The sequence below is a fragment of the Lutra lutra genome, chromosome 1 (assembly GCF_902655055.1).
Source record: "Lutra lutra chromosome 1, mLutLut1.2, whole genome shotgun sequence".
Taxonomy (NCBI): domain Eukaryota; kingdom Metazoa; phylum Chordata; class Mammalia; order Carnivora; family Mustelidae; genus Lutra; species Lutra lutra.
In genome coordinates this window covers 31803453-31875541 of record NC_062278.1, presented here as the reverse complement: position 1 = coordinate 31875541, position 72089 = coordinate 31803453, and the positions used below count along the sequence as shown (strand labels likewise).

The 72089-nt window shown below is 37.7% G+C and overlaps 1 long non-coding RNA gene across 2 annotated transcripts; it reads right to left on the bottom strand.

Annotated features, from left to right (window-relative positions):
* Positions 1–23283: 23283 nt before the first annotated feature.
* Positions 23284–50508, bottom strand: LOC125083343 (uncharacterized). 2 transcript variants are annotated; one of them, XR_007122250.1, is made up of 3 exons: positions 50411–50508; positions 25528–25661; positions 23284–23371 (listed from the first exon to the last, which is right to left on the bottom strand). It is a non-coding gene; the product is annotated as an uncharacterized LOC125083343 (long non-coding RNA). The 2 variants fall into 2 exon arrangements; XR_007122254.1 differs by having other exon boundaries at positions 25528–25742; positions 50411–50497.
* Between the last annotated feature and the right edge of the window lie 21581 nt (positions 50509–72089).

Below are 72089 nucleotides of genomic sequence, written 5' to 3'. Positions count from 1 at the left end.
TTACAAATGGATACATTTTTCTTGATGGACACACTGTTATGTGGACATTTGTTAATTTATCTGCAGTGTATACCACATTAGTTGATTTATCGTTATTTGAAAGAAAGGTCAATTAATGAGTGGGAACGGAATGTAATTAAGAAGTCTTTTCTTTACTCTGTTTCGTTTCAAGCTAGAGAACAGTTCTGAATGCTGATGAGACAACATCTATTACAATGCCATCTATCAGACTTAGGTAATTACCTGAGAACAAAACATATAACAAAATACCTGCTACAGGCAGAAGTCCATGGGAAATCAGGTAGCAATGAGAAAAACTGAGTGTCACAATTATGGTGGTTATTATGAGGTTAGTTCTTTATTGATCCAAGATAAAGGAATTATTCTCTATAAATGGAATGCTACATCTGACTAGAATTAGCTCTTCATAGCCACTAGAAACCAAGGAATCTTTTCTGTAGCCAGTGAGTTGAAGTTTTTCACAGTGCTCATAAATAAAAGTTTTAAAGAAACAATTGCTTTTCTATGAAAGCTCTGGCATAGATCTTACTTTTAAAGGCCAAATCTTCATGTCCCCTGAGGATGAATACAAACTGGGTTTTTGTAGTGTTTTGCAAATTGCTGTTCTACTTTAAACTCTCTCCTGAGAAGAATGCATACCAGAAATGTAGACCAGATCTATTTTCTTTAACTCAGCATGTTAACTATAATGAAGATTTTTTTTTATCCACTTTGCAATTACATAAATCACTCAGTTTGAATCACTTCTGAATCCACAGCAGTTTCTTAAAGAACTGTACTAAAATCAATGAGGCAGTTGTTAAAAATGCAAATCCCAGTAGGTCTTTCAAAGACCTACTGAAGCAGACTCTTTGGGGATAGGACATGACAAACTGTATTTTTAATAAGCAGTGATTCTATTACTCCTAAACATTTCGAAAACATTGACTTGTAGATTTTTAGGACTGTGGAAGCTTCCTAAGCTGTTTGAGTCATAAACTTCTATATAGAACATGGCAATAAAATGAGTCTCTTTTCTTTTCAATGGTTTCCTCAAAGAAAAGTCAGGTACTACCTTAACATCTGCTATTTACTCTCTCGTTTAATAGGTCATTCGAATAGCTACTGATTACCTCCACTGTGTTTCTAGATAATGGGGATAAAATAGTTAACAAAACACACAAAATCCCTACTCTTCTGGAGCCTTTATTTCTGGTGGGGAAGATAGACAAGAAATGCAATGGGTAAGTAAATATATAGTGTATAATATTAGATGGTGATGAGTGCTTAGGAGAGGAATTAAGTAAAGAATTGGATTGTGGATAGGTGGGGAGAGGGTTAACATTTTAAATGGGGTGACTAGAGAAGGGCATATTTAGAAGGTGGTTTTTGAGTAGAGACATATAGAAATGAGAGAGCTAGCCATGTAGGTATTTGGAGGATGTCTTAATGAGGAAATTGCAAGGGTGCCTGGGTGGCTCAGTGGGTTAAAACCTCAGCCTTCGGATCGGGTCATGATCCCAGTGTCCTGGGATCAAGCCCCGAATCGGGCTCTCTGCTTAGCAGGGGGCCTGCTTCCTCCTGTCTCTCTCTCTGCCTGCCTCTCTGCCTATCTGTGATCTCTGTCTGTCAAATAAATAAATAAAATCTTTAAAAAATTAAAAAATTAAAAAAAAGAGGAAATTGCAGATGTGAAGACCTAGAGGGAAAATAGAACCTGTCAAGTTCAAGGGGAGAAGGCCAGCACGGCTGGAGTCAGGTGAATGAGGCGAGCAGGGGGCAGAGGTGGACCGCCGACTGGGATCACGTAAGGCCCAGGAGGTCATGATCAGCGATTTACCTTTACCCTGAATGAACAGGGAAGTCAACTGAGCATTCTGAGCAGGATTCATTTTGAAAGGAGCAAGAGAAAAATCACAGAGACAATATAGGAGGCTTTTGCTAAAATTTAGGCAAGAGATGGTGAGTTTTGGAAAGTTGGAGGGCGTGGATGGAGGAGATAAGTAGTTACTTTGTGGATATACAGAGAATGAAAGAGGAGAACCAGGGATGAATCTGAGGTTGGTGGCCCAAGCACCTGTAAGAGTAAGGTTGCCAGTAACTAAGGAAGATGTGTAGGAGAGACATGTTGGAGTGAGATATCAAAGCTTAGGAAGCTTCTACAGTCCTAAAAATCTATAGGTCAGAGTTTTTGAAATGTTTAGGAATAAAAGAATCATGCTTATTAAAAATGCAGATTGTCATGCCTGGTCCTCAAAGAGTCTGCTTCAGTAGGGCTTCTGGAATTTGCATTTTTAACAAGTGCCTCTTTGATTTTAATACAATTTCTGGCAGAGCCATGTACTCAGGAGCCCAGAGAGCTAGAAGGCCCAGGCAGAGAACTACCACAGGGGCAGATCCCAGGTACAGAGGTGCCATAGGTGCAGGCTGCCCAAAATCTTAGGAGTCCAGTCTCTGCCCAGCAAAGGTCCAGGGGCATCAAGCCCAAGAGGATTAGTTTTAAGCTCTAGGTTCTAATGGAATTTGCTTTATTGGGTTTTGGACTTGCTAGAAAATGTTACTTCTTTCTTCTTTCCGATTTCTTCCTTTTGGAATGGGAATGTTCATTCTATGCCTATCCTGCCATGTATTTCAAAATTGTATAAACATGTTGGTTTCACAGGTTCACAGCTGGAAATCGATATGCCAGAGGATGGATCATACTTTGATTTTTACCCACATCTCATTTAAGGAATAAGAAGTGAGGTAGAAGGAAAGCCAGGCAGGTGGGGTTCTGTGGAAGAACAAGTATTTCAGGAGCAACTAGGCAAGGACCAAGCACCAACTGTTTGATTTACCTATGCAGTACCTCACTCACTGGAGTGTGGAGGGGCAAAGAAGTAGGGGCAAAATCTTAGATTTAAGTGAGAATTAGAGTAGTGAGAATTAAAGTAGATTTAAGTGAGAATGGAAGGGAGGAAACTGGAGATGGTGATTAACAACTCTGGCTTTAGGGGCGCCTCGGTGGCTCAGTGGGTTAAAGCCTCTGCCTTCGGCCCAGGTCATGATCCCAGGGTCCTGGGATCAAGCCCCGCATCGGGCTGTCTGCTCCGCAGGGAGCCTGCTTCATCTTCTCTCTCTCTCTCTGCCTGCCTCTCTGCCTATTTGTGATCTCTGTCTGTCAAATAAATAAATAAAAATCTTTAAAAAAAAAACAAAAAAAAAACCAACTCTGGATTTAAAAAACAGAAATGAGTGGGATTTCAGATACTGCTGTGGAAATGGGGCTAAAGGGGTTTTGTGTTATTGTTTTAAGAGAGAAATAAGGGTGTGTATGAATGAGTATAGGAATGATCCATTTTAGAGAGAAAAAGACATGACTGAGGAAAAAAAAAGCAGAGAAAATTGCTGAAGCAATGCCTTTCAGATGGCAAGGGTAGAGGTGATTTATTGTACAATGGCAAGGGCTTGCCTTGGTTTATAGCACACGTAGCATCCAAATGTGACAGAAATAAAGACAGAGTTTTCTGCCACAAAGTTTGGTTGGTGAGTGAATGTTGCGGTAGAAGTTTATAGGGGTTCTTTCTATTTGTTTCCAATTTTTTCCTGAAGGAAGAAACAAAGTACAGTTGTTAATCTTACATGTCAACTTGACTGGATCATGGGGATTCCAGAAATGGGGTAAATATTATTTCTGCGTCGCTCATTGAGGGTATTTCTAGATGAGATTAGCATTTGAATCAGTAGACTGAGTAAAGTAGGTTGCCTTCGCCAGTGTGGGTGGGCCTCATCTAATCCACGGAGGACCGGTATAGAATAAAACACTGAGTAAGAAAGAATGCTCTCTCTCTTTGCCTGTATTCTAGCTGAGACAATAGTCCTCTCCTGCCTTCAGACTCAGACTCAGACAAGGACTACAATACCATCAACCCTTCTGGGTCTCCAACTTTGTGACTGCAGACTGCGGGACTTCTCAACCTCCCTAACTGCATGATCTCTAATTCCTTTGTAATAAATATGCACACAGGTATGCTCTTGGTTCTGTTGCTGTGATGAACTCAGACTAACACACAGGTCAATTAGCAAAGGTGAGGATTGCAGAGAGATTTGAGAGGAGAAGCTCTGAAATAGCTAGCAGAGAAAGTGAGGGAATGGACTAAGAACTTGTATGAATGATTTCCTGGAAATGCGGCAGATCAGTTGCTATAGTTTTAAACGAACATTATTCTGCACGATTTATGCATGCTTTCATTTTGTTTTGTTTTGTTTGATGTTACTTTTCTCCGCTAAGTTCACCAGCATGGGTTCAGGCATGCAGTGCATAGAGGGTTGGATTTAATCAGGGCTATCATTTAGCCACACCAGTACTCAAAAGCAGAACAAGGACAAGAAAGCAGAGTATAATCAAAGGAGTAGTTATAATGATTGGCCAACTAATTGAAAATGAGGAACCAATGACAAGATAGAGGTGAAGATAGTGAAAAGTTGTGGTATTCAAAGATTGAAGGTCCTTGGATTGAAGGAGTGTTGGGAGTTGGTGTTTGGCATATGAAATGGTGAGCTGAAAAAACTGAGTTTGATAGTACATTAGCTGAGGTTGATACTATGAAGCAATTACAGTTACTAGTAATGACAGGTTCAAAGAAATGATCATATGTGCTTGTGATTGAGTGGCTATGGCAAGAGAGAGAAGACAAGAGAGGAAAAGGTCAAGTAAACAGGAGTTCAAGACACTGAAAGGATCATTCCATGAATTTGAAATCATTAAGAATTATGAGAAGAATAACAATGGAATGAGTAGCAATGGATTTACAATCCATTGGAAATATTGTAAACGCCATGGATTTATAATATTTGAAATAATAAAGTTGGGGTTGGTATAGTAAATCATAAAGTGGGATGGTGAAAGGTGCAATTAATAAATGAAATTCAAAATCTGGGATTGGAGAGCATAGGATGGAGGACATCTATCCAATCTTGTGCCTAGGGGTAAAGACACTGGACAAAAACAGCCACCATTTGAGAAAGCTACAAGAAAATCAATGTCCTCAATGGGGATAAATGTTTCCTTTCGAACAGTAAGGAAAACAGGTGGATTGGGGAAGAATTTGAATTTAGAGGAAATTTTGCTGAGAGTTAAATCTTGAGTTCCAGAGACACGTGGAAATGGTTTCAGTAACTGAGGAGAACTGAAAGATAGAATTAAAAAAAGGAGATGAACAGTGGTATGTGGATTGGAGTCCAGTGGGTTAAGGTTGACTTGGAAATCTGGATCTGTGTGTGGTGACCATCATAGACACAGGTGAGGGCTCAGTGAAAGGAGTTCTCTGGCAGGGGATAATGGAGAGGCTGCGAGTGAGGGAAGGAGGAATGTGGACATGGTTCATCTGTGGTACAAGGCACCTGGGGTTCTCACTCTTCTCCTGCTGATGGGAACGTGAAATTGTGCTGATGGGAATGTGAAATTGTGCCAAGAAGTGGTTTTAGTCCAAAATCTAAGAAAAAGTGGTTACTCAGGCACAATAGTCTTAATTTGTCAGTTGCTGAGTAGTGGCCTGGAAGCAGTGTATTAAGGGAAAAAAAAAAAAGACAAAATAAAGAAATAAACATAAATACCCTCCTGCTATACTTCTGGCATTTTATCTTAAATCCATCCTGTGCAAATAGGCCTCACAGGCCTACATTACATTGACATACACAATTCAGTTTTTCTAAACATATCAGTGTGATTTGTAGACTGAATTAACATGTTTATAGTATCCCTATGGAAACTGGCAGGAGGCAAGTGATGTATATATAGGAGTTTGTGCCAGGGTAAGTAAAGTGGGGAGCTTACGGTTTAGGTAAGTGTGAATAAATCTAGGTAAAATCTACATTAAACTCACACCTCAGGTTGTTTCATGCAGAATATTACGTTTGAAAAACCATAACAGGCTATTATTCTTTGCCTGAACATAAATGTCTAATTATACTTTGTTGAGTAAGTAATAGTGAACCAAAGAAGAATAAAATCAAATCACTACATACACACAGGTATGTAGAAATGCAGGTGACATTTAACAACACAGTGAAACTCACGACATTTTATTAGATTATACCACTGAGAAGCATCCATTACCACCTTTGTTTATAAAGATATTTTCCAAGAATCACCATAAACACTGCTCAAATAGTAAGCCAAAACACTATTGAAAGACCCCCCCGCCAAGAGGTTCTAAAAATATGAAATATTTGAGGCAAAGATTTTTAAGTACAAGTGTTTTCCTTGGCTTCAGATCAAGACAAACTGTTCACTGAAAGGGCAGCTCCTCCTGGGTGTTGAGAACAACTGTTAGTCTCATGTGAACTGAGTGTGCTTTGTTCAATTAAAAAAAGAAAAAAAGCGTTGTTCCTCTTGAAAAACAAAGCACACCACTTTTTTTGAGTTAACTCCCCAACACTTGGGAGGCATAAATTATGTTTTGGGTTTCAGACAAATGGAGTATCAGACAAAGGAAATTTGCCTTCTCACCCGTATAGGTAACATTTGGAGACAGTTGATTTAATAAAAGAAAACTGAGGTTGTACTATATAGAGCTCTATCACAAGCATTTTTCAATTGCACCATCTATAAAAAAAGGTAGTGTTTAAAACAGCCATATAAAAAGTCAACATCTCCCTTATTTCTACTTAGAAAGTTGGCTTTATTATAATGGTAATATAATATATATCAGTTGTTTGGCAGTCTGTGCTTTGAGTTAAAATTCTAATTGATAAATTAAAAAATCATGAATTGGAGGGAAACAAATGTAAGATCAAACATCTTTTTTCTTATTCTATCCTTTATTGTTTCTTTTGTTCAGCAATTACTTATTGTCTTTTATGTCTCTGGTGGTATGTTATGCATTGAGAAACAAGAGTCGGTGTAATAAATGTGGTCCCTATTTTAACGTATTAAAATGAGATAAAGAAAAACAAGGAAGCAGTTGCGATACTGAATGGTAATAGGAGTTCTAGGAACAGTACAGGATCTGGCACATAGAAAATGAAATTAATCCACACCTAGCAGTTTGGAAAAGATTTTCTAGATGAATGGTGGTTGCAGCTGAGAGAGGAGAAACAAGAATTACACCGGGAAAAAAGCATGGACGTTGTTTCCAAGCAGAAAATATCATTGCCTTTTAGGATTCTTTGACTGCAAGAAACAGATGCATTCTGAGTGCATTTTGGGAAAGGAAGAAGTTTATTTTCTAATGGAATCTAAGGAAGGGTTAAACATCTAAGCTTGAGAATGTGCAGGGTTGCAATTGAGACTAAGAAATATGGGCCCAGAACGAACCTTTTTCTTGTTTCTTCTCTGCATGCGTTGGCTTCATTCTCTGTCGCTGCAAACCGACTTTCATTTTAAACGACAGAAGACCGCTCACTTGATGTTGACTTTATACATTTAAAGTTCTAAAATCTGGGGATAGATTAATTGCTTCAACCTGTGTCTAGTTCTTATTTCTAATTGAGTAAACTGTGGTCCGAGTGGTGGGATCACCTAAGGACGTTAAGATGCCTGTTGTAATCACGTTTGGTGAGTTGTGAGGAGCTGTGGTTGCTTAGGAAAATAGTCATGGACTAGCAGTACCATAGATATTTACGAGTCAGCATTTCGATTATGAACAGCATTCTAATAATATTTTAAATCTCCTAACTCTGGTTGTATTTACTCTTTCAATCCAAATATGAATATAAATGATTAAATAGGAGAGTATTTTCTCCCTCAGTATGTAAAATTTATTGGATTTGACTCATTCTAAAAAATACCTATCTCACTATTCAAGCACACAGATCTGTACAGAAATACATGTAAGATGGATATGTAAAGATGAACATATATTAAGACCTATTTACACAGAATATATTTGAGATATAATGCTAAATGATAACAGGGGAGTTTTTTTTTCCTGTTAATTAATTAATGAATGGTTAATATAATATTCTTTTGCAGGCTACCATTCATCAGTTGACAAACGGACAGAACATATATGTCCGTGTATATGTAATATGTATGCATGTGTAAATGTCCATCTTTCCTCTCTATCATCCATCTACCCATCCATCTGATTGATTTTGGTATAACTAATAGCTGGATTGGGGGATTTAACTGGGTTTTATAGGATGTAAATCTTCATTAGAGGAAGTCAGTATGGACAATATTAGGGAATAACAATATGCTACAGGACATATTGCCCTGAACACCTGGCCGGGAGTGCTCCTGACCACCCACACCTCTGGCATTTTTGCCCTTACTCTGCCTGGAAGGAGCTAGGAATCGGGTAGGTGTCATACCTCTTTCTTCCTAATTCTTCTAATTTTTAGAAGAATTCTTTCTTCCCTAATTCTTCTCTTAGACTGTTACCAGAATACAGTGACTCGTGATTCCCTTTGTACTTTCATTTTTTGTAATGATGACTATAACTCAGGGAGAAATAATGAATTTGGATGGAAGCCAAATCAGGTAAAACTTAACTTTTTTTCAGTCCCTGGATAATTGTAATTTTCTAATTAGTATCCAGAGTGTTCTGTTACGCTGAAAAGATAGTTGTACATAAAGTTTACATGGTAGAATTCTACTACATTAAAAAGCTATCTGTAGAGAAAGTTATTAACTTTAAATACTTTAGTTCATGACTTTAGAATATTAAATTCAGGTTCAGGTTAAAGGTTGCTTTTCAGAAGCCTTTGCCACATGTGTTCTGAAATTTTCATATGAGGGTAATGAGCAAGAGCTGTAAATTAAACCAGATGCCAGTGTAACTTCTGTCTTCTTTCAAGTGGCTGTTTCGTAGGGCCTTTTATCATTGAAAAATAAAATAAAATATTTGGACTTAACATAGAAGTCAGAGCTGAGTTGCTAAAAGTAGAATTTTAAGCAACACAAATTAAAAACACATCACATCAAACTTCTTGCTTTAACCAAAAATTAAATGTTGAAAATGTAAGGGCACTCTGAGTTTTTGATCCTTATATATTGCATTCTTATGTTTTGTTAGTATTATTTTCTTAAGATCTCAGATATTTCAAAGAATTCCCTCTTTCTGGAAAAAAGTTATTATAGTTAAACTAATAACATTTGTATAGTATTTTAACTGCTTTATTTTATATAAACTGCTAAGTGAGGAAGACAGTTTAAATTTAGTATTAAGAGCTTATTCTTTATTTTCAACCATCTGACTTAAAGATCTGCAGCCAGGAGTACATATAATAAGTAGAAAAGTGAATTAAAATTTTTTTGAAATTAGATAATATGAAATATAGAGAACACATTTTTTCTGAACCAAGAATTGGTACACGATTTTGACACAGTAATTTTGTTTTTCTGATATGTGTTTTTTTTTTTAATAGGGAAAAAGCCTGTAAATGAATAAAAATGCATTTGTATTCAAGTTTTCATTTAAATAAACATATTTATTAGAAAAAATGCACTTATCTAAAGATCCCTTCAAAAAATTTTGAAAAAGCAGAAATATGCATCCTTCTGTAACCCAGAAGAGCTCTAGGTACTCAAATAACCTTAGAGGAAGTGTGTTGTCTTAGTAGTATAAATAGAAAACTGCATCTATAAAATTGGAGGGTGGTGGGGATAGGTAGAAAAATTCTTAAGATGGTATAGGTGAGTAGTTGTCACATTAGTAGCCAAAAGAGAAAAATGTCCTAGCAAAGAAAATACTGGTGTTTTTTTGTTTTTGTTTTTGTTTTTTTACAAAAAGGGGTGAACACTTCACTTAATTTCATGTATATGATAACTGGCATATGCTCTTTGGTTTGTGATCATAACTTTCATAGGATTAAGCACTCCATACCTCCTTATGGTGTTTTGAAATCTATCCTCATTCCTAGCTCTACTCCTTATTGTACACTCACTTTGAGTAGTAAAATTAAACTATCACATTTCGGGGGTATCCAGTACTGATCCAAAATATTACAATCTGTTATTTAGTCTCTCTCACAAAACTATCATGTTTTTATTGGCAAACCATGACCATTTTGAGGGGAGGGACTGAGAAAATTCAAAATGTCCTTAGGAGGGCTAGTCCTTTCCCATAAGAAGAGATATAATCCAGTGGGCTCAGAGGCAAGGTTTAATATGAGTGTAGACTTACTCATTGAAAGTCACTGATTCATCTGGTATTCTGGAATTTCCAATCCCCCCAAAAACTGTTCTGTATTGTTTGGTGGGATCATTTTGAAGCTCTGAATTTCTTTTCAGCTTAAAATTTTCACTAGGGATTAATGGATCTTTGTATTTCAACTAATATGCCCACGTGGCCTACAAACTCTAGGGGACACTCCCATAGGTACCACCTCGGGACATTATTTCCTTTTACAGTTCTCTCCCCTCGTGTGTGATTTACTTCTATCCTGTGCCTTGCTTGTAAACAGTAGAATGTGGCAACATTGATCGGATGCTTGCGATTGCATGCGTGCAATTACATGATATGTTGTGTAGGATTCTAGGGTCCATGTCGCTGGATTCTCTTACTCGCTTGTTGGCTTTGTAGAAGCAGGCCACCTTGTGGTAGGCTGCCTATGTTTGGGGACCCATGTGGCCAGGAACCTCCTATGGTCGCCTCTAGGAGATGAGGGGAACTTGGGGCTGATGGGCAGCAAGAAATTGAAGGCCTCAGTCTTGGAGCTAACGAAAGCATATCCCCTCCCAGTGGAACTTCAGATGAGACTGCAGACCCAGATGACACATCGAATGCAGCCTTGACAGACCCTGTCAGAGAATCCAGCCACGTCATGCCAAGATTCCTGACCCACGGAAATTGTGAAATAGCAAGTGTGTTCGGTCTTAAGCTCTGTGTTCGTGGTAATTCGTTGCACAGCGATAGACAACTAATGCAATCCTCTTCTTTAATATTGGGGAAGAGAAATACAGCAGTTCAGACAGGAACTGTGCCAAACAGCAGGAATGCAGTACAGCATAGCCCATACTCATCTTCTAGCTCGTCTTCATCTCCAGCGCATTGTCTGGATGTCTCGGCACACGCACGGCAGGCTGGCCAGAACAGGGAAGCCATGTCCCCATTTGGCTGTGAAAACGAATATTGACATGGCCATTGAGGGCCTACAAGGTCACAGTCCAAGGGGGATCTATTGGGACTTTTAGCTGGTCAGACTAAATTCACCAGACATTTTTATATCTGTGAGTCTAATGCTGTGAAACCTCCCTGAGATGCTATTAAGGGAGGAGAGAGGGAGCTTTGACAGAATATTTAAAGGTAGTGAAGGGAGAAAACCATAACAATGCCAGGTTTATACTCCACTGAGCTCAGCCTGCTCAGTGAACCAGTTATTCTTGCTATATGGCAAGGATCATAGACTGTGATCCAGAGCCTGGAGCTCCCAGCTCTGCTACCTACAAAAATCATAAACTTGATGAAGTTATCAAGTGAAATATTGAGTTCCTCCTACATAGGAGGCAATAAATGCACTACTTCACACCTGTTATACTACGCATTTCTCATAACAACTCCATGGATGATCGCTATTGGCCTCATTTCATATGAGGGGAAAAAAGAAAAACACTTCACTTAGTTGTCCAAGGCCATCATCGAGCTTAGATTCGTAGTCAGATTTAGAGGATGCCAAAATCCTCATTTTTTTCTACCATTTTACACATCACTTTGAGCTGCGTTTTTCTGCCCTTTTCAAATGGCAGGGGTTGTGAAGGTAGCAGAACATACATGAAAAACTGTTATGCATGTAGTCTGTGTTCAGCAACTGGTAGCTCGATTATCACCACCTTCCTGTTCCTACTCATATCATTATTAGTACCCAGTAAAGTCAGGTTACAGTGGATGTCGAGAACATTCTTCCAAAGAAGTAAAAGAATAGCATTCTGTTTTATAGAGCCTTAAAAGTTAAATCTGAGTATCTGTAAATGAGTCTTTGCTATTTTTTATTTTTGCTTTATTTTTTTTAGTCCTTGACAAATTGAGCTTTGCCTTAAGGCTATCGAATCACACTGGGACAGTAGAAATAAAGTGAGATCCAAAGACACAAACCTGGGGCAAATGGCTCAGATCTCCAAACTGTGTACAGATCATTCAGGGGTTTCCCTCCTTCAGGTTTAAGCTCTGCAGCCTTGTTCATGTAGCAGCGGATCCCAGAGATCTCATCCCTCCTGCATGCCCGGAACACAACAGTTTCCACTGTATTCTATTTCCCAGGTCAGTGGAATTTCCAACGTAAGTTTGAAACCTAATACAGGCTGACCAAGCAAAGAACATAAAATAAATACAGTGTACAATCTCCCATTTCGTATCACTGTAATTTCATAAGAGAAAGGACATTTTCATGTTCAAAAGTAAAAAACAGAAACAAAAACACAACAGAATAAAGGACAGTCCTTTAAATGAATACATTCAACTTTAAGGAAAACCCACCCTGCTTTCTTTTCTGTACCTTTTTTGCATCTTGCAACCGACTTATGAAAAACTTGACATTGATGGACACAAATCCTCAGACTGGCCTTTGGAAACGGTAGACCCAGAGGACTGGTGAGCCCACCCTGGAGTGAAGAATGCTGTTGGGATTTCCGGAGATGGTCCTGGCTGTGGTGTTCTGTGGAGGAGTTTCGGCTAGTCAGCTTCTGGCCAGACACACTGTGGTAAAAGGCTTCAAGTGGACACCATGTTGTGGTTTGCTGTTTTACAACCCCTGGAGCCCTGTGTGGTCCAAATTGGCAATCTCTAGGGATCTTCGAAGGCCAGAAAATTGCCAATTCCGCTGTTAGGTTATTTATTTATGTGGTTCCCCCCACTGCTCTTCCTGACGGGTAAGCCAGTGGTCACTGAGGCTGTTTGTGTAACGCTCTGTCTTGTGGGATCTGAGGGATTGAATCAAATGAATACCAACTGTGAGGGAAACTGAAGTCGAGGGGAGATCACATTTATGGCTTTCCACCATCTCTCCCCACTGAGTTTTCACCTTTCAGTTCTAGTTTTCCCGACTTCTCAGGGTTCTGAGACAGAGGACTCTCCTCATGGAACATCACAGTCTTCCGGGATCTCCAGGCCAACCTCATCAGTACATGTAAGAAATCCAGGCCCCCTGAAGACACATTTTGCAAAAGTCGCATAGCACGTTAGCAGCAGAAACCACTATAGGACTGGTACTACTCCACTATCTTTATTGAGAATGAAACTTGTTTCTTTGTTTAGCTGAAGCAAGGTTATAGCTTTCCAAAAGAAACTTTGAAAACAAGAGCAAAAAGAAACTAGCAATAACTATTCAAAAATAGAAATAAATAAGTTTTCGAAAAGTACATATTTCATTTACTTTCCTGGACCCTGAAAAGTAGCAGTGTTTGCTTAAAACAAGGTGGACACTTTGGAAATAGGTCCAAATTCCACTTCTGCCATTTAGAAGTGATGAGACTCAGGATAAATTAACAAATATCTTTGTGTCTCCGTATTGTTGAATGAAACACACAGATGAGAAAACCAACCTTGTGGAACTCCAGTAAGGGTGAAATAGAACAGTGTATGTAGACTCTCATCCCCATGCCTAGCCCATAATAGGTGGGACTAAGGAAGTGTCTATAATTGGGGGTGGGGGTGCTTCCCTTGTTGATGCTAATACAACTAATTTCAGTTCTGTCAACTTATCACTTAGAAAAGTCCATGAAGACGTCTTGCATTTCTCATCAAACTGCTGTAGACACCCCATCAAAGTCTCTATTTTCAATCTTGGGGCATTGTCATTTTTCACAGTTTCTTGATTAGCCCCTTCTGTCCTAACACCCCACGAGCAGACTGGTATTGTAGAATGAAATAAAGCCTTTGTTCCCAGCCAAATAAAGAAATGTACTCAATGACTAATGTTTCACTCACACAGAAAGAAACCTCCCTATTAAGTATTAAAATACTGCGGGGAAATGGTTAAATTCTCCTTTCTACAGAAAGTAAAATGGAATTCTCTGCATTCTAGAGGTCTTCAAACCTGGGACTTCTTGAGAATTGGCTGTATGAAAAAAAAATGTAGGTATGCAGAAGCTAATTTAAGTCACAATGTTCTTGATACCCTGCTCAAATTCCCGTAAAAGATAATCATCATAAGAGGGACCAAAATCAACCTCTAATTTAGTTGTCTAGCCACACATTTTACTCTGATGTGTTGGATCTGTGTTATCACATCTTCTAATAATTTAGAGTACCAGCTCCAGGCTCCCAAGAATGATTCTGGCAGAACTAAGACTAAATGCTCAATGCTGAAGATGGGTATCAGAGGTATTTCAGACTTGAGATGGGGACAAGAGGTCTGGGGAGCAGTCCTGTTTGCTTCTCAGCCTATGACTTGTTCCTGGTGACCTTTACTCTTCAACTGAACTCAAGAGTTGGTATCTCTCTTTTGATGTCCTGTAGCTTGTATCTAGGGTTTCCCTCCCACTCCTCCCACTCCCACCTAATCTATGGACTATAAATATAATTAAATTTTTCCAACCCTTGCTCATCTTCAAATGTAACATAAAAATCCTTTTTAAGGTTTTTGGAGGTTTGGACTATAACAATAATGAAAACATAAATCCTCTCATATAAGTTAATTTTATTCCTGCTGTCTTTCTGCCTTTCTTTCCCACCAGTGATCCCCCTCTTCTGGGATCTGTTAACTATCCAGACCCAATTTATGGGCACCACGTGTCAGCCAATGAGTGGATATAATAAGGGCAGGAAGGGGTTTGTCTAGGTTTGTGTAGGGAAACTAGATCAGGATCTTGAAAGAATCACCTGTGGCCACTCTGGGGTAGGAGCCTGATTGTGAGTGGGTTTGGGACAGGGCCCAGGTTTGGGAGATTACGTGGAGCTAAGAGTTGAGAGAAAAGTGAGACACAGGAATAGGCCATGGCAAAGGTAGGGGAAAAGGAGGGAAAATCTACAAGGCAGGAGTCGAGAGAGGGAAGTCCCCATGTCCATGGGGCCACCCAGCTGTGATAGCTATTCCTAGGTTGTTAATTTACGCCAACAGAGACTGCCTGTATATTACCCTCATCTGTAGTGTGTGTGTGTGTGTGTGTTTGATGGGGTGGTGGCATTGAGAAGCTAAGGGAGGATTATTAGAGTTGCAGACACCAGCTACGTTATTGCTACCTTTGTCATTCAGAGCAAAGAAAGAGCATTTTATATTCACAGGGAGCAGAATTAAAAGACACTTAGACCTAGATTGTTGTCATTTGCTGAAAGAAATTTATTAAGCTAAAAAGACACCCTTAAAATGTAAACCACCATAATTCCATTTGCACGGATATAAATATGGATAGGCAAAAATGCCTCTTCACAATCAAAGCTTTGTAAGGACTTCCATCTAGAAATCTCTTTGAATGTCTGTAACCAGTAATTTACTAAAGTTCAGGATGCCTGTCCCTAGAGTCTCCTGTGAGACAAGGGGAGCCTCAAATTGTGACATTTATCAGCTAATATAATTTAAATATCATGGAAATTGAGGGTTAGAGTGGATTAGAAAAAAAGTTACAATACATCACCAAAAAAACTAATTATTAAAATTTTGGTATATATAAAAAAAGAGACAAATTGAGGATGATGCTATTGAAATTTCTACTTTGGCACTCAGTTCTGGTTTCCACAGCATGGTTTTGCAGTAATCATATTTCTCTGCTGACATACTGTTTCCTAAAATAATAGAATGTGCATAGGGGAAACCATGCACCACCTTGTCAGAAATGGCTGGGGATGTTATTCACAGGCAGATCACAAAATAAGTACATACCGGAGAGCTAAATTTTTATCCATGGTGACTCTTAGGACTTTTCTCAAATATGAATTTTGTGTTTATGCTGCAGTGAACCTCCACACAGAATAAGGGGAGAGATAGTGTTAAGCGTTAGGGCAGAAAAATCTCAAGCACTTATGAATATTATTTTTATGAAGTGCCAAGCAAGGACTGAATCCAAAAGTGATCTTAAGGTGATAGATTTACAATTAAAAATGATGAATTGGGGGCACCTGGGTGGCTCCGGGGGTTTAGCTTCTGCCTTCGGCTCAGGTCATGATCCCAGGGTCCTGGGATCGAGCCCCACACCGGACTCTCTGCTCGGCGGGGAGCTTGCTTCCTCCTCTCTCTCTCTGCCTGCTTCTTTGCCTGCTTGGGATCTCTGTCAAATAAATAAGTAAAATCTTCAAAAAAAAATGATGAATTGTTTTTGAATAAAGGCAACTCTTTGTATTTCATGGGCAACTTGCTCTCATTCTGGGTTCAAAGTCCTTTAACTATTTCTGTACAAGGAAAGGGATGGCTATAATATTGGGCCTCTGTGAAGCCCAAAAAGGATCAGCTCTTAGGCACAAAGGAAATTGGCAAGTGAATCTGTGAATGTATGCCTCTTAATTTTTAAAAGATCTAATCTGTAACTAAAGAATAAGAAAACAGGATTTGACATTTTCAGGTGGAAGTGTAGACAGGTCATATGAAGGATGTAGAGGAGAGGTAATTTGTTATGGCACTGGTGAGCTGGACTCCATGGCCACAAAAATTCAGCACAGTAGAAAAAATTAGGCAAAGAAGCCAATTTGGTTTACCAGGCCTTTCCCGGTCGCCTGTATATGTATATGCACAATGCTTGAAATGTGTCTCATTAAGAGGGGTGCATATTTTACCCCATATTTCAAAGCTACCTGATCTTCCTTTGAGAAACAATCAACATTTGGAAATGCATAGTTTGCACCTGTGCAGAGAAGCGCATGCCAAAGAAGCCGTTTCCAGATGCCAAGAATCCGTGGATAATTGAGGAATAAACTGAAGCATTGATTTGGTTGACTCACAACCAAAGGGAGAAATAATTCAGAAGCAACTTAGTAAAGAAACTAACATCAGGAAACCAGAGTAAATCCCAAGAGGGAGATGTGGCAGCTATAGGGGAAGTGAATCCTGACCCCAAGCCCGGAATATGGGCCTTGGGATAAACAGTGGGATTGGCCTGAAAAACCATGTGAAAGTTTGCTTTAAAACAGTGGCTTTCAGCACCGAAGTCTCATTAATATTACCTGGAGAGTTTTAAAAAACAACATTGCTTCCAAGGCCCCACTAGGGACCAATTAAACCCCAAATTACTTAGGGCAGGGCCCAGACAGAAGTTTATTTAAAACTCCCCTGTTGGTTCTAAAGTGCATCCGGGATTGAGACATATTGCCTTGAAGCTACCGACCTTGAAAACTTAAGGAAGGCCAAGGAGAGAGACCACTGCTTCCAAAGGTGGGAGGAATGTCTCGTCTTGGGGGCCAAGAAGGTTTTGCAATTGAGTTTTGACCAGAGATAGGACTGTTCTTAATTCTCTAATTTTTTCTTAATATTTATTCCTTGGTTTACTGAATTAGCAAATAATTTTTTTGAAAGGCTAAAGTATTCTGTTGTTTTTGTAACCTAGAGAGAAAGTAGGTCTAACAGAAATCAAGGATAAGAAAGAGTCCCAGCTGAAATGGGTTTGTGACGTTAGTCTCTGCCCTGTTTTGAGATTGTTTGGAATGACAGGATTTTATTCCAAAGGGTTTTATGGAACTAAGGTAGGATTAGATGGCTAGGGAAAAACACACCCCAGGCCAACATTTTTTTCATTCTCTTTCTTTTTATTTCTATATGATTATAATCTTCCAGTACTCATTATAACACCTACCATTTACTGAGCAGCTAATTTTGCTAAGTTACACTGATTTTTATACATGTAATCTCTAATATTCATAATAGCCCTGTCAAATACATACTATCATTTTTATGAGGTCAAAATTAAGCCTTATAAAATTAGGTATTTTTTTAATGTCACAGTGGTTAAAGGGTGAGCAAGAAGTTAAATTCAGTTGTGTTTGAATCCAAAGCCAAATTTCATTTCAACCAAATTCACTGTGGAACTCTTCCTGTGAAATAGGTTCTCCGATGCCTAATGGTAAATACAAAATGTTGAGTCGACTCAAGTAAAAATTTCTTCTACTTCTTTTGTGGAAGAGAGTTATAGGTTAAGATTAAAGTGGGTGGGGGACTCTACGAAAACTGAGGGAAGAATGTTTGGGGTCAGTTAATTGCCTTTAAGTTATTTTTCTTTATCTTTGGTTTTCTGCAGTTGGAATATGATGTACGTGGCTGTAGTTGGGTTGACATTTATTTTGCTTGTTGTTCTCTAAGAATCCTGCATTCATGGGTTGGTTAATTTGGGGAAAATTATCAGTCTTTATTTTGTTTTTTCAACTATTGCTCTGCTTTATTTTTTCTCCTCCTTATGTGTATGTTACACCTTTTGTAGTTGTCTCCTAGTCCTTGGATATATTGTTCCATTTTTCTTGTTTGGTTTGCCTTGCAGTCTTCTTTTCTTGGCTATGGGGTCTTGGAAGTTTTTTTTTTTGGCATATCCTCAAGCTCAGAGAGTATTTCCTTGGCCATCTTCGGTCTACTAATGAGGTTCTGAAAGGCATTTGTCACTTGTGTTAGTGCTTTTATTTTGTTTTCTAGCATTTCTTAACTCTCTTAGATTTTCCATCTCTACATTTCCCATCCGAGCTCAACTACTGTATGAATCATAGTAGTTGTATAGTTCTGGTCTGATAATTCCAACATCCCTGTGATATCTGGATCTGGTTTTGATGCTTGTTCTGTCTCTTCAAATTGTGTTTTAGTGTTTTTTTGTTTGTTTGCCTTTTAGTATGTCTTATAATTTTTTGTTAAAAGGTGGACATGGTGTACTGTATAAAAGGAGCTACAGTAAATAAGTCTTTAGTAATATGGTGGTAAGATGGGAGGGAGGAAAAGCATCTATAATCCAATGAGTAGTGGTTGATGAACCTGTGCCCCCCTGGGGTAGGGTATTTACCTTCATCCAGATCAGTGAAATTCCTATAAACCGCAGCAAATTAGTTTCTGGCAAAACTATTTCTCCTGAGTCCAGACCTTGTTAAGAAGAACAAAGAGCTCTGGCATATTTCAAATGGTTCTTTGTTTCCTCCCGCTGCCAGAAGCAGGAGAGGATTTTTCACCTATGTTTGCAACAACTGTTTGCAACAAAAAATAGAAGCCTGGTAGAAGTCTAGGAGTAAAACTCTACAAAAGTGTGAGGGTCCTCCAATGACTGGATCCCCTGGAGTTTTTAGCTCTCAGATTTGTCTACACTGAGCCTCCAGCGATTTGACAATGACCATTCAGTTCTTCCTACCCCAGCACTGGTTCCCACAGAAGCTTCTTGGGTGGGTTTCATATGCTCAGGTAAAGTTGTGATTCTCCGTATCCTCCTGTCTCCAGTTTTGTGGGCAACAGTTTTCCCTGTGACCTCACTTCTTTAAATGGATTAAAAAGAGTTGTTGATTAAAAAAAAAAAAAAAAATATATATATATATATATATATATATATATATATACACACACACACACACAGCTTTTTACTTGTTAAGATGGAGTGGCAACTTCTAGTCTCTTTACATGCCAGATCAGAAACTGGAAGTCACTTTACTGTGTTTTTTCATTTCCTTTTAGCAAAAAATGCAAACTAAAATAGAAAATAATAGCCCAATTAAAACGATCTTCTGGGTCAAGATTCTGTTATTTCCCACTGAGTTTGAGAGAAATTGATGTTCCTTTATATCATTTGTGTTGTCTGCATTTGTCTCTAGCTATTCTTCCTTGCATGATAAACCATGGTTTACAGGTCACAGATGATCTCACTTACCTAATTTCACCCTCATATCCCAGGTTAGCACTTCAGAATAAGTTTTTCCTTTAAAGTTTATATTACACTCTAGAATATTTATGTAGTTTGTATGTGCCAGGCACTGGATCAGGAGAGAGCTTAATCTCAATTAGAAAGACCTTCCTGGTACTAAAACTTTTCCTCTAGGCTCATCAATGCTGTGTCTCCCCTTATTGATCATTGAGTCTGTTGGTAACTATCCATCCTGCTCTTTAAAATCTATGTCCTCTAGTTTTTAAATATTCTCTTACTGACTTACTGCTTGTACCATACCTTGGTATCTATAATTCTCTTTAATTTTTTAATCCTGCCTAGATTCTGACATTTTGACAGTTCACAAAGATATATTTTGACCACCAGTCATTTGGTTGTTGACCATAACTAACTCAGACTCCAAGCATGTACACTGTTATATTTAGAACTTTAATTTTTTTAGCTCAGTGGAGCAGAGGCTGATAAGTACTTGTTCTATGTAGTGACGTGGACAATTAGAATAAACACCCATTCCACCCCAACTGAAATACCTAAAACAAAACCAATTTTAATTCATGTTGGACTTCTGATCTATATGAATGTAAGACAATTGTTTATTATGCCTGTATGCTTGTGATGACTTGTTAGGGCAGCAGTAGGAAACCAAAATATAAGGACAGAAGTTATTACAGTTATAAGAAACTAAAACAGAAGAACAAGACAGAGGGCAGTCATAGGTAGACATTAATGCTCTGTCGAGTATAACAGTTTTTTAGAACATCAGTAGCTAACAAAGTCACACTGTGACTATGATGGCTTGATTAGGAAAAAAAGTTCCATAATCATGTCTGAACACTGGCAGGAGCATTACCTTTAAACCATAAAAATGACCCACCATCTCCCCATCTTGATAAATAAGTAAACTACTTCTGCTTTACCAACTACTGCTTTAACTTTGCTGAGTCCTTGCTTGTAGGTAAAACCTACTAAAATATCCAAACATTTGGGGTACCTGTATGGCTCAGTCGTTTAAGTGTCTTCCTTTGGCTCAGGTTATGATCCCAGGGTCCTGGGTCCCACATCAGGCTCTCTGCTCAGGAGGAAGTCTGCTTCTCCCTCTGCCTGCCACTTCCCCTGCTTGTGTGCTTGTGCATGCACTGTCTCTCTCTCTTTCTCTCTCTCTGGCAAATAAATGAATAAAATCTTAAAAAGGAAAAATAATCCAAATATTTGCTTCACGACAGCATCCAATCTAGGATAAAGCCCCCCCATCCTTTGAAGTTTCCCCAAATCACCTGAAACAAGCCCAAATCTTATAAGTCCTTTCTTATACCCTCTTGCTGAGATGTCCCATAGTCTCCCATGATGCTTGTTTTCCATTTCTACAGTGAATTATAAATGAAACTTTTCCAACCATAGGTGTGGTCCAGGAAGTCTTTGTATGCATGGACGAAAAGTATATCCAGATACATTTCTTGAAGCAGTTAGGTATTTTGTGCAATTTATTTTTACTCTGTAATTAGAGGTACCCCAAATAACAAAGTCCGATAACCCAAAAACTAGAGGGAATTGTGAGAACTTTCTCAGACCTACTTTCCTCCATTCATGTAATTTGTGTCATGCCTGGTGAGTGCACTAATCTAGTCTGTGGATGTGACTCTGTCATGAAGAACTACACTTAGAAGAAGGCAGAAAAGTGAAGACCTGTTCATCTGTAAGGTTGAAGTAAAGGTGTTAAAGGAGGCCAGGCATCCAAGTCCTTGTTCAAGAAAGTAACATGCTGTGGGTGATGTGTCTTCTGTCAGGTTGAGAGATGACTTTCAGAGAGGTTATATACTGTCTGAGTCCTGAAATGGCTCTCTGTAAGGGTTGCTGGGGTGGGCTCCTCTGCTTAAGGGTGGCAGACAGGATAGTGGCCTGAAATACTTCTATGCAATACAGGTCTTGTTATTCTTAATGATAAGGTATCTCTAAATTCCTGTGAAGGTGTTAATTCTAGAAAACTGATTCTACAGTATAAAAAGTAGGTGATAGACTAAGTTGCAGGTCATAATTAAAATGCTTGAGAATATACTCTAAACTTCTATTTTTTTAAAAATTAGTAGCATTAAGTGTTGGTGCAATATTTGTATGGTTTTAAGAAAATAATAATCTAGGGTGCCTGGGTGGCTCAGTGGGTTAAAGCCTCTGCCTTCAGCTCAGGTCATGACCCCAGGGTCCTGGGATCGAGCCCCACATCAGGCTCTCTGCTCAGCAGGGAGCCTGCTTCCTCCTCTCTCTCTCTCTCTCTGCCTGCCTCTCTGCCTACTTGTGATCTCTGTCTGTCAAATAAATAAATAAAATATTAAAAAAAAAGAATATAATAATCTAAGGATATACATTTTAAATCTAGGTATTTGCAAGAAAAAGACCAAGAGAAGGTAAGTATTTTAAAAAATGTAGACCAGGGGCGCCTGGGTGGCTCAGTGGGTTAAGCCGCTGCCTTCGGCTCGGGTCATGATCTCAGGGTCCTGGGATCGAGTCCCACATCGGGCTCTCTGCTCAGCAGGAAGCCTGCTTCCCTCTCTCTCTCTCTCTGCCTGCCTCTCCGTCTACTTGTGATCTCTGTCAAATAAATAAATAAAATCTTAAAAAAAAAAATGTAGACCAGCTTGGGCATGATAGTCCTTTATTTTAGTTGCACACCAAGGGCAGGCATATGAGTAGTCTGCCTCATATGGAGGAAAACTTTATCACTGTTATTTTTTTAGAAATTAAACCTAGGATGACCAAAAATCCAGGTTGGATTTTAGTCAGATTTATTTATAACTTCTCTGCAAAAAAATATACCCCCTTGGTGCCTACACTGCAGAGACTGAAGCCATTGTTCTCCTCCTTGGTATGTCACTGTTTATCTCACTCGAATGGAATAGAAAGGAGGTAAGTGATCAAAGATAATAGTAATCATTGCTCTGTTCAGGGACCAAGTTTTCTCCCATATAGTTGCTTCCCCATCCCTTAGGGCATTGTCTTCATCTGCATGGTAAAAATCTGGTCCAATTATAGTACTAGTGGGTATATAAAATAGTACAACCACTTTGGAAATTGTTCTGGAAGTTTCTATAATATAAGTTTAAACATACACTTTCTCTATAGCCCAGTAATCCCATTCTAGGTTTTACTTAAGAAAGTGAAAACATATGTTCACACAAAAATTTTAAAAAGAGTATCCATAACAGCTCTTTTCATAGTAGCTGCAAATTGAAAACAACTCACATTGCCATCAGTAGGAGAATGGAGGAAAATATAGTGGATAAATATCTTATGGAATAGTCATGCAAAAGATTACCACTCAGCCACAATAATAAATGAAGTATCAATACACACAACAAGAAGAACGGAAAAGTGACATGTGGAAATTAAGAGTAATAGTCTATGTTAATTTGAATTTATACACACACACACATATATATATCTATATGTCAAAGTTATCCACTGAAAATGTGCATTTTATGCTGTGGAAAATATACCTCAAAACCAATACACGCTGGAGCCCATCACTATTCTATCTTGTGGCAATGGAAAAGAATGCAAAGGAATAGAAAACAATTTTTAAAATTTTCAATTTAATTGGGGAAATGAAGTCAAGTGGCCCCACCTGGCCACAGAGAAGTGTGGAGAGTTTTCTGTAGCTGGAAACCATATGTCCAGAGCGAAATTTATTACCTTGGAAAGAAGCAAAATAAAGGGTAGTCAGACAACTACAAAATTTATAGCTGTGTGTATTGATATATAAAATACTCTACAAATATTATTTTGCTTGTTAAAATAATAGTGAATGTTAAAACCACAAGTACAAGTTGTTCTCAGAGACCCATAGAATTCATTTTATCCCAAGTAATATTCGACGTACTGACCATGACATTTTACATTGATCTAATTAGACCAAGAACCAGAAATACCTCCTAAGCTACCCACATAAACCCTGGAGATCTTGCCATAACAATGTCTATTTAAATTTTACTTTATTTCAACAATTTTAACTATTTTTTTTTAACTGTTATTGTTTTGAGAGCTATATCTACCTATCTTTACTTTGTAGTGTCCGTATTCTGATATTTGCTACCTTTTTTTTTTTAAGTGCTACTTTTTTAAGAACTCTGGAAATAATATTTGCAGTGATTTTTAGTTATATTTGCCCCCTTGTCCTGAATAACTCTGAAAATTTAATCTTCAAAACTGACAGGCTTAATATCTATACTTAGCAAGGTATAGATTTTCCTCCGCAAAGTAAGAGTTTCTTTTGTAAAACTGGTCTCCATGGATTTTATAAAATGTTTAGAACATACAGAGTGAAAGAATCAGAATATCTGATAACTACAATGGCTTTTAGTTTTGTACTTTATCTTTTCCTCTTCAACTCAAATAATCCTTATTTTATAGCAATAAGTATTCATTCCTGTGTTGTCTTTGGGATTAGCTTCCTAAAAGATTAGTTTCCAATGGGTGGTTTCCACTTCCTTCTTCCATTCCCCAGTGCCCTGCAATCTGAATTATGTTTCCATTACTCTAAATTGTATTTAAGTTGCCTGAAAAACTGTTTTAAACGTCAAAGCCTGCTTTTTAGTGATTTTTTTTCTTAAATGAATTTCACAGCATTTGATATTTTTTTAAAATAAAAATCTCTTTTCAGCTCTTTTTCTCTCACTCTCCTTCTTTTCGAAACCAATCAGGATGTTTCCATAAATCCTACTGTGGCTCTCCCTTCCCTTTGCAAGTGTTGGATTTCTTCATGTTTCCAATCTCATCCCATCACCTTCCCTTATCACTCTGTGTGCCCAGGACTTTCATTTAGTCTAAACATTGTTGACCCCCAAATCATTATCCCTGTTCCTTCTGGATCACTACTCCCCCCATATAGATGTTTTAAGAGACCCCAATGTAAACTTTCTGGATGCTAAACACCTCTTCTTTCCGAACTGATCTTCATATATTTGTTATCTATCCTAAGAACATCATTTTTCATTAAGACTCTCAATTAGCAGTCTTGAAATAGTTTCCCAAATTTTAACCTTTTACTATATCTAAAAATTCTACTGAATTCTTTTTTCTTTTCTTTTCTTTTCTTTTCTTTTCTTTCTTTCTTTCTTTCTTTCTTTCTTTCTTTCTTTCTTTCTTTCTTTCTTTCTTTCTTTCTTCTTTCTTTTTCCTTCTTAAAACCACTCAGTGTCTCAATGACTCTATAGCTTTTCAGGTCTTATTTTTCTTTTGTTTGGATTATTGCAACAGTATCCTAACTTAACTCATTGTTTCTATTTTAGTTAACCTATCCTCCACAGTATTATTAGTTATCTTCCTAGAATATAGAACAATACATCACAATCCTTAAAGGCATTACTCACAGATAGCACAGATTTTCCTTAAATGGGTCAAAAAGCTGATTCTTATGGCATAAGACTCCTGTGTCTGTATTTTACTGGCAACGCTTGAGCCCATTTTTTATCTTATTTTTTTTGCCACAGACTGCAGCTTCAAACATGCAGGAACTGATAGGCACTGTGCTTCCCACCCCACATACCATAGTGCTCATGATCTCTGCAGCTTTCCAGATAAGAGGAGGATAAAAAGGTCAACATCAAAACTTCTTAACTATATTTATTGGATTTACAAAGCATTTAACATCAGTAAACCTGAGCCCCAGCACGTGTGCAGCAAGCTTCCCTTTTGGAAAAAGATAGCAAACCCCCAAGGCTAGGTAGAAGGGTGTCTGAGGTTGGTGGGCTTTCAAGTATTTTCTGTAGTAGTCCTACCTTAAGATTATATCTATAATTTCATGAGTATCCCGGAGTGTAACACATAGTAGGGTCTCAGAAAATACTGACCTGAAATTGAGCAAGAGAATGAAGAATGGTGATCTCCTATTTCCATTTCCTTTTATTCAGCCATGCATAAAAAAGATCTGTAGAACTCATTTTAGAAAAGAATCTCAGTACTGGAAAACTTGTCAGTCTTTAGGCTGTAATAGTGTTCAGAAGCCAGTGTGAAAAGAAGCCAGAAACCACTGTATGCTGGCAAGTAACTTCTCCCATAAAGTGTACTGAGAAAGATGTGCATGAAATTATGAACTAATGCATAGGTCAGATAAATGCTATAAATTTAACATTATCTAAAGATCAAGTATTGACTACCTCTGATGGGCAGTGTCACATGCTGGAAAGAGCATTTTCCTGAGATATTTGTAAAGACCTCTGCCTTCCTGACTGACACTTACTTTGTAATCATAGGCAGGTCTGGTTTCTTTCCTGCATTTCCCTTTTCACATCATGGAGATAGAAATAGTGTTGATCTGAAGATCAAAAATAATGGCCACTGTCAATGCCTGTATTTTAGACCAATCCTATTAGCTGCTTGCAATTTTATAAAGTCCATTATTCATTTCCTTCAAATGCTACATGATTGGTTGCCAGTACAACGAATTAAACTGAAACAAAACCAGGTCATGGTGAGCAAAGAAGAGAAGACTGAATTTCCTCTGGGCTAGCTACCTACCCTGGATATGTTCAGTGTTGTGAGTAAGCAGAAAGTGGAGGGTATGCTGAAGCCCAGGAGAGAAATCACAGCATGGTGAGAGACGGGTGACATACAGCGGAGTCTCACGGGAAACAAATGGCAATAGGTCTTCTCTACAACAACAAAGCCAGGACCTACCAACATGCCGAAAGGAACTGAAGAATTCAATGGAAATCTGAAATATATCCACTGTGGGTTCTGCTGAGTGCATATAGGAGACAAATCTCCCCATTTTTACTCACATAATTTAGTATTCAACATGGTTGGTAACATGGGCTGTCTGTTATAAAGCTATGTCTTTTTTTAAAGATTATTTATTTATTTGACAGAGATCACAAGTAGGCAGAGAGGCAGGCAGAGAGAGAGGAAGGGAAACAGGCTCCCTGCTGAGCAGAGAGCCCAATGCAGAGCTCAATCCCAGGACCCTGAGATCATAACGTGAGACAAAGGCAGAGGCTTAACCCACTGAGCCACCCAGGCACCCCTGTTGCAAATCCATGTCTTATAAATAGATGCTAAAGAGCCAAACCAAGAAATTAATTTTGTATACAAAAATAGAATGGTCCTGTTTTTGTATTTTGTCTCCCCCCGCAATTTATATCCCCCTGTGAGTATCGTGTATTCATCATCTAACACAAAAGTCTTCCAGGTTTTTTTGAAATGAGTGGGTAATCTTAAATTTTACACTACAAAGAATTGGAACAAGATCTTGAGTGCAGTAAGAGTTGGATTGAAATTTCGGGTGTGTCAATGTTTATGTCATGCAAATGAGATCTTAGGAAAATGCTTGAAAATCTAGACTTAAAATATATAGCATGAAGATATGCCATGGGATATGTCCAATGGAGGTTTAAAGAATTTGGAACCCACACTGGTAACCTTTGCAAAGTTAAGGGTCAGTTGTTCTGTTTTAGGCAAGACTAATGTGGTTCCAAACTACTGTCCAATGCCATAAAAATGTATTAACACAGTACAGCTCTTGCTTTTCATTGGTTTCTTTGTTTCCCTCTTTCGCTCTTTCCTTTTTTTAAAGCTATTATTTATTTGACAGAGAAAGAGAGAGGGAGCACAACAGGGGGAGTGGCAAGGAGAAGATGAAAACAGAGACAGAGAGGGGGAGAGAGAAGCAGGCTCCCCACTGAGCAGAGAGCCCTATGTGGGGCTTGACCCCAGGGCCCTGGGATCATGACCTGAGCTGAAAGCAATTGCTTAACCGACTGAGCCACCCAGGTGCCCCCATTCATTGGTTTCTGATTAAATTTAAATCTCCTATACCTCTAAGCTACCTATCCTAATGTAAAGGATTTAGTAGTAAGCATCCTGAGGGAGACATAGTACATATAAAAACATTAGACTCCATACGTCCTCACTGATTTCAGTTATGGTCAATGTTTCCCCAGTGCAAGTCATTTCCTACTCAATGAGTAGTGTAACATCCCACCCTGGAATTCCAGCACTCTAAATTGCATTATACCACTCTAAAATAAACTTTGCATGTCAGGAGCCTTTTTATTAGTAGCATTTCACTTTGACTTGCATTTAAAACGAAGCACCACACCAATTTCCTGAGCAATAACTAGAATTTACTGCTGCTTTTCTTCATCTGGTAACCTTTCATCACAAACAATCGACGGATAGAAAATCTGGCCAATTAAAATCTAGACAATATGTGTATACATATTGCCTTTTTATAACTGGAGTTGAGTTTGTTCAAAGGAGGCATGCTAGCCTTAATTAGTGTCATTGTTTATTTAGGACATAGTAGCAAGTCAAATTTTAAAGAACATCATAGACTATAGTGAAAGTTCCAAGTTTTCTACGTGCAGGTGTGGGACTTCCTGCAGTAGTGTTTCTACAGCTGTCATCTTTCACACCCATCAGACGGCTGACAGGACTGGAATTTGTCCTTAATGAATAAATGAATCCAACGATCGCATATCATCCCTCACATAATTTTTTTTTTCCCATTCTCAGTGTGGCAGTAACTGAAAAACTTTGGGGGCAGTTAATTATCAAGAAAATGTTGGGGATAGAATTTTCTTTCCTGCTTAAAAATATACTTTTATTCTTTAAAATGACCATCTTTTTGGTCAAAGTTGAGAGAATTTATAGACCCAATTTGTTAGGTGATTCATATGTATGCTCTGGAAAAGATATACTATAGATCCCCTAACTCAAAATCATCATCTTCCCAGGCAGTTGGGTGGCTCAGTTGGTTAAGTGATTGCCTTTGGCTCAGGTCATGATCCTGGAGTCCCGGCATCGAGCCCCGAATCAGGCTCCCTGCTTGACAGGGAGTCTGCTTCTCCCTCTCACCCTCCCTCTTCCCATGCTCTCCCTTAAATAAGTAAAATCTTTAAAAAAAAAAAAGTCATAGGATGTTGACTTTTCTTCTTCTTCTTTTTTTTTTTTAGAAGCTGTAACAATTTTCTAATTTAAACCTGTCTTTTAGAAGATAAAAGTGCATCCTGATATGAATGAGGGACATGGTCAGTTTCACACAGACAGAGCGTAGATGCAAACTTAGTCCTATGTGCCAGCTGCTTCTTTAATGAGTGTAATTTAGGTTAATAATCTCCTTGTTTTAAAATAAAAATAATTATGGGGGTAGTTGAGCCTATCAGCCAGTCATTCTTTAATGTGAATGAATTTAAATTATTTTCTTCTTAAATGATATCAGTTGCAAAAATGAGGGGACTAATATGCATTTGGGGGAGGAGAAGGAAGGTTATTGGCATTTTTGACAGAGAAAACAGTGCCAAAAGTTGGAGGAAGGAAAAAAGAGATTGGAGTTAAAAAGGGGGAAAAAAAAAAAGAAGAAGAAGAAAGAACAGAGAAAAAAGAATAGATCTAAAAAGGAAAACCTAACTCAACCTATTTTGCTCTTCTTGTTTTTTATAGAAACTCCTCTTAAATATGAAGTTGCTTTAAACTTATGCTTGTCTTAAGAGACTCTACAATTCTACCCAAACAGATTTTTTTTTTCCCCTTCTAGAAAAGGACTTGGAGGTGGTGTATATGGAAGGAGTTAGAGAGGCCGAGGCATCCTGATGGCCAGTGTTGGGGAGGACTGTCTATGACAGTATGGCAACATCAACTGTGTCTACACAACATCAGACTCCTGGACTTATGTCAGATGTCTGTCTCCCGAATCTCTTCATTCAAAGAACTGGACAGAGCGGTTTTGAACAGTGTATTTCCTTGCATGGCTGCATTTATCAACTCATACTAACCAGTAGCCCATGAATAAGTAATACTGAATCCTCTACAAGAGTTACAGCAAATTCATAAAATGGATTTGGCCCAAACATTCCTGTCATGGAAGAAAACTTTTGAGAATTCCAAATTTTACCAAAGCCCTGCCCTGCTTCTTTATTTATCTTTATTTTTATTTTTTAAAAGATTTTTTAATTTATTAATTTGAGAGAGAGAGAAAAAACATGAGCAGGGGTGGGCAGAGGGAGAGGGGGAAGCAGGCTCCCCACTAAGCAAGGAGCCTGATGTGGGGCTCAGTCCCAGGACCCTGGGATCATGACCTGAGCTGAAGGCAGATGCTTAACCCACTAAGCCACCCAGCCGTCCCTATTTATTTTAAATTTTCAAAACCTTAGACTCCACTATAGATATAATCACAGATAAGAATTATTAAATTAAGGGTTTGTTTATGACTACATGGATATATTTTGGTGTCTTTTCACTTATACATGCTAACATATGTTTACCTATAAGTAGCAGAAAATCAGGTAATAGTAGCTTATGTAATAAAAAATCTTTTAAATTTCAAAACCAAGACTAAGAAAGGCAGTTCAAAGCAAGTTATTTTATTCTTCTATCTACCACTGTCCTGTAGGCTTTTTGTATTTGTGCTTTGCTATTACCTTCTAGCTGCAAAATATCTGCTGTGAGTCATGATATCAAAATTTCATCTAAGGGCAAAGGTAGGATGCAAAACTCTTCCTGTGGAAATGAAAATCCCCTAAGAGATTTATTATTTAGTCTCCTTTGCCATTTGGCCAACCTTAGGTCCCACCATAGGCAGGGAGGATAGGGCCATAGTAATGGTAGCTTTATTCCTATTAAGAATCATCCTCTGAAATTGTAAAGGCCTACAATTCAGAGTACCTACTTCACATTGGGGTCTGTGTGGAAAAGACAGAGGTAGATATAAATATTAAGTAATGACAGCACCTGCCATATCATCACTGGAAGGAAAGAATAATACTTCTGGTAGAAAGTTTGCTATTATATTAGCTATTCTTTGAAACAATACAATTAAATGTATTAACCTATCTATGAGGACATGCGGTTTATATACAGATTGAGCTTATTTAAGCGATGCTAACTTATCAACAGGTTAATTTTCAACATAGGTAGTGGATTGGAATATATAAGAATAGCTTGAATGGTGGTATTGCCTAAATATTTTATGTATTTTTAGGTTTGCACGGTTGTAACATGGTAAGTAAATAATTGAAATAAAATTGAAATAAAAAATGCTTGAAATGTAATGGTGTAGGAATTACAAATTTATTAACTTCCAGTTTTATAGGTCAGAAGTCCAAGATGGGCTAAAATCAACATGTTGACAGAGCTCTGTTCCATTCTGGAGGGTCATGGAGAGAATCCATGTAACAGCCCATTTCAGCTTCTGGGGTATCCACATTGCTTGGATGGTGTCCCTTGTCTTCCATTTTCAAAGCCAGGAATGGCAGTTTGACTTATTTTATATCAAATGTTTCTGACTCTTCTTCAATAGTCCTATATTCTTCTCTGACCACAGCTTGGAGTGGTCCACCAATTTTAAGGACACATGTAATTAAATTGGGCCCACCCAGATAATCCAAGACAAACTTGTCCTATCCTGTTTCTTAACTTTAATCACCTTTTCTAAAGTCTTTCTTACCCTGTAAGGTAACATGTCCGAAGGTTTCAGGATGGATGGAGCACTTTTCTAACTACCACAGTTGACAAACTTATTTTTTTCCCCTAATTTTAATGAAACTGATTGTTCCATTCTGACAAAATCATTGAAAAATTTTAAAATCCTTTAAAATCATTTTAAAAGTATACCGTATTTTGCCTTTAGAATCTGAAATATTCCATTAGTTTTTTCCTTTTTTTTTTTTTTTAAGATTTTATTTATTTATTTGACAGAGACAAACACAGTAAGAGAGGGAACACAAGCAGGGGAGTTAGGGAGGGAGAAGCAGACTTCCCGCTGAGCAGGGAGCCGAAGTGTGGTTTGATCCCAGAACTCTGGGATCCTGACCTGAGCTGAAGACAGACACTTAACCGACTGAGCCACCTAGGCGCCCTCATGATTAGTTTTCAAATAATTTTTATTAGATGCATACAGCTTTTGAAAAAGCTTTTTTCTTATGTCTGTAATAGTATTTGAAAACATATATATATATATATATATATACACACACACACACACACACACATACACACACACGTGTGTGTGTATGTGTATGTATATATACATAGGTATACATATATATCCACTGTGTGTGTGTGTGTGTGTGTGTGTGGGCATAGATCAGGTTGATGCTTTTTTGTAAAAGTTTATGTATTATGTCTTCTAACTACCTCTTATGTATAGGAAGCCTAAAACTGTTGTCCAGATAAACAAACATAGATGTGTTGTGAAAGAGTAGAGTCAGATAAAACATAAACCATAAACTTTCTCTGCCTGGTCAGATCAGGCTAGTCAGAACTTTCCAGTAGACTATGATGTATTCTATCCCAATGTGTGAGTGGACTTTGCCATTTGGAGACCAGGAATTTCTTCCTTTCTCCTTTCAGTCTGTCTTAGAATTTGTTGCTGAGTGATTCTAGGCTTACTAGACTTCCCAGAGGGGGGATGGGGAAAGGAACACATTCTTTTCAAATACAATACTGGAGAATAAGAAACATCTTCATGAGTTTTATTTTCTGAATTTTATTTTTGAAAGCAGAATATGCTTGACATACTAAATATTTCCATTAAGAATTCTTCAGAACAAAGAACTGTTTGATTAGAATTTTGTATAAGGCAGGAGTGATAGTAGATGATAGTTGATGGTTATTTGCTATATATAATTTTGTTAGGAGAGATGTATCAATATAGATGGAATTTAATTATTTGGATAAACATTATTTATACCTGTTTTTCTTACATAACGCTCTACTAGAGGGAGAAAGGTTATAAATTTTGTTGCTTTTGCACCTTACCAAAAAATTTTTTTCCCAGAGCAGACCTTTTTTATGAAATGAGAAGTTGGGGGAAATGCCTAAAAACACCAAACTAACCTGATGACTTGAAGATTGACTTCAAGCGCGTGGGAAGACTGTTTGGAGTAACTCTTATGAAACAACTTATATCATGATTACTAGGAAGAAAATTTTGTTAAGCATCCAATACACTTTTTGCCTCCCTGATTTCAATACAGATGCGTGGATAGCCTTTGTTTTTCCAGTGACTACTTCACGTCAGAAGTAGGTATCATGTGAGTGGTAGATTATCTGCAAAGATAGCTGTCGAAAATCCGTTCCTATGTACATGTGCCTGTCTTCCCACTTTGGTGAAGACTGTTTCCACTCTATTGGTGGAATGGTCCTGTGAAGGGTCTGGAATGGTCCTGTGACTTGCTTTGACTGATAGGAAATGTTGAAAGTGATACTGTTCCAGTTCTTACTGGAACTTACTTACTGTTCCAGTTCTTACTGTTAAGGCTTAAAGAGGCATGCTTGCTTCTGCTTTCATTCTCTTGGAACCCAGCTGCCACTTTCTGAGGAAGCAAGTAGCGACCACTGGAGAGAGAAAGGCTACATTGAGGCCAAACACAGAACCCAGTTGATAGCCAGTATTAACCAGCAGATCTAGGAATGAGGTTTCTTGGACATCTAGCCATAGCTGTGCTACCAAATGCCCAGATGAAGGCAGCCACATGAATAATCTAGCCAATAACATGTAGAGAAAAGAACCATTACGCTGGGTCTGCCCAACCACAGAATCATGAAGAAAACAAAAAACGTTGTATTAAGCCACTTAATTTTGGGGTAGCTAGTTGCAAAAAATTAGATAACCAAAGTACATAGTGACATGAATCCTTATTCTCACATCTGAAACCCTTATCAAAAAAGAGACATGATTATTTTTTTAAAAGATTTTATTTATTTATTTGACAGACAGAGATTGCAAGTAGGCAGAGAAGCAGCAGAGAGAGAGGAGGAAGCAGGCTCCACGCTGAGCAGAGAGCCTGATGTGGGGCTCGATCCCAGGACCCTGAGATCATGACCTGAGCCAAAGGCAGAGGCTTTAACTCACTGAGCCACCCAGGTGCCCCGAGACATGATTTTTTTAAAAAGAAAAGCTTTAAAGATTCTTAGGCCATATTGCCAAAATGTCTATTATGCCATTCTTTGCCTCTATTTATATAAAACTCAATTTTTTAAGTAAAATTGTATTTTGTTTGGTTCAATTTTCAGCTTTTTCTAAAGATTAACAATGTCTATCACAGCCAGTAGATTAGTAAAACTGATTTCCTGTGAAGGACTTAAATTATTCAAAGAATAAATCTAAATATTAAATTTTCTCTAACACTGCATTTGGATCATTGTAGTTATTGAAGGAGGGCTCAGAATTTGGAAGAAAATCTCACTCTGAGACTGAAACAGAAAACAAACAAACAAACAAACAGCTTATCATAAGAGGTGAGGAGGAGCTGAAGTTATTGCATACCTAGGAGACAATTTACAAATGGGTTGATGGTAGAGACTTGGGATAGGCTCACGTCTGATCAAGGTGACCAAATTATAGCCTCAAATAGACATGCCTGAAATGTGATTGATGTAAAAGAAAATTTCAGGCTATTCAGTCAAGTTGTACCTTGCTTGACTTGATGTAATGGTGCTTGTGGGCGCTCAAAAAGAAGAAATGCCGCAGAACATGAATTCTAGGTTTATCCAACACCTTGTCAGGAAATCAGTGTTCTGAATCAAGGGGCCACAGTTTTTTAGGTAGAAAAATTCCTGGAGTGGAGAAGGACGACCCATCAATTCATGTAACTTCATGCTATCCTGTGAGAACATCCAGCTTTCCCTGTCCAAATTTTAGTTTCTCCAAAACAGTCTTATGACATATTTTTGGATTTAAATGTATTGACCCATTAGCAGGGATTTGCTTGTGCATACAGTGGACCTCAATTCTTAGAAAAGGGAGTTGTTTTTGTTTGTTTGTTTGTTTGTTATAGAGACCACCAAGCCATTGAATTATTAGACATTATTCTAGCATATAATCTTTCAATAAAGTACTTTCTAGTGGTAAATGAAGAACATTAGTTCCAATTTTGAGGTGTGGATGTGATGACCATGGTCAGCTGGGATCACTTGCTAGATAAGTGGTTTATTCCCATGCTTAGTTTATAATTCTGTGGATCAGCAAAAATAGCAAATGCATATATGTCCTACAGTCTTGGGTCTCATACAAGTAGCCCAAAACAAAAATGTTAAATCTATAAATATCAAGTCTAGAGTGTACCTTCACATATGGTTGATACATAGGCATTACTTTATTTTTTTTTTTAAAGATTTTATTTATTTATTTGACAGAGAGATAGAGAGCACAAGTAAGCAGCAGGCAGAGGGAGACAGAGAAGCAGCCTCTCTGCTAAGCAGGGAGCCTGATGCGGGGCTCAATCCCAGAACCCTGGAATCATGACCTGAGTGGAAGGCAGAGGCTTAACCAACTGAGCCACCCAGGCGCCCCACAGGCATTACTTTAAATTTGACCACCGTTTCTTAATTCTAAGCCTCATCAGACCTGGGCTTATTGATAAAAATCAAATTGCTGGACCAGATTCCACAGGTGTTAATACTAAAATTGGCAGTCATCCTTCTCATCTGTCCAAATGGCCAGTTGACCTCTATGTCCCTTTTTTCTTCCCTTCTCTCCCTCCCTCATCTTTCTTTCATATCTTTCAAAATTGGTATAAGCATGATAAAGTAGAGATTTCAGTTTTCAAAACTTTTATTTCTTATTAACTTATATCTGAGAAGAGTGGATGAGCTGAAAAACATTTGTGCATGCATGTGTCAAGTCACAGGAAATGGACAAAATGCATATGGTTATATCTGGGCCAATTAGCTAATGTTACCAGCTTGGAGTGAGTTTAATGAGCTTTCATTTTTTGGAGATCAGTTATGTACAATAGGCTAAGGTGAAGATGGGTAGGTTGGATTGGTTATAAATCACATGACTATCCTACTTTGCCTGGGACTGTCCTGGCATATACCTGTTATCCCGTGTAATTTTTAAAATAATGCTCACTTTTATTTTCAAATTTTCAAAAGCAGTTCTGATGAAGGAGAGTTGGAAGAAAGGCAGGCAGGGACAAGGTGCCTCCTCCACCCCCAAAAAGAGGAAACCACACTTAAAAGGATTTTACATCACCCTGGAAGGAGCCCTCTACCCTTTTCCACATGTTAGGTAACAAAGACGTGATTGGATGACGGGGACAGGGAAGGTTCATCAGATGGAAATAGTCCACCAACAAGCCCATAAAGACCCTTAGACTTGGAAACTCTTCTGGCAACCCTTTCATATCCTTTTCTCTCTTCCGGAGCTTTGTACTATCACTTTACTATTGCTTAATAAACCTTGCTTTGCTGTCCACCACTCTGTCTGGTCTACCTCTTCATTCTTTAAAGCGGTGTGACCAAGAACTGTGGGAAGTAAATAAAAAGTTCCTGTAACAACTCCATATTTTGAAAGATAAATTTTATGATCCTCTTGATTTTAGAAGTTTGAAGATAGGTAAAGATGGAATTAGAGTAGATGTTGGTATTAAGTGATTGCTTTTTCTTTCCTATGTCAGAAAGATAGCATGCATGTTTTGATTTTCCCCAAATAACTAAAATTAGATTATTCTCTAGGAGCCTGATTGCACACCAACTCATGTCTGTTTCCAGTCAGACTGCTCCTTTTGTGTCTCCCTTCCAACCTCTTGAAACACCCAAGGCCTCTGGTTTCATGGTTTTATATTAGAGTACAGAATACTAAATAATAAAACAAGAGTTCCTTAAGTTTTCACTGTTGGACATGGAGGTAACAAGATACCAAGCAGTCAATTAAAAAATTTGAAAGAATCTCTTTACCTTCCCCCTTCAAAGTAGACACTTAATATCACACTTTCTACATTAGATGGCAAGTTACTGACTTAAATTTTAGTTGTAGATGATTGTAGGAATTTAAATGAAAGATAGTATATATTTATAATGCTAAGTTACCTCGATATGTTCTATTCAAAATTTACCTAAAGTTCTACTATTTCTCTCTTGGATACTGTCAATAATGTTTCATCGTTTTTGTTCATTCTACTTAAGACAATTTTTTTTAATTTATTTTTTTTTATTTCTTAAGACAATTTTTTGAAAAATATTTTTATATATATCAAATAACCATTTCCCTTGGAACTTAAAAAATAAGTAACCTTTTATTCTACCCCTGTTTTAGTTTGTGGGGAAGTGGTAGCATATTGAGGTAATAGCACAGTATATTAATGTAAGAACATGAATTCTGGAGCCAGGGGGCCCTACTTTAAATTTTATCCCAGCTACTTCTTGCTGCATAAGCCTGGGCAAATTCTTAACCTCTGTGTGCCTTGCATTCCTCACCCATAAAATGGGGATAATAGGTTTACTTCACAGGCTTGTTCTGAACCACCAGTTAATATTTATAAAGGGTTTAGAACCATCCCTAGCTAATGCTTATTAAAAAAAAAATAAAGTAATATCAAATATTTAACTTAAAAACAGGAAGAAATATAGCAAAAACAAGATTTTTTTGTTTTACTTTTCTCAACAATTTCTTTTCTTCTCCATTTCCCCCATGATATCTGTGTCTTTCACAGATAATAAATGTGTCAAGAGTTCTATCAAAGATGATTTTGACTAACTATGGTTATATCAAATACATATAATATGAGTAAAGCTCATTGTGCCCCATCAGAATTAAAAGGGCATTTTGAGATATGCAAGAGGATGTAGATAAACTCTTAAAATATTTTCTTCTAGTAATCATGAAAATGAGAGGTAGAACATTCCATCCTTGTACAAGTAGAGCTTACAGATGTGAAATCTTTGTAGTTACACAGAGCTCAATGCTTAGAAGGACCCTGGACTTGGTCTACTAATGTTATAGTCTTAAAATCCTTAATATTTAAACCAAGGACCTCAAATTTTCATTTTGCACCAAGCCCTGTAAATTCTGTAGCCAGTCTTGCTTTGTCCTATACCAACTAGGACTTGAATATTCCCTTACAGAATTATAAATGTCTAGGCCATGTAATTTATTTTTTCCCTATACTGGGACCAAGGGAAACAGTGTTTGAAAAAAATAATCATCAGTGAAAATCTGTGACTCAGAATAAAAAAGACTTTGTTTGAAATTTTTAGTTTTCGTCTCTGAACATTATGGGAATGGCATGTCACAGTACTACTCAAACCCAGTATGGCTGGAGCTGGACATAGTGTCTTCTTCCTCCAGTATGTCTTAAATGTTGAAGATGCCGTCTTCCTCCTACTCATTATGCTCAAATCCTCTGTTACCTTTGACTCTTCTCTCTTCTTTTGTCTCCCTCAGGCAATCACTTGCTGAGAACTATCAATCTTCCTTCATTATAATTCTGCCTTTGATTTCTTTCTTTTCATTCTTACAGCCACTACCATAATGGAAGTTCTCATTACTTCTAGCTCCTTTTAATAGCTTCCTTATTTGTTTCCCAGTCCAGGCCTGCACACTCCACCTGATTTTACCTATTGCTCTAAGCTTTATTATCCTAAGCTATCACACGGATCACGTGTTCCCTTGGCTTCCCCATTTCCTTCAGAATAAATCAATTCCATATTCCTTAGTATGTCATTATGTCTCTCCATGAATAATCACAACTTTCTAGTCTAAATTTATCTCCTTAAAGCTCTTCATATAATGTGCCTTATTATTATAAATCATAATAACTACTTATTATTAAAACCACAATATTATTAATTATTATTACTTATTATTATAACCATAGTAACTACTCTTAGGTTACCAGACTTGCTATGTATATTTCTGATTCTTTAATTGTTAATTATGTTTAGTTGCTGAACAGTTTTGGAAGTAACTGAGAAAAGAATTGAGAGCTAGGAAAAAAAACTGAAGATGTAAGCAGGGTCTGGATTACATGGGGTCTTGTAACATAAAATAACTTGGCTTTTATTCTATCTCTTGAAGAGCTGAAACAAAAGAGTAGCAGTATCAGATTTCACTTAACTGGGTCTTAATAGTTATCTGGTGGAGAACAGATTAAGAGGGATAGAAGATAGTGGGAAATTTACATGAGAATGGAGTAAAAGGGACAAATTCGAGAAGTATTTAGAAGGTAGAATGAGCAACTTGAAGATTGATTAGATGTGGAATCAAGGATGAGTACATAACTTTTTAATAATTCCACGTTTGAAAAGTGCAGTTACTAACATGGGGAACACTTGAAGAGGAGCAGATGGTGGTTGAGATGAGGGGTGGGGCTTAGGTGTGAAGAAAGAAAGAGGCATAGGTTGGTTTTTGGATATGATGAATTCTTTCAAGAATGTCCTACATGGGGACGACTGGTTGGCTCAGTTGGTTGGACGACTGCCTTCGGCTCAGGTCATGATTCCGGAGTCCCAGGATCGAGTCCCTCATCGGACTCCCAGCTCCACAGGGAGTCTGCTTCTCTCTCTGACCATCTCCTCGCTCATGCGCTCTCTCACTGTGTCTCTCTCAAATAAATAAATAAAATCTTTAAAAAAAATGTCCTATAAGCAGTGGGAAGAACCCCTAGGCAAATGTTACTTATTTAACAACTCTGCATGGGCCCAATTTTGATTAGTTGGGATTTAGAAAATCTGGATCATTTGGGGGATTACCAAAAAAAATCTGATAAAGGTGTTTCATTGTTTTGGAGTTACAATTTTTCACTTAGATTAATTTTTATGTCTTTAGGGGGATTACCAAAAAAAAATCTGATAAAGGTGTTTCATTGTTTTGGAGATTTTTTTTTTCTCTCCCTAAGAAGCAGCTTGTGCTAAGAATTCAAATCTAACAAACTTTACAATCTAAAGAAAAAATGACAATATGGGAAAGTGAGAGGTCTTTGCATCTTCACAGAAAGATGTCAAAATCCTCTGAAGGCAATTTCAGACTGAAATGATTGCCACATTTTTGTTGATCAAAGATAATTCTGCCTTTAAGTTTCTTCATGGTACTTAGCTCTTGGATGATGGTAAAAGATATTACACATTCTCCCACCTGGTATTGCAGCCTGCATGGCAATAATGAAGACAGATTAGCGCTATTTACCTACTCACACTGACAAGAGTAGCTCAGTCTTTGTTCCTCTTTTTTTTTTTTTTATCATTAAAGTCTTGTTTTTCAGCATTACATTGCCTCAAGACAGCATGCTGCAATCTTGAATACCAAAGGAAAGGTGTTTAAATAGCTTTAATGGCTTGATCACCTCAGGACTGAAACCAAGGGAATTAAAATTTAATGCTTTCCTCCGTCCTTCACTTATACTTTTATGAAAACATAATGAACTTCACAAAATCATTTTCATGATAGGGAAATGTACAGAAATTAGAAAAGAGAGATAATTATATAGATATAGACACATATGTATACACACATATGTGTATACATATACGTGTGTGTATATATTTTTGGTTATATGCATAGATATGTGTGTGTGTGTGTGTGTGTAAGTAAATTCAGAAGGTCTCAGTAAGTATTCTTTCTTCCATGGCAATCATAGTCGTTTGCATTAAGTTCTCCTTGTAATAGGACACGATTGGAAATACTGGTTATTTTACCAAGGCTTTGACTGGAATGTCATATTTGAGGGACCTGCATAGCCTCAGATATGACCAAAGAACTTTAAGGAACTAAGGTTGACCTTCTGAAACCTAGAGCCATAAAGGTCCTTGGAACTGTTGGCCTGATACCTTGCTTACAAAGTTCCCAGCAGCCTCACTGGGTAAGGAAAGAATGTTACTTCCTGGCAAGTGCAGGAACCTCAGGGTGCTTTGGGGACATTATGAAGAGGAGTCGGCCTATATCTATAGGTATTACAGGTATGTCTGATGTCAAGTACTCGGCTAGGCTTCTGCCCTAGAGAGGCTACTGAAAGTTCAACCTAGAGATTCCTTATAAAAGTTCCAGCAAAGCAGATCTTTAAAAGATCTATAATCAGTCACTATTCTTCCTGAGCTTATGTAAATAATTTGACTGAGTTTGTTGGACTTGTCTTGCAAACAAGTTGGTCTTGATTTGGCTATTTCTGAAAATCAGGGTGATTTTAGAGAGAAAAATTGTGTTTCAGTAACACACCTTTGTGGATGTTAAATTCTAGATCTGATTGTCTTTAAATGTTTGTTGTTTACTTAAGTTAGACAACTTGAGGTAAACTTCAGAGAAATTGCCACAATAGCTCATAGACAATCTTCTTACTTGTTATTCTGTGGAGATAATAACAGAATCCCATGGACATATGATTATATGAACAGCTAAATAATGACATGGATTCCCCAACAATTATATAACTCAGCTCTCACCTTGATTAAGTCTGTGTGGCTGGGATGACAAAATTGTTCCTTTAAGGCCAGAGTGTAACCCATTCTATGGGGTTAACTATGGACTAGTGGAGGTAATGGATGACCCCACTTTATGACTGGATTGGATAATGCACTTGGGGATGTCCTTATCTCCCGAGACAAGTCTTCTCCCACTTGCCAGTGATTCCTCATAATTAGGATATTGTTAAGGCTAGACTTCAAACAAGGAAAGTTTCTTGATGGTTTTATCCCTTCGCCGTATTTATCCTAGAAGGCACTTCTGTTGAGGTTCAATTGCAAACAAAGGCTTCTGCCAAGTATACGACAGCCGTCTTGGTAAAAGGAGCCTCAGAGCTCACTATGGGACAGTCTCTGACTAAGGATTTCACATCAAGTCCAGAGTGTCTAGGAGGCCAAAGGCTACTGATGGATGATGGGAGGCTGACCTATTAAATACCAGGCTATGCATATAGATATGCCTGCAATAATATTTAAAACCTGTCATACTTTAAAACCAGCTACCCTTATGCTGGGACCTGACCATTATACTTCTATAGAGCATAAGGTTATTGGTCCTGTTCATTCTATGGGCCCAGCACGCTTCCGCTGCACCATTCTGCTTTGGTGGTCCTGTTCATTCTAGTCAACCCAATTTAAAAGACTCCCCTATTGAAAATGCCAATGACCGTTGGTTTACCGATAGCAATAGTTTCATGGAAAAGGGACTAAGAAAAGCTGGGTGTGCTATAGCACTCAATTGTGTTTTGCAGTTCTCAAAGCCTTAAAAATTAATATTTATACTGACTCCAAATATGCCTTCCTAGTTCTACATGCTTATAGAGCAATTTGGAAGAAAAAGGGATTATTTTTGAGCTATAACTCCCCAATCAAATAAGCACCTGAAATTATTATTCTTCTTGAAGCTGTATACCTACCTAAGGAAGTATCTTCAATTCACCTCAGAGGACATAGAAAGGATATCACCTTAGAATCTAAAGGAAATAATTCAGTAGACTGGGTAGCCAAGCACTCAGCATAAAATAATCAAATATTAAGTCTTTTACCAGTTTGAACTCCAAAAAAGTCCGTAAGTCCAGTCTATTCAGACCAAGAAGCTCACAGAGCTCAGGAACAAGGATATTAAAAAAATGCACAGGACTGGCTTGTTAATAATGAAGGAAAAATCTTTATACCCAAAAATAACCATGGAAGGAAGTACAGGGTTTACACCAGGCTGCTCACTTGGATAAAAAGGCCACTGAGAGACAAGAACTTTGCTAAGATAAATTATCCCTAGATTTGGACTCCCTTGGGCCCTTCAAAGGGACAACAGACTGCCTCTTATTACACGAATTCAAAAGATGGTCCTCCAAACTGAGGTCCTTGATATCTCTAAAGATTTTTTTCTTTAATTTATTTTTATTTGACAGAGACATAGAGAGAGAGCACAAGTAGGCAGAGCAGCAGGCAGAGGGAGAGGGAGAAGCAGACTCTCTGCTGAGCAGGGAGCCCAATGTGGGGCTTGATCCCGGGACTCCAAGATCATGACCTGAACCGAAGGCAGTTGCTTAACCAACTGAGACACCCAGGTGCCCCAGCCCTTGATATCTTGACATATTTAAAGGATACCCAGAATTAGATGACTGTCATCTAATGGGACCCAGTGGCTACAAGACTCTAACTTAGGTCCATGACTTCCCCTAGGCTGGATAGGCTGCTGTACTCTGGGTTTTGCCTGGGTGCATGGATGCATTGTTAAAACCATTATGAACCCAGACAACCTTCCAAATTTAAAATGATGGTGGACACGTTCTGTGTTTCATTGGTATGACCACCTAACCTCCATTTTTGTTCCCTCGTTGGGACTGGACAATGTTGTTTGGCACATGGAAGCTCTAAATAAATCCATGGTCAAAGCCCTAAGTAATACTCAAGATAACATTTCTTTACCAACTACTGAAGTAATACGAATGTGTGAAGCAGTTTTACAAAATAGAATGGCCTTGGATGTTTTAACCGCTGCCCAAGATGGAACGTGCGCTATCACAAGAACAAAATGCTGTGTTTATGTTTCAGATTACTACCAAAAAATTTCTGGGTTTCTAACTGGCATGAATATTCAATTTGGTACTTTAAGTAATCCCTCTCTTTCCTTTCATGACTGGTTAAACTTCTGGACTGGAAGAGGATTTTTGTCAGTTATCAAAGAACTCTTTTTTGGCCTCCTTTTTCTTTTTGTTGTTCTAATCATGTTTTGCTGTTTTATCCAATGTCTCTCCACTTAGTGCTGTGACTCTTTCACTGCCATAACTTCAAGCTGTCAAATGATCCTTTCCACTCAGGAAGATCCACACACATGGTTTCCCTTGGATTTAACTGCCTCTGTTTTCGTAACTCCTATATCTATACAAGCCCCAACTAACCAATGTTGACCCATACGGAGGGACATCTCTACACCCCTACTCAGCAGAAAGATAAGACTTTTCATCCTCAGCAACCTTAAAGATTTAAGGGTCAGAATTGTTCTGGGGAATGATGTGGGGGAACAAAGGCAAAAGAAGAACTTAAATCTCCTTACTACTTACAGTCCATTGACAAGTTCTTGAAACAGGGAGAGTGATGTTCTTCTAAAAACTCAGCTGCCTCCATGTTAACACTTTGCTAAGTTCAAAGGGCAATCTTAGCCTAACCCTCAGGATCCTGTAAATCTAATTGAACATATAAAAATTCCTTTGGAGACTTCCTTTATCTCTGCTCCCCAAGATATATGTTGACAATCATCCCCCAAGCATATGACCAGCCACTGTACATCCAAATGGTCTCATGACTCAGGTTTTATTAGACAGTAATAGCTAGCCCCCTCAAGGTCCTGGAAACCTTGCTTCCAAAATTCCTTGGAGACTTAGACTATCCCTAATCCCCTCTGAACTTGAAGGTATATAATGGGCCACTCCTCATGACCCCAGTGTGGCTCTTTCTGCTCATGGGTCCTGTCCCCATGCTTTAATGAAATCACTTTTTTTGCACCAAAGACATCTCAAGAATTCTTCCTTGGCTGTCAGGTTTGAATCCTAACATCTTTCCTACATTACTATCTTCTACTAATAGAAGGTATATGGGTTCCTTCTTCTATAGGGGTCATGGAGGATAGAACACTGTTTAAAATATTTTGCTTTAGAGACAAACTCTGGTTTTAAATCTAGTATTTCATTTCCTTACTAACAGTGAACTAATTGTTAACTTATTCAAGCCCTGGCTTCATCATCTATAAAATTTGAGGTAAACTATTACTTGATAGTTGTGGATAAAATGAGCTTTGTATGTAAAGCACTTAGTACATTGCACTAAACAATAATTGTTTAAATTTGAGTTATGTTTCTCAACACTCTTTTGTACGTTGCTAACATTTTTCTTTTAAACAAACTATTGTAGAGATAATATAACCAAACAACATAAAAAGCTAGCTTGCTCACGAACCTATAAGCCATATAGACTTTTTATTTGCTGTTGGATGCAAAAATGCCATCTCTGAGTTTCAATCACACGTGTGAGACAAAAGAACAAAAACAAAACCAACACATTATAGGGGCTGTTGTTCTGCGTTCAGCATAACCCTTACCGCAGCCTTGTACACACCTGTGCATTCTCACCTTTTGAAAAAAGAGAAAAGCTACTTCTCTACTTTCCTTAAAAAAAAAAAAAAAAAAAAAAAAAAAGAGGGGAGTGCAGCAGATGAACTGCCTTTCTAGGACAGTCACTGAAGTTCAGGTTATATGACTTGCCAGATCATTTATCTGAAAGGTCACAGAGTACAGAAAGGAATATGCTGTAGAGTAGGAGACGGTAGGCAGAAGATCCATTCAAGTTCAAAAGGTTGCTATTATAAGACAGATGGTAAGCTTCTGGAGCTTGGGTGCTCTTGAATTGGGAAATACTTAAGAGTTGCTGGGATCATGTACTTGGATCCCCTTAAGTTTCAAAGAGAGGTCTGTAAAGAACTTTTTTTTTTTTTCTTTTGAACTGAGTCACTTAAATGTGATATTCATTTTACACTGGAGCATGTGGGTGATAGTTTTATAGGAAATGCGGAAATGCACTAGAACTGATATTAGAGAAACCTGCATCATGCTGCAGAGACTTACAGGATAGGAATTTGTATCGGCCGGTCTTGTCAGAAAGTCATGTTGTAGTGAGAAAAGTAATAACATATCTACAGGGAAGGGTCAGGAAGTAATTTACAAAGGGTGAGAAGAGATCTTTACATAAGAATCTTATAAATTATCATACCGATGTTAATAGTGTATTTACGAAAACCCTTACTCAAAGGTGTCCAGCCTTTCAGCTTGCTTTGAAAGTTATATCTAATTACCATTCCAGGGTAACTTATATTCTCTAAATTATGAGCATCTTGCTGTGAAGGAGGTGCAGACTGGATGGGCAAAAGCTATATATGTATTTTTCATCTATTTATTCATACCCTTTGCTTCTGATCAATTTTGTGAGCTACTTTTTAATTTGTCAGTGTCGTAATATTTATGAGATACTATTTTGTTCACTTGGTTTCTAGTTTGCTGCATTTGATAGAGATCTGGTAGCTTTTGAATATTTGTAAGACTGCTAGAAAAACACATTTTCACATACTCTTTTCCATCATTCTTAGGAAAATTTAAAGAATATATTCTGATTGTATTTCTCAGCAGGATTGCTTGATTGAACCTTATAATCCCTTCTTTGCATAAAACATTCTTTCAGAATTCTAAATATTAATAATGGAAGCAAATCTCTGAAGCAAATTAGTGAAAGAGACATTTTGAAACAATAAACAAAGGAAGTCCTTTGAAGACACTGAAGCAGTATGTATCCCCTTTTTAAGTAGTTTGTTTTTTTTTTTCTTCCCCAAAAGACTATTTGCAACCCATACCATCACAAGTAATGGGTGGCCAGACAGAATCTCGCATCTCCAGGTCAGCTGTTCAAATCTGGCCGAGATCAGCAAAGACTGAAAATCATTACTAGTGGATGGCTTCATAATGTGCTCAATAAATGAGGCAGTGGACTTGGTTGCACTCTGTTTAGTAGCAGACAGGTGCTCCAGTGACAAATCATGTCCCACCAAGCGTGACGCACGTTTGATCACACTGGCACTAAATGACATCTTTGTTGGTTATTTCATTAAATTGGCTTAATATTTACCAAAGTGGAAACCCTAGAGCCAGGATCCTTTCACAAATCCTATCTATCAACATATAATCTGATTTTGTTTAAAAAGTATACATATTATTATTTGAGAACATTCAGAACTGTGTTACTAAGTGACCTAAATTAGATTTCCTTTCAGTATAGTTCTTGGGATGTTGTGTTGGTGGGTTCCTGAGCCGATGGCCAACAAGAAAGAATTCTTGAGATGTCTTTGGCGCAAAAAGGGGATTTTATGAAAGCACAGGGACAGGACCCTTGGGCAGAGAGAGCTGCTGCCCTGGGATTGTGAAAAGCATTATATACTTTTGGGACTGAGGGAAGTAAAGGTAAGGGAAGTTCCAGAAGGATTTTCATATGCTAAAGAAGACTCAGGACACCCAAGGCCTTGCTATGGTCAAAGTAAAGTCCCCCCCGCCCCACCGCCCGCCCCTCTGCTCTAGCAAGGCATTAACATTAAGACATCTGGGAGCTTCCTGGAACAACATTTAAATAGCTTTAATGGCTCATATGTAAGGACATTGAATTTTGTCTACTCTCTCTTCTGCCTTTGTTTCCCACGTCACTTTCACATCATATATTCAAGAGTTCGGAATATTTCAGACATATTATTTTGAGCACTGAGGTGCCTTATCTTAATTTATAGATTTATTCCAATGTGTGCCATGATGCTGTAAACTGGAAAAACTACCTTTTGTTTGTTTCCCCAACTGTCCCCCCGAAATCTGTTCTAATATCTTGCTTTCTTCCAATGGTATTCCAAAGAAAACAAACTGTTAAATTGTGTTGTGTTTGTATGTAGGTAAAATGAGTTTCAGTGGGAAACTAGGGTAAGAGGGATCCTTGGAAGTGACAGAGTTCAGGATACAGTCTCTCAAAATATGGTAAAAGGGCATACTGACTATTTCAAATAAAGGAATTTGGTGGTAGATGCAGGAAGGACTTTCTGGCCTTCCTCTGAAGCAGATTTTCAAACCTCTATACCCACAGGTAAAGGAGCATCCTTGTCTCCAAAGTCTAAGGGATGCAAAGCAAAATTTGAAGGAACAAGCCTTGCTAAGTTTGTCCCAGTGCATCATCAGACTTCATCTCGCCCCCTTTGTCCTGTCATGTCTTTCCACAATGCCACTCTTCATCACAGCTGGCAGAAAAAACACTGAAGCTTAACTGCTTCTTTGGATCTTTGTTTCCTTATGAAGTTTCCTATGTCCTGTAGAACTTGTATTCAATTTGTAAGGTCAGTCTTTGCTGCAGGGGTCACAGTCAAGGATTTAGAAAAGGGCAGAGGAAAGAGAATCTTCCTCCCAATGGAATGTCTTTAACATGGCATGTTATCAAATATGGAAGCAAGGACTAGTTCAGAGGGGCTGTAATCTGTTTTCAGCATCTCAGCTGGAAGAGAGTTTGGGCCAGGGAGGAGGAAACCAGGAAGTCTGTTATCCCATCCATTAGGTATTTCCACTGGGGTGGTCTTCGAAAGGGGCTGCCAGAGTTTTGTGGCCCTTTTGGTCCTATCCTATGCAATCCTCATACAGGCCTTTTTCTCTGGGGTTTGAGAGAAGTGTCCTTTGCATGTATATCTTGTTTGTCAGTGAATGGAGGGCTCCTACGCACAATACTTTATTTAATTTGAAGCCTCACAAAACTCAGTGACTTTAGAGAGTAGGTAACTGGCCCCAAATTACACAGTGGAAGAGGAGCATAAAATTCAGTTCTTAAGTCTCATATTGGCTTCCAAGTTGTAGCCTTCGGGAGAGGCGCAATATCACTATTTGTAGGGGCCATAACCCTTCAGAAAGGTAGGAAGTAGAGCCTGTTGCCCAAATACATCCTATATCCCTCCCACATGTGCACAAATGTCAGAAGTATGTAGATGTTACTTTCTAATGGAATACAATTTTAAATTACTGAATGCAATAGCATTTGTTACATAGTTATTTATAAGCACATCTTAAATGTACAGATATAACATGGGAACTCATTGTTTTTTCTGGCATACTGTAAAAGTGTCCTCATGAATTTAATTGTTGAAAACCCTAACACTATAACTTGGTACCTCCCAGAAGCATCTGTATGTTCCCTGATATCTGCAATATTGCAGAGACATTCCCAAACTGGGAGTGTCTCTCTGGAAACTGTTGCCTTCTGATCTCCCTTCTCATCTTCTTCCCAACCTTTGCAAACCAGGTGCAGCAGGAAGCAACAAGTAAAATTGCCCAATATCTTAAAGTTCTAAGAAAAGTCTTGTGTGGCAGAGATAAGGGATGAGAGACATTCTAGTTTCTGAATGCAATAGAATTACAGCACCTCAGAAACAGGAACAAGCAATAAAAGCAATCTTACTGGTTTTTGAATAGACTTTTGGGTCCTTAGGCCTGGAAGAGTGGATTAATAGACTTTCTTCTGCAAAGGCAAAGATTAAAAAAAAAATGGCGTTTTAAGAGATGTGGAATTAGAGCTAGAGTAAGATCAAATCAGAATGGTAAAATAATCCTTCCTGAGTTAGAGGATCCTTCTTTCTTCAAAGATGTTGAAGTGGTGGTGTTACATGGGTTAAAACATAAAATGTATGTTTATAACTAACAATTGTGCAGAAAAGGATTCTGAGCTAGGGTTATAGGTGGAAGGTAGATTTGCAAAGTAAGAAACTTGGTCAGAAAGAAGAAAAAAAGGTAAAATTATTTATATGCTGATGTGTTGCAAAATGAGCTATTTGTATTCAGGGCACAGAAACAAAATGAACATGATTAAGGTTAAGATGTCTAGGAGTAAGGATTGGAAACTCAACCAGGAAAACATTAGGGGAATATAAAATATGGATGTGAGGATAGAAATCTGTTATTCTAAATAGTAATATTCCATTAAGTAAATAAATAACCATTAAATTTTGATGTGATGTATGGTTTAGTGATCAGGATACTCGAAGGCAGCAGTTAATAAAGAAATACATTTAATTTTTAAAAATATAAAATCACTATGAAAATCTTACATAAAAATATGCCTTTAATTTTAACTAGGAATGTGGACTTTGTATAGATGAATGACAACCCCACTGTTAAACTTAACTCTAACATTTGTTACTCTGTCAGTTTTCACACTGTCTACCCAAGAGGATGGGGGGGGGGGCTTCAAGGGTCAAAAGAGGGTGACAGGAGGGAAAAAAATGACACACACACTGTAGCTGGTATGGCTCTGAGGGTTAGTCTGCACATAGAAACAGTAATAATTATTTACAACAGTGATCTGCTGGGTTTCCTAAAAAAAATAAACTTATGTTAGCAGGATCTCAGAAATAATAGTAACAAGGAGAATTTGTCATTATCGTTGCAAACCACAGGGAAAAAAATGTATTCTGTGCCTTAACACTACAGGAGTCAGTAGCCTGTGCTCATTGTAACTGATGGCACAGATTTGCTCGTCAGGTGGGTGTCTTCTATTTGAGGTAGGAGAATTTTGACTTCTGTTATAGATTGGACTGTGTATCCCCCAAATCCGGATGTTGTTATCATAACCCCCAATGTAACTGTTGGGGATAGGACCTTTAAAAAGATAACTAAGGTTAAATGAAGTTGTAAGGGAGTGGGATGGGGGTGCTAATCCAGTAGGACTGGTGTCCTCCTTAGAGGAAGAGGATATATGGGGAGCTTGCAGACACATGGAGAAAATACTACTGGAGCACACAGGGAGATGGCAGCCATCTGCAAGCCCAGGAGGGGGTACTCAGAAGAAAACAAACGGGGGTGCTTGGTTGGCTCAATTGTTAAATGTCTGCCTTTGGCTCAGGGCATGATCCCAGGGTCCTAGGATCGAGCCCCAAATCAAGCCTGGCATGGGGCTCCCTGCTGGGCAGGAAGGCTGCTTCTCCCTCTGCCACTCCCCTTGCTTGTGTTCCCTCTCTTGCTGTGTCTATCTCTGTCAAATAAATAAATAAAATCTTTTAAAAAAGGAAGAAGAAGAAGAAGAGGAGGAGGAAGAGGAGGAAGAGGAGGAGGAGGAGGAAGAAGAAGAAGAAGAAGAAGAAGAAGAAGAAGAAGAAGAAGAAGAGGAAGAGGAAGAGGAAGAGGAAGAAGAAGAAGAGGAAGAGGAAGAGGAAGAAGAAGAGGAAGAGGAAGAAGAAGAAGAACAGGAAGAAGAACAGGAAGAAGAGGCACCTGGGTGGCTCAGTGGGTTAAGCTTCTGCCTTTGGCTCAGGTCATGACCTCAGGGTCTTGGGATCAAGTCCCGCATTGGGCTCTCTGCTCAGCTGGGAGCCTGCTCACCTCCCCCCCTGCCCCCACCTTTCTCTGCCTACTTGTGATCTCTCTATCTCTCTCTGTCAAATAAATTTTAAAAAAAAAAATCTGGAAAAAAAAAAAGAAGAAGAAGAAGACGAAGAAAACAAACCTGCTAGCACTCCTGATCTGGGACTTCCAGCCTCCAGAACTGGGAGAAAATCTATTTCCATGGTTGAAGACTTCCATCCAGTCTGTGGTCTTTGTTCTGGCAACCCTAGCAATCTGATACAGTACATTCCACGTATTTGATTTAATTTGCCTTTACCTGCTGACAAATAGATAAGGTATTTCATTGCATGTTACAGAGACTTTAAGAAATATTACATTCCACTTATGTTGAAATGAAAATACAACATTTAGGAGTAGACAAAAATATCCAGCTTTAAAAATCTCTCTTCTACCTTATATGTGAATAGTGGTATTTGTTTATGGAGTTGCTGGGTGGTTTTAATATTAAATTATTCTAGATTTTATAAGTAAATATTTTTATCAGAGAACATTCTGATGAAGCTGATACAAGGCCAAGATGTAAATAAGCTGCTTTTGACTTTCAGATATCTAACATTTTAAGCTTTCATTCACCAGGTAGTTTCGAGCTTTTGCCATTTGCCCCGAACGGTATTATAGGGTGAGGAGACAGACCACAGAAACCAGGGTCTGAAATTGATAAGAATTCAGACAGGAGCATGGAAAGCTGCTCTAAAAACAAATAAAACAAATGCATAGGAATGAATTGGTGGCAATCTTGAAGGCGTTCCTCGGTATTATCAACAGAGAATCTGGGCCTAACTAGAGGGCAGGAAGAGGTCAAAAAAGACCTTTAAGCTTAGCTTTGAAATGTAAAATGCATTATGTAGACAGGTGGTGGGTTAGGAGATGGGGCTTTCAGACAGAGGCAAAAGCATTTTCTAGAAGGTCCCTTGTGCTCTGGGGGTCCTAACAGAAGGCTAGTGTGGCAGGAATAGAGATTATAGAAGAATATAGATGATAGAAGAAGTCCACGGTACAGATGTGGACCTCATTCTTTTTTTTTTAATAAGGATTTTATTTATTTGATAGTGAAGCACAAGTGGGCATAGGAGCAGAGGGAGAGGGAGAAGTAGGCTCCCCACGGAGCAGGGAGCCTGACATAGGACCCAATCCCAGGACCCTGGGATCTTGACTTGCGCTCAAGGCAGACACTTAACTGACAGGCGCCCCATGGAGTTTATACAAGTAATTCATATGTGAGATGCTAGATGTTTGGATTGAAATTTTGGGATGAATTTGACAAGAAGTGGATAAAGTCGTATTTTTGGGAAGTAGAACTGACAAGACTTTAAGGGAAGAAAATATATCCTTCCCACCAAAACACATACCTGGACAGCCAGGGAAATTCCTAAGAACACAATTTTCAGTTAGAGAAAGTAGGTAAAGGGAATATATAGAGAATTTGTGAAAATGTAATAACTAACATTTATTGGTCTCTTACTATATCAGACGTGGAGCAAAGAACTTCATAGTTCCATATAACCATCACAGCAACCTGCACAGTGGAAGTGTTTGGTAGGAATCCTGGGAAAATACTTTTCTAGGATTCGAGATATCCCCTTGCAACAACCATTTGTTAGATTTCTCCATTTTTCACCAGGCTATCCCATATGTTAGAGGAATTTTCTAGCTTTAAGTTAAAAATAGTTAAATTTTCTAGCTTTAAGTTAAAAATAATTCAACATGACTGTAAAACAGATGACCTTAGACCATTGTGTTTGGAATGTGAAAATGTGGTTAGTTTTTTGAATGTACAATTTAAAAGGATTGTCCATGGGTATTCTCAGAAAGAGCTATGGCTTTTTCTCAGGAATGGACCCAGGTAACTGGGGATAAACCCAGGACAACCCATGTGGTCCATTTGTTGAGACCATTCCGTGGAATTCCAGAGGACAGCATTCAGGGCCAGCTCGCACCAACACTCAGGCTGCCCGAACACCACCACTGGGAGGCCTGCAGTTGGCTTGAATGGGTGAGAGTTTGTTGCCATGTTTTCATTAGAGCTACAGATCCTATTTTCTATGTACTGTGCCAGAAGATAATAAAATATGGCATTAAAGAAATGATTGCATAAAACCTCATGGAGATGTTTACATTGTTAACTTTACAGAAGCTCTTCTTCCACCTACCACAAAAAAAAAAAAAAGGAAGAAATATTGAGTTAATGTCCATCACTAGGGAGCTCGTTAAATAAATTTTATTTGTGTGTATAGTAGACTATTTAGCAGCTATGAAAGATATGAAAAAAATGTCTTAATAGGTCAGTTGGGATGTGTCTGGAAGAAAGTCCAACATGTTCACAGTTGGCATATCTGAAGGGTGAACTTTGAAGTGATTTTTATGTTCTTTTGTCTTGTTGTTAGTGAACAACAATCACAGAAATAGAGGATGTTCATTTTTAAATTGATCAGCATAATATCAGGATATTTAATCATAACAAGTACAAAACATCTATGTTTCTAGGCTAATAAATATTTACTTGTATCAAGAAATCAGACTAATGAATATTATCTATATTGGGTTTGTTTGTTCAGTCTTGGGTTCAGACTTCTGTATCCAAAACAAATAATCCCATTTAGAACTTAAATTTCATGAAAACATGAAACATTTCTATTTGTTCATATCAGTCATTTTTTTTTTTTTGGAAGGAAATTACTATAATTGATGGATATATTTGATGTTAGGATACAGGCTTTATGAAAAAAATACTTTCTTTTTTTTTTAAGATTTTATTTATTTATTTGACAGAGATCACAAGTAGGCAGAGAGACAGGCAGAGAGAGTGGGGGAAGCAGGATCCCTGCTGAGCAGAGAGTCCCATTCAGGGCTCAATCCAAGGGCCATGGGATCATGACCAGAGCAGAAGGCAGAGGCTTTAACCCACTGAGCCACCCAGGTACCTGAAAAAAATATTTTCAAATATCAGGTCAGAGGTCAGTCACTGTCTTTTTAAGACTTATTATGTTAAGCTGTTAAAAAAAAACAAAAAGGGTTTGTAAGATTTAAATAACATATATCAAGTATTTAGCACAGTGTCTATATTACCTGCTAAGCATGGAATAAATTATTATTGATCTTCAATTACCTAAGATTCATTGATAAGTTCTTAACTGCTATGTAAACCAAGAAAGTCCTGTGATCATTCTAATTTTATTGCTTGTTTATTGCTTTAGTATTTGGTTAGCTTTAATACTCTGAAATGGGTATAGTTTTGAGCCTAAGAACCAGAATTCAAATTTTTCAGTAACATTTAACTGAAATACAGAAGTCTACATAAGCATTATTTATCATCTTGTAGTGCAACCCCTGTATAATCAATTGCTTTGTGATTGGTTTTTTCTGTTTTTCTTTTTAAAAGACTCATTTATTTATTTTGGAAAGAAAGAGAGAGGGTACGGTGGGAGGGGCAGAAGGAGAGGAGGAGAAGCAGACTCCCCACTGAACAGGAAGCCCTAAGTGTGGCTAGATTTCATGACCATGAGATCGTGACCTGAGGAGAAATCAAGTCAGCCGACTGAGCTACGCAGGCACCCCTCTGGGATTTTTATTAGAAAGCCTGCATGTGACATAGATCCTTAACTTTCAAACAGGAATTCATCACGTATTAAAGACCTTAAAAAAAAAGTGGGCCTGAAAAATATCTGATGTTAGAGTTTACATTCTTTTAAAAGATCTTTTAAATGGGTGAATGGTGTAGATGTAGGAGAACAAGTATAGAGTGAGATTTGGCAAAGAGTAAATATAAAAAATTCTCATTATTGTAGATCTATTCATATAAAATATAAGGATACAAATATAATATATACAATATAGTTTTCTTTACAGAAAAGTTCCTATGATTAGCCTGCCAAATTTATGAAGAAGTGCAAAAATAAATGAGAGGTGGGGAAACAGAATCTGAGTGTAGATATAATCATATTGTAAGACAGGAGAATATCACTCAAGCCAGGTGGCTTGACAACACTGTTTTTGTTTTGTGTTCTTTTTTTTTTAAGCTTATTTATTTATTTATTTGACAGACAGAGATCATAAGTAGGCAGAGAAGCAGGCAGAGAGAGGAAGGGAAGCAGGCTCCCTGCTGAGGGGAGAGCCCAGTGCGGGACTAGATGCAGGGCTCAATCCCAGGACCCTGGGATCGTGACCTGAGCCGAAGGCAGAGGTTTTAACCCACTGAGCCACCCAGGCACCCCTGTGTTTTTCTTTAAATCATAGACATATAGAAAGAAAAATCGATACATTGTGAGTATAAAGCCTCATGCATTTGACACATTGAATATACTCTTGGAACTTCCTCCTAGAAGCTCCCCTCATCCTATCTCTTACTACATTTGAGGATTAAGATCACAGGTTTTATGAGCAAATAAATGTTAAAATACCAGGTTAGTCATTTAATCTTTGTAAACCTTATTCTCTTAATCTACTGCCTACCCTCCCCAAACCCCCAAAAAAGGTGTTAATAGATTAACTATTCTGCTAACTTCTAACAACATAGATTAGTTTTACTCATTTTGTACTTTTTATAAATAGAATCATATTGTATATAATCTTGTGTCTATTTATATTTATTCAACATGTTTATGAAATACACTTATATTTTGGATACTATATAGTTGATTATTATTGCTGTATACTATTCCGCTGTGTGAATATAGCACAATGTTTCTTCATTCCACTCTTGGGAAGTTTCTAGTTTTTGTTATTACAAATAATGCTACTATGAACACTTTAAAATATGTCTTTCAGTGAACCCATCTATGCATTTCTGATGGATATATTCCTAGGATTGAAATTATTCAGTCATAGGGTATGCATATCTCTACCTTTAGTATATGTTGGCAGATAGTTTTCCAGAATGGTTATACTAACTTATAACTCTTCCCCACCCCCCAACCCCTGTCTATCCATAACAGTGCAGGGGAGTCTGTTTCTCCATGCTCTTACCAAGAGTTGCTTTCATTTGATTTTTTTCATTTTTGCTATTCTGGTGAGTGAGTATTAGTATCACATTTTTTGTTGTTGGCAATTCCATGATGTCCAATGGAATTCAGTAATTTTGCATGTTTTGGCCATTTCAACCACCATATATTAATCATATAATACCTCATAACGGATATAGAATAACAATAGTGTACCTTAGGTCATGTAGACATTTTGTCTCTTCCTTGTTTTCTCTTTCATCCCTTTTCATTCAATATTTCTGTTTTCACAAACTATTTTTCACCCACAGTTACTCAAATCACAGTTTTTTTTTTTTTGCTCTTCTGTTCATCTATCTAGATTTAGATGGATTATCTTTCTGTAACTTAAATATATGTTACAGTGAAGTAAACTACAAACTACATACAGAAATGCAAAGAACAGAAATAGAAAGTGACTTCTATTTAAAGTGAATAAGATTTCCTGGGGCACCTGGGTGGCGCAGTGTGTTAAGCCGCTGCCTTCGGCTCAGGTCATGATCTCAGGATCCTGGGATCCAGTCCCACATCGGGCTCTCTGATCAGCGGGGAGCCTGCTTCCTCATCTCTCTCTGCCTGCCTCTCTGCCTGCCTCTCTCCCTGCCTCTCTGCCGACTTGTGCTCTCTGTCAAATAAATAAATAAAATCTAAAAAAAAAAAAAAAAGAGGTACCTTGAGGATTAATGGATAGTGAGGTGTCTGTATCTGAATACGTTAATAAAAAAAATCCTACTTTCTAGAAAATAAAACCTATTAACATCTTACATTAGTATGATACATTTGTTGCTATTACTGAATCACTATTGATAAATAGTTATTATTTTTTAAAAAGTCTATATTTCATTCAGATTTTGTTAGTTTTTCCATTGTTTCAGAATGCTATCTAGTATACCATATTACATTTAATCATCATGTCTCCTTATACTCTTGGCTGTGATAGTTTCTCAGACTTTCCTTGTTTTTGGTAACCTTAGTAGATTTGAGGTATACTAGTCAGGTATTTTGTAGAATGTGCCTTAGTTGGGATCATTCAAAAAAATTTTTTCCCTTTTAATCATGATTGTGGAGATGTTATGCATTTGGGGGAGAAATACCACAGAGGTAAAATGTCATTTTCATTGGATCATGTCAAAGGTACATATTGTCAACATGACTCCACTATTGATTGTAATTTTGATCACCTAGCTGAAGTATTTGTCCAGTTTCTCCATTTAGTTACTTTTCTTTCCCTCCTTTCCATGATGCACTCTTTAGAAGGATATCACTATATAAACCCCACACTTCAGGAGTAGGAACTTGTGTTCCACCTTTGAGATGAGATTATCTTCACAAATTATTTGGGATTCTCCTGCAAGGAAGATGTGTGTGTGTGTGTGTGTGTGTGTGTGTGTGTGTGTGTGTGTGTGTGTGTATTATATGTTCTTGGGCATTCCTGGTATCAGATTGAAAAATTGCAGGCTTTTTATTTTTTTCCTTTCTTTTGTGGTATCTTTTGACTCCCTTTACCCATTTACCTATCCCCCACCCCTTTCTTCTGGCAACCATCAGTCTGTTCTCTGTATATAGGAGCTATTTTGTTTTGTTTTGTTTAGATTCCACATATAAGTGAGATCATACTGTATCTTTCTCTGATTTCACTTAGCATAATTCTTTCAAAGCCTATCCATATTGTCATAATGGCAATATTTCACTATTTTTAATGGCCAAATAATATTCCATTTATATATGTGTATGTATATGTATGTATATATAAATATGTGTGTGTTTGTATACACACACACACACACACACACATATATATATATATATATACACACACACACACATATGCATATATATCACATTTTCTTTATCCATTCATCCACCAGTGGATACATAGTTTACATAGTTTACTTCCATATCTTGGCCTTTGTATGTAGTGCTATGATGAACATGTGGGTGCATATGGGGTTAGTGTTTTGAGGGTTTTTGTTTGTTTGTTTGTTTGTTTTATAAATAAATTGTGGGTTTGGTGAGGAAGAGACTCTTTGGCACAGGTAGTATCCTTCCAGCTTTTTTCTGTGACTGTGTGTGTTTTGAGCACTTCCTTACTTTCTGTCACTATAAATGCTCCAGACTATTCTGCATATTTCCAGACCCAGTCTTAAAATCTGTCATTTCTTGTTTAATTGGAGAATAGTATTAGAAACAAAGATCTGGGCGTCAACCTATTTTAGGTGAACATATTACTTATATTTTAAGAGATTATATAGAAACATTTGAGTTAATTTTGGAAAAGCTGGTATATTTTTTTTAAAACCTTGAGTGTTTTCTATTTGGACAAGCCCATATTTCAGGATATTTTGGAATACAATGGAATAAAAACAAATAATAATGTTTCCAAAGTTACTCATTAGATTTATCAGAATTCATAAGTATTTTACTTGGGCTAGAAATTATTCCATTGACATGATTAACTGATGGGCTTTCAAATTAGAAAATAAGTTAGGCTGGAAATTAGTCTGGAAATAGCAAGTGGTGTGAAGGGTATGTATATTCTACCTGATAATTTTTTTTCATCTTAATGGAACTGAGGAAATAAAATGCTTATGATTGTTGTCCTGAGTGTTAAATAATCATCTTTTAAATTCAGAGTTTGATGGTTTGAGAAAGAACTGGGTTTATATACCATCAAAGGACTATATGGAGATAAATTAATAACAAAATTATCTTATTGAATAGATATATATTTAAAGCTTTATCTTCAGAGAAGATAGCTATAAATTAAAACTGTATTTTGCTGTTCATTATGAGAAGACCCATATTTATGCACAGTTTGTCAGATATGCATTCTAAGGTCCACTTAATGGTAAATGATAAATTAAATAGTTCTTTGTAAAAATATTTTTAGGTTGTTGGACACTTAGATGTTAATTCACGGTGATTCTGAGTAGGACTACGCTTTTTGTAAGGGGAAATAAACTGTTATGTTGAGTTCACTTAGTAGAATGTATTAAATTAAGCACTTTATATTCTGAGTTTCTGATTTTTTTTTTTTAAAGATTTTGTTTATTTATTTGACAGACAGAGATCACAAGTAGGCAGAGAGGCAGACAGAGAGAGAGGGGGAAGCAGGCTCCCTGCAGAGCACAGAGCCCGATGTGGGGCTCGATCCCAGGACACTGGGACCATGACCTGAGCCGAAGGCAGAGGCTTTAACCCACTGAGCCACCCAGGTGCCCCTGAGTTTCTGATTTTTTAAAAGATTTTATTTATTTGAAAGAGAGAGAGCATGAGAGGTAGGGGGTGGGGTTTGGGGGTAGAGGGAGAGGGAGAAGCAAACTCCCTGCTGAGCAAGGAGCTTGGTGGAGAGCTCACCTTGGGCCTCTGTTCTGAGATTCTGAGATCATGACCTTAACCTAAGTCAGATGCTTAACAGACTAAGCCCTCTGTGTTTCTGTTTTAAAAGAAACATTAACTGTTGCATTTGAAATAATTTTAGAAACATCTCCATTTTTCATAAGTTTTATATTCTAATCATAAGAGACTATTACGGTTTATATGACTACTTATTGCACTTTTTCCATGGATAGTAGTAGTATCAACAGGCACCAGACTCTTCTAGCACATGGATCTTTTTTTTTTCATTACCATATATGAGTTTTTGTTTTATCACTTTTAAAAAATTTAATCCTACTCCCATTTTAAATAAGAGTTGTATACACTTTGGCAAGGTTTTTTGTTGCCCAAAGTTTATACAATTTGGAAGTCCTTAAAAAAAAAAAAGAATGTGAGTTATTAATATAAAATTAAGAGATAGGGAACTTTGACAGATAAGCTTCACTGGCTTTATGGTAAATCTGGCTTTCTGGGAAAGGAGATAAAATTTTGTTCTGTTGTGAGTGCTACTGGTTTGACCATTTATGGACTGGTCTTAAAGATGTGAATCAGACTGATTAATGTAGTATACTTGGTATTATGACTGGCTTCTCTTCCCTGTCCAAAGTAGTATTTCAGGCACTGTGATTACCACTGAGAGTTAGTGGTATGCAAAAACAGACCCCATCCCTAAGGTTGGAGAGCTTTTAATGAAGTCTGTGTGTGTCTCCTCCACTAGACATTGGAAAGTCTCAGAAACTGCGACTGTTTGCTTCCTTCTGTATCATGAGGCCTGGAACATATTGTTCTTAGAAAGAAAAAAAAGCTTTAATGAGATATAATTGCTATATTAAAATGCACATATTTAATGTATACAATTTGATGAGTTTACTGTATGCATACAACTATAAAACCATCACCACAATCAAGTGATAATCATGTATCACCTCCAATAGTTTCCTTCTGCCACTTTTATTTTTTATTTTTTTGGTAAATACTCTCAACATCAGACCTAGTTTCTTAAAGTTTTAAGTGCACAATACAGTTTTATTATTTATAGGCACTGTGTTGTACGGAAGATTTCTATAAGTGAAACTTACCCCTGTTGAATAGCAACTCCTCATTTCACTCTCTCCCCAGCCTTAGAAATTGTCATTCCACTCTTTGCTTCTATGAGTTTGACTACTTTAGACACTTCATGAGTAGAATCATGTAGTGTTTGTCCTGTGACTGGCCTATTTCACTTATTGTAATGTCCTCCTGGTTCATGTATGTTGTTCCATATGGGAGAAATTCCTTCTCAATGTCCTCATGCTTATTGACTTCAACTAAGTTGGTTGAAAGCTGGAATATTAATAGTAAAAAAAAAAAAAAGGTACCCTTGGATGCCCATGTTATGCTGGACACTGTATAAGAGACCTTATATAAATTTTTAAATTATTATTAAAATAAAATTCATAAAAAATTAAAATTTAAGTAAAGCCTATTTCAACTCTTTATGTATTCTAGTTTGATCAATGAGAATTCTCAGGTTTGGCAGTGTCTAGGAATTTGCTCATGTTCACAAACTCAAAGTAACATAGTGTGAATTCAATATCAAGTATCTCTATGATTATAATTTTTTTTTTTTAAAGATTTTTTTTTTTTTTTTTTTTTTTTTTTTTTGGACAGAGAGATCACAAGCAGGCAGAGAGGCAGGCAGAGAGAGAGGAGGAAGCAGGCTCCCCGAGAGAGCAGAGAGCCCGATGTGGGGCTCGATCCCAGGACTCCGAGATCATGACCTCAGCCGAAGGCAGCGGCTTAACCCACTGAGCCACCCAGGCGCCCCTATGATTATAATTTAAAAGTCTGATGTGTTTTATACTAAACTCGCTGATTCAATCTTATCCTCCTAGAAATATGGACTATTTGCTGCCACCTAATACACAGGTGAAAAAGGGCGGAGCAATAATTATTATTCATTTAGAATATAATATAATGTCTTATAGACTTCCATGTCTAAAAAACTTAGGTATCTCAGATATAATAAGAATTTAAATGAGATATTTTTTAATAAAAAGCCCTTACAGATAAGGAATACAACAAATGGAAAATTAAGAGACTGAAATTGAAATCAGGTACGCGGGAACTGTTGCCTGGGCAATTCTGACATTTTTATAAATGATTTGTATAATGTAATTCCTGATGAATTTTCTAATAGACTCATACTTCTTCCGTACAATTAGAGATTGCGTATGTTAGTCAACTACTATTTTACTTTCATGATTAGAATAATACTTGGCCCATAATAAATTTGATGAAAAAATTGTCAAATGAATTAATAAATTAGGAAAAATGGAAATCAAACAATAATTAAAACACTATTGTGAGAAACAATGGTTAATTTCTCTCCTATGTATTATAGTTAGTATCTAAACCTGGAGACAGCTAGAAGGACAGCTATACTGGAACAAAGAAGGAGCCACCATTTGAAGAGATGTTAGCCGTGTGTGAGTTCTCAACTGACAATGATCTCAACTCAGGAAAGGGAATAACACAAGTTTACAGGAAAAGATATTGTTAGAGCAAATATGGCTTTGCATATGTCTTTGTTAGAAAATGCAGCATGTAGACACTCCAGAAGCTTACCTAGAAGAGGTTAAATTTAGATCAAGTGAAAGTAAGCAATTACTGACACAATGGATATTACATCCATCAAACTCCAAATGCTATCACCCTTTTGTTTTGTTTTGTTTTGTTTTTTAGACCTTCTCTACTTTACATTATACTTTCAACCACCCACTAGTTGATTTTTTTTTTTTTTCCTGGTTCCAGATTCCACTTCTTCTATTTAATTCAGGATATAATAGACTGATCATTCTCAAATCCCAAATAGCCATTAGCTATTAGATACTGAGTATAATTAGGTTGAGATAGATATCAAAGGTCAGACTATAGAACTTCAAAGTCATGGCAGAGATTTTTTTTTAGACAATTGGGAGTTGTTGAAAAAGTGAGGAAGGCGTCCAACATAATGATTCTGTATCTGTATTTATTGTGAAATGATCATCACAGTAAGTCGTTAATATTCATCACCCCATGTAGTTATAATTTTGTTTCTTGTGATGAGACCTTTTAGGGTTTACTCTTAGCAACTTTCAAATATACAATACAATGTTGCTAACTATAGTCACCAAGCTATATATTACATCTCTAGGATTTATTTGTTTTATAACTGGAAGTTGGTACACATTTCATCCGTTCTCCACAGCCCCCACTTCTGGCAACCACCAGTGTGTTCTCTGTATATATGAATGAGTTCAGTTTTGTTTTGTTTTGGACCCTCAAGGTCCATCCGTGTTGTTGCAAATGGCATGATTTCCTTCATTTTGATGGATGAGTACTATTCCATTGTATATATCTACCACCTTTTTCTTTATGAATTCATCCATCATATGTACACTTGGGTTGTTTCCTGTCTTGGCTATTGTAAACGATCACTTAAAATATTTCTTCTTTCATTTCTGATTTTATTTCTTTGAGTACTTGTTTCTTGATGGGTCTAGCTAAAGGTGTGTCAATTTTAACTTTTCAGAAACAAAACAAAACAGCTCTTAGTTTCATTGATCTTTCCTTTATTTCCACTCCTGATATTTATTTCCTTCCTTCTAAACTTGGGCTTCATTTGCCTTTCTTCTTTTGGTTCCTTGAGGTTTAAAATTAGGTTGTTTGAAATTTTTCTTGTTTCTTGGCATAGGAAGTTTCCCTTTTAGAACCACTTTTGCTGTATCCCATAAGTTTTGGTATGTTTTCCTTTTTCTCATTTGCCTTAAGGTGTGTGTGTGTATATATATACACACACATATATGTGTGTGTATATATATATATATTTTAAAATATTTTATTTATTTATTTTACAGAGATGCAGTGAGAGAGGGAACACAGAAGAGGGCTTGGGAGAGGGAGAACCAGGGCCCCTGCAGAGCAGGGAGCCCAATGTGGGGCTTGATCCCTGAACCCTGGGATCATGACCTGAGCCAAAGGCAGATGCTTAACTACTGAGCCACCCAGGAGCCCCTGTCTTAAGGTATTTTTAATTTTTTCTTTCTTCTTTGACCCAGTGGTTCAGTATCATGCTGTTTAATATTCACATTTGTCTGAATATTCTATTTTTCTTCTTGTAACTGATTTCTAATTTCATACCACTGCAGTTGGATAAGATGCTTGATATGATTTCAATCTTCTTACATTTATTAAGAATATTATTTTGTGGGGGCACATAGGTGGCTCAACCAGCTAAGTGTCTCCTTCACCTTGGGTCCTGGGATCAAGCCCCATGTGGGCTCCCTGCTCAGCCGGGAGCCTTCTTCTTCCTCTGAACCTCCCTCCTATTTGTGGACACGCACTCTCTTTTTCTCTCTCTCTCTCAAATAAATAAATAAAATCTTAAAAAAATATTATTTTGTGAACTAATATATGATCTATCCTGGGGAGTGTTCCATGTGCACTTGAGAAGAATGTGTAATTTGTTGCTTTTGGATGGATGCTTAGTACATCTCTTGATTTAAAGCCTTCAGTTACTTTAAATTACTTTAATGTTTAGTGAAAAATACGTCCTACCTAATATATTTTTTTAATTTAAATTAGACAAAATACAGACCCAATCAGTGAAAATAAACCTTTTGGATAAAAAATGGATCTTTTTTTTAACATATCTTTGAAGTTCTTGAGTGGAGAAAACACTGCCCATCAATGGGCACTGGAATATCCAGGCTAATTCAAAATCAAATGCACAGGGGCGCCTGGGTGGCTCAGTGGGTTGAGCCTCTGCCTTCGGCTCAGGTCATGATCCCAGGGTCCTGGGATCGAGCCCCGCATCGGGCTCTCTGCTCTGCAGGGAGCCTGCTTCCTCCTCTCTCTCTCTCTGCCTGCCTCTCTGCCTACTTGTGATCTCTCTCTGTCAAATAAATAAATAAAATCTTAAAAAAAAAAATCAAATGCACATTGGTAGGACTCACCTCGTATACATGACAGTTGAGGGGTGGGGAAAGAATGACAGGATATTTACCTCAAGGTTTGTGTTTGCTTAGATCTGCTGGTAGTGCTGTGGCATTACCACATGGCAGGGAGTCAGCCATATCTCTTCAGGACAAAATTTGCCAAGAAAATATCAGGCTTTGTCTCTGTATTTATAGATATAAAATACAACACGGACTTCAAACTCTCACAGATTTTTTTACACACTGCAATTTTCCAAGAGAATAATTAATTGGTGGCCTAACTAGGGAGATCTAGGAAGGTGACTTTTTTCTTCTGTCCCCCACTGCTCTGCATGCCATATGGCCTTTAAATAACCACCGTCTTCCTAGGACATCTATCACAAATAATGTGAGAGTCTCTGGGTCTCGGAGGATAAGGACAGTAAAGATATTTTGGATGATCTTCCAGAAATGTCCTTTTATTTGCTAAGCATAAGTATTTGCATTTAAGGTATAAAAGTCTTAATTTTTGGCTGCAGACAAGAAACTGGCTTGAGCAATTACAAGGAGAAAGCTTCCTGGAAGGGCACACAGGAGGTGAGTATAGTATAGCAAGGGCAGAAGAGTAGCAACTAAATGTTAGGCATTACTCTCCCTGACCTTGAAGCTTAGCTAATGTCCTCGGTATTCTTGGGGAATAATTACAATTAAAAAGCATAATTGCTTTTATGTATCCTTTTAGAGTTTACAAAGTAAGATCACAGGGGCACCTGGGTGGCTCAGTGGGTTAAGCCTCTGCCTTCGGCTCAGGTCATGATCTCAGGGTCCTGGGATCGAGTCCTGCATCAGGCTCTCTGCTCAGCAGAGAGCCTGCTTCCTCCTCTATTTCTCTCTCTGCCTGCCTCTCTGCCTACTTGTGATCTCTCTCTGTGAAATAAATAAATAAAGTCTTTAAAAAAACAAAACAAAACAAAACAAAGTAAGATCACATAAATTATCTCATCATATTTGGCGTTTTAGATATTTTTGTGTTTTTCCCTTCCAATTTCACCTGATCTTTTTATATCCATGCCGCGAGATAGGAGGCCAAAGATTAGTATCTCAATTTAACAAAGAAGGAGACTGAGGCTCAAATATTAGTGACTTTTTAAAAATCACTATGTGTTGGTAACAAAAGCAGAACATGTACAAACTTCTGGATTTCTGGGCTTGTAATCATTTACACAAACTTCTGGATTTCTGGATTTGTACTCATTTATATAGAAAGCATTTTTTGAAGAACCAGAGAGGCAGTGCCTGGCCTCAGATCTACGACCACATGAAAGCTGATCTGAGAAACATTTCCTTCCGGCAGCCAAGTATGAGTTGGCGTTCCTATTGAGAAGGAAGCAATAATAGCGAGGCTACTGGGTGGAGGGTGTCCACCACCAGAAGGAGGTTCCATTCCATCTCTGTACACAGGAAGGTGGGGATGAGGGAATGGACCCCATGGGACATGATGAGCTCTTCCCGCTGAGAGTGCTAGCTCGCCCTCAGTCCTGGCTTCCTGATTCTCTGAAAGTGAGAGCGTCCATCCCAATGAGAAGCGAAGCTGTGGAAACCAAATTCCAACTTGTTCTTGCCCAGATATAAGGCAGTTGCTTATTTCTCATGGAGTCTAATTCTTTGGAGCCAGTACTATACAGCATTTCAGGAACATTCTGCAACGTGTCAGGGCAGTCCGGCTGGGAAGCAAACTGCTGCTATGGAGACCTGGATGTTTGTTCTGTGAGGGAGGAAGAGGAACCCCTTCAGGTCTACCCCCAGGCAACTGATTAAAATAAAGCTGCCGGCAGGGAGTCCGAGGATATAGAACTTCCTGAATCAAATCTCTGCAGTTTGTAGCCGTTTACTCCAGAGACAAAGGACCTGACCAAGAGTGGTTCCTGCGGGATTATAGCCCAATCTACAATGTCAGTGAATTTTGCCCTGAATCATCAAGAAAAAATAAATGCATTTTTTATTCAGGCAAAAGTGTGCATAATGTGACAGATTTTAAAATCACCCAAGCTTTCAGTCAAATCATCCGGTTCCCGTTTGGTGTTGAAGACACTGCGGACTAACAGGAACAAAGTGAATTTCCTCTTTTGCCTCTCCCTGCTGACATTCTGGGAGGGGGACAGGTATACATGAACACATTTAGAGGATTGTGACATGTGCTGTGATTAACACTGAAATAATCTTATGACAGTACCGGAGAGCAGATAATGAATTTGAACAGTGATACCTGTGACCGGCTAGGAGGAGGGTGCGATTTTGTCTGAAGCAGGAATCTATTTGATCCTTGTCCATGGAGAAAGCTTGAGCCAAAAACAGTAACAAAGTGCAGGCAAATATGAGGAATGGCAAAGAGATAGCCACATGTGGAAGCAGAGGGACAAGCAGAAGAATGAAAAATAGAGGCTGGGTTATGGAATGGGGAGCTTTAAATGCTTGGCTCGGTAATTGGTTATTTAGTACAAGCGATGGGAGGACAATGTTTTGCAACAGGGGGACTAGCTGTAACTCTAGCAGTGGCCGAAGTGTTGATCAGAGAGAGACCAGGTAGGTGACCATGCAGTATGTGGACAAGAAGTTAAGAGGGTCAGCACTGCGTTAGCAATGGCAACAGAAAACAGGTCTATGCAAGAGACATTCTGAAGATGAGTCACATCTTCTAAGAACTCAGAATCCCTCCGAGGCCAAACATACAGGAGTGTTTACTGTAATCATTTTATGGTGGCTTGATAAAGAGAGCAAATTGTGTTAGGAATGAAAACTCATTCAAAGGAAGAGAAATAGTATGAGAACTTGCTGTTAAAATAAGCAATTTCAAAAACTGGATCAACTTGCCAGCATGTGTAGGTAGGGATAACGGGATGTATGTAGAGTGGGGAAAAAATGGTAAGTCAGTTTATTACACATTATGATGCTTTGGAAAATTTTCAATCTTGCTGGGTCTTAGCATTCAGAAGTTTCAGAGTATCAGGGCAAAATAATTTCATATGTTGTAATTCACTATATTCCTTGTGTATATAAAATTTTTCTTATTAAACAGAATATTCTAAATTAAAATATTTTCCTAAAAAGTGCAGAATTAAAATATGTTCAAAAAGATAATTGGACCAGTGGTGATGATGTTTGACAATTGTGCATCTAATAGTTAAATTGTCCCCTGCACCTGTATTTCAGAAGCACAGACGTTTACACATGTTTCTAAGGGGATAATGAAACTGATCTAGGAGTTTTTATATTTCAACTTTTATTGCTCTATTTTACGGTTAGATATATTTTATGAAAAGCATTGCCCTTTGGATCAATACTGTGTTTACAACATTAATCTAATAAATAATGAAAATAACCATTAAACAAGGCAACCATATCAAGCAATATATAAATAACCATTTTAAAGCTGTAGTTGAATAATTGATCATGGTGTAAACCATATTTTGCCTTTAAAAAAATACTATGTCCCCAGAAAAGATCGCAGCATTCATGAAACAAAGTATGTGTGTTTGTCAAGATATTTATTATGCAAAAGGTTCGCATGAGTTTTGGGATGTAAAGGATTAGATCTTCAAGGATTATTGACATTCTCTGATGTGCAGCATATATCGGAGGCTTGTGTAGTAATGGACTTTTAGAAGAATCCAATTTAATAAAAATGAAACTACTGACTTGAAAATTTCTGTTTCTGAACATTTTCTGATTCTTATACCTAAAATAATTAAGCACTTAAGCATGTAGAGATGGTTTTGATTCATAGGAAAAGACCCAGGATTATATTTGTTTCTCTATAACATTACTACATTAAATTTCACAGCCAATGAAAATGTAGCTAACCATCCCATCAGGTAGAATGAGTACTAGAAGAGAAAAATAAGTGTCTCCCTCTCTAATATTTATACATAAAATACCTGTTATGTATTTATATAACTATATATGCACTTTTAAATTTCTCAAGTTATTTTTTCCTACCCTTCTGGCTCCTTAAAGAATACTGTTTATTTCCATATGGATTTCAAAGTTAAAACTGTGTTCTATATAATTGTATACAGTCCCCCCAAACAGTCCCCAAAATGGAAACAGATTTAGGCGTTTTTGCTGTATAGACAGTACTAAATATCTGGAAACATCTGGGTTACTGACTAAATATTTCTCTTTCCATCCAGGTGCCTGTGCTATAGTAATCCCAGTTTAAAATTGATTGTGTTTAAAAGTCATTAACATCTGCATTACTGATTGAATATAAGCATGGAGTTTCTAGAGACAAATGATGGTAGAACTATAACTCAATTCCAGGTGTTTATTTATTCCTTTGCATGCCGCCTTTTACCTCGTGAGTTTTCCTTTTTAGATTTGGCCCTTAGAGCCACTGTTGCCAGGAGGTGGGGGATGGAATTGCCAGAGTAGACCAGAGAACAAAGGTGCCACATTTCTACCCTTTAAGCTTAAATGACCTGGGTCAGCAAGGACAGCGTGTCTCACTCCCTCCCCATGTAATGTAAAATACTTCTGTTGTGGGAAGGAGAGAAGAATATTGCATATAAAGTTAGCAGCAGACATCCTACCTCCCCAAGAGCCACGTTACTCAAGGTTAACTCTGAAGGGCAGGATGAAATGATACAGTATCTTCTTTAAAGTGAGGGACGAGTTAAGAGAATCTGTGCCCCATTTCCTAGATGGGGGCAGACTAAAAAGTGAAGCTTCAGGAAGTGCCATGTTGTCATGGGACATTAGCCACGGAGTAGAAAGGATGTGGCTATGGTCTGAATAGGTGTCTCCCCACGTTTATATGTTGAAATCTAATCCCCAAGATGATGGTATTAGGAAGTGGGACTTTGAAAGGTGATTATGAATGGCGAGGGCATATGATTCATGATTCTCATGAATAGAATTAGTGCCCTTATAAAAGTGGCCTGAGAAGGATAACTTGTCCCTCCCACCATGTGAGGATACGGTGACAAGTCAGCAGTCTGTAGCTGGGAGAGGGTCACCAGCACATGACTGTGTAGGCACCCTGATCTTGCACTTCTAGCTTCCAGAGCTGGGAGACGCACGTTTTTGTCATGAGCCATCTAGTTTATTTTATTTTTTCATAGCAGCCCAAATGGACTAAGATCAGTGTCATGACATAGATAGACACAAGAGATTCAGAGACAATCCCCTTGGGTCTTCTGTTGTCCAGAATGATACGGGAGGTCACTGTAGTGTTCTTACACGCAATGGTCCCACCAGAGACTGGCTCGCTCTCAGCCAGTTGTTGAACATGACTATAGAAATACCAAATAGAACAAGCTGCATCTAGAGCAAGGGCCAGCATTAGACCCATTAAATAGGTATTTCTTGATTTGGAGGTAGATATTTCTCCCCTACCTATGACTAAATACTAGTTGTATAAACCTTCTTCCTTTCTCCTCAAACTTAACAGTTTACCACCAACCCAGGGCAACTCTTGAGAAAGTTCAAGTCTTAGAGCCGAAATTTCCCTAGTAATAGCTCGAAAAAAAGCGAAACAAAACATTAGACAGAATGGGACTTAAGTGAGACATTAAGTTTCTTGATAGAATAAATGAAAACTTTCATAAATTGACATGTCTGTTATTACCACAAGTTTCACATCTTTTGTCAAATATATTCAAAATCACATGAAATTTTTACCTTTGCATTATTAGATGTACAAATTGCTCTGTCTGAAAAAAGTCTACATGCTGTTAAATATTTTTGTACAAAGGTGCTTGTTTCATACTATTTTTGTGAACTTATCTCACTGATAAACCCATTAATAAACTGTGGATTTTTGGAGAAGGATCCACAGGTCCAAAATTGAATTTTATATAGACGTTTGACCTAGAGCAGGTTACCTAGTTTTTCTGAACCTATAGAAAAAGGAAATATTAATATTTACCTTTTATGGTTGCTATAAAATTAAATAATACATAAATACAGCTGCTTAATAATTGTTCATGCTTACCTCCTCCTTATAATCAAAACTGGAAGGCATAAGAGCCCTTCCTATACAGTGCTTTGCATATGGTTGGTTTTTGGCACAGTTGTTGGGTAATTATAGCAACACAACTCTTCCCAGTATAGTGTAGCTATGCTACTTCTTTCATCCAGTCTTACTTTTTTTTTTTTTAATCTTTTTTTGTCTTTACCTCTTTCACAACCAACCTTCAGACGTTTACTTATCTGCTCATGCCACTGGCAGACTTTCCCCTTGAAAGCTTTGTTAACTATGCTAACCCTTCTTACACTAAGACTCTTTGAAACAAAATTAAAATGATTAGAGAAGGGCATCAAGCCCCTCACCTCACCTCATGCTGTTCTCTTTGCTAGTCCCTTACTAAACCCTCTCGTCTACTTGCGAATGTTCTATTTCAGAGGAGTCTGTTCATATATTGTGCTCACAGAAATAGTCAGGCGTGGTCCCAAGAAAAATAAGTATCTCATGTCACGTAAGATATTTTAGATACACACCAACATTCTTCATCTCATCTACAATTGACAAAAAGCCAAAAGTACGTCATGTTTAACTTTGGATAATAACTATGATTACTTCATCGTTAATGAGGCTAATAAGTCTACCTACATAAATCATGTTCCAGAGATCTAGTTAGAAAGGAGTTATGACCTAATGAGGGTGTGGTCCCATATTCTGGCTTAAAATCATTCGAAAGCTGAAGTCTTGTGCAAAACCAAAAGCAAGAGTCAACAAATAATTAATAAAAGCATTATCTGCTGATTTATGACAGCCAATACGATTGCTCATGCAATTCTACTGCAACCTTCCAGTCTCCTAGCATAATGCAGTGGCACCTACTTGAATTATGAGCTAATCCTTGCAAGTCTCCTTCAGTCCTTTGTCCCTGTCAGGAGTTTCAACATGGAGCGCATAACAACTTATTTACGAACAGAGAGCAAATGCTTTTTCACACACTTATTCTTTCTTCACATGGGTTGAGGACAAGTCATAACACCTCCCTGGGACATGAAGCACTTTTAAAAATAACCAGCCACACAAGTAAGCTTCTGCTTTCTGAAAATAGATACATATGTAAAGTGCATACTTGTAATGCAACTATGAAAAGTAAAGACAAAATAGGAATTATAATAAACTGTGTTTTTTGTTTTTTTGTTTTTAATGAAGCCCAAGAAAATCTTGAGTGTGTGGCTTACATTTTGCTTTTTTCCTGGGAATAAAACAAAAGTCTTGGGACCTTCTATGAATATCATAGAGGTTTTATTCCTAAATCCTTATTATCCTTCAGATGGGAAAAGTGCCTCTTTCCTTTGAGATCCTTTAAATATGTTTTTCTCTAATAAACCATAGACCCCTTTGTTCATTTTCCTCTTGTCTTCAAAAAGTACCTCAAGAGAGTCTTTTAGAGGAAATTGGGTTTACAGTCATAAAGACAATTCTGACAGAACACAAACGTTTAAAAAAATCATTCCCGTGTGGGTCTCTCTGAAAGAACTTCCCATCAGGCATGTTGGAGGGAGATTAGGGATGATTGCCTTTGCCTTTACTATTTGCTATCTACGGATTAGACGTTAAACTATTTTACAATCTGATCAAAATTCTATGTAGGCTACTTGCATATTGTTGGGGGAGGAGGATGAGTTATAAGGGGGAGATGACATAGCGAGTAGGAACTGTGGGTATTTTGTGTCCTTTTTATGACTCACTCTCATATAGAAGTTCTGTCTGAACAGATTAGGAGACTGTCAAGCCCATCTCCTCGAAACAACCCTGCAGGTCCCTCACTTAGTTTGGGGTACAATCTCTCAAAGCTTCACAAGGACCTCAAGAACATTTCGCTGTTGTTTTAATAGGAAATTTGAAGTCAGATGGGATGATCCTGTTCAAATTCCACGGCAGTTTTTAGGATAAAGTAGGCTCTGTTAGCGTCATCTAATTTTGGGTAGTGAAATCTCTGTGCTCTTTTTTGACCACAGCTAATTGGAGTCAGGCCATTGTTCCTCTTTTTGACCACATCTATTGCCCACCATGGTGAGAAATTAATTTCCATTCTGTATTTAATATTGAAAAGACACACTAACTTTTGGTCTCCTAAGTAAGTGAAATCCTGCTCACCACGCACACCCTTGAAAATAACAGAGTAAACTTGACCTGTTATCCAGGATGAAAGTTTCTTTCAGCAATTCATTAATTATTTTCTTGGATTTTTAGGGGAGGAAATGAGCCTGAAGAAAAAAAGGAATTATACTGGCAAATAAGAAAGTTAAAAGACAAATGAAGCCGCATATGGTTATTACTTTAAACTTGGCAGAGCAGTTTGTGGTTGTTAAGGGGAACACCAGAACTCATGTCTGACACAGACAAGAGTGGTTCAATTTTTCTCTGAAATTGTATCTGTGTGTGTGTTTAATTTTGTGAACATAAAAAATTTAGTTTCCTTAATAATAGAAAAAGGTGATACATTTCAGTTTGTTGAGATCATCTGCT